Source organism: Cannabis sativa, chromosome 7 (genome assembly GCF_029168945.1).
Source record: "Cannabis sativa cultivar Pink pepper isolate KNU-18-1 chromosome 7, ASM2916894v1, whole genome shotgun sequence".
Lineage (NCBI taxonomy): Eukaryota > Viridiplantae > Streptophyta > Magnoliopsida > Rosales > Cannabaceae > Cannabis > Cannabis sativa.
In genome coordinates, this window is record NC_083607.1 from 56,313,276 (window position 1) to 56,374,223 (window position 60,948).

A 60,948-nucleotide genomic window follows, 5' to 3' on the forward strand; every position below is an offset into this window, starting at 1 on the left:
TAGATTCTGCATGATTTGCTTCAAATTTTTGACTGCTATAGTTTGGTCATATGACCATTCTAAACTATTCTTCTAGAGCATATAGTTGAGTGGTCTTGTCAATACAGAAAGTCTGAGAACAAACTCTCACAAATAATTGATGATGCCCAAGACTTGTTGGACTTGGACTTTCATGAGATTTTCACTTGAGAATTTGAGTAGTTCATGGGCTATATGTTATTGGGGCTTCATTTGGTCATTTGGATAATTTCATCCAAAGGAATTCTATTTGCATCTGTCTAATAATTATTTTCTTTTTAGACAACATGATACCATGGGCTTTAGTAATAAAAGAAAATTGGGCCAGTTACGATTGATGGGCTTTTTCAATAGGAGGAAAAAGCAAAATATTGTCAATATAGATGAGATCCTTTCCAATATTAGGCCATATACCTTGGTCATAGCCTTTTGGAATAAATAAGGAGCAGTTTTGAGCCCAAATGGTAGGATGATCCATTGAAAATGATAATTTTGAATGAAAAATGTTGTTTTGGGCCAGTCATCTGGTTTGATGCCTACTTGCCAAAATCCCACTTTTTGATCGAATTTCAAGAAAAATATGGGCTTTGGATAACCTGGAAAATAATAAATTCTTATTTGGTATTGGAGATTTATCATCTGCAAAGAACTCATTTAGGGGGCCTGTAGTTGATGGCGAACCTTTGCTTTCCTTGAGCTTGCTCTGATCGATTATTGACATAAAATGCATGACATGCCCATGGAGAGGAAGTTAACTTTATTAAATCCTGCTGCTATAACTCTTTACATTCAGTGGATGCCATTTATTGATGTTCTGGATTCATGCCTGGGTGACTAGACTTTGTAGGGTTTATATCTTCATTAGGATTAAAAGAAGGCTTATGAAGAATTGTTTATTTTTTCATAAAGCATGGTCACATTTCTTTAGGAACTTGAGATGATTATTGGCACATGAGACGTCAATGAGCTCTTTGTTGATTTGATGAAATAGGTCATTGGACATTAAGAATAAGTTTGATATGGCTTCCCATGGAGCAAAATGTTATTTGTAACCAAGTCCACTAAGAAGAATACACAAACCATTCTTCTTTGTGTAAAAATCAAAGCTGACAATTAAGTCTTTTTTGGATAATTTTGTGAGTAACAGAACACCCTGGGAAGAACTGCAACCAAATTGGTTTGCTGATGAATTTTGTGCAAAAAATACTTCCATTTGCAGCATGAAAGTATTGTTTCCCTTTTCTCCAATATTCTTTAGAAATAATATCAAGGTTCGCGTATGACGCTCTCATGTCAAAAAAATGTTTACACTTTTATCGGCTTGACATATTTTGTTGGAAGAACTTGCACAATGATGACAATGGATGGTTGCATCGTACGAACAATGGACATTTAATAATCTGAAGTGTTCGAATCACTCCATTGTTCGAATGCACAAAGAGATTCTGAGTTAAATTCATCATATGTGAAGAAGATTGACTCTATGCCATCTTCCTTAGAGAAATCCTAGTCATTTGTTGAATATGTGAGAGAAGCTTGATTATTTTTCCTTGAGGACGTCGTTTTACATAATGACCCCTTTTTCCACATACATAGCAACGATCATATTTTTTTCCAAAAGTCACACTTCCTTCACAAAAAAATTATTTTGCGCCCTTGTACTTTGAGAGCTTGAACATCTTGAACTTGTTTCTGTTCCTTGGGTTTTTTGCAAGAACACGAAAATTCAGAAGAGTATTTGATGAGTAAATCTTGTCTACTACAACCTTTGCCTATTTTCTTAAATTACTTCATAAATTTCTGGAGAAATTTCTTTTGGGAGCACATGTTTTCAAGGACCTTACTAGCTGGAAAATTTCACCAATTGTGGCATCCGTTAGGCTTTTTCCCAATACAAAGAGTAGCCTGAAAGTTTCTCCGCCAAGTGGCTCTGGAATAGAGGAAAGGAAGGCTTGCTTTAGATTTGGATCATCAATGCCACCTATTTGGTAAAATCGTTGAGGCATTCACTTATAATGTTGTTCAAGTCTCTTTTATCCATTGAACAACACTTGAGCTTGAAAAACTCTACTTGGAGTCTTTCAGTTATTTGTGCGTCTTGGCCACAAAACTTGACATAGAGATAGCTTAGGGCATTTGCGACATATAGGAGTTGCAAGAAATTCATTTCTCTATATTCTCCTAAGCTTGTCTACCAATCTTGAAAAGTTTCGGTGAATCTTGAGATAAAATTCAAAAGGGTCATCCTCGTTTATGCCTGTGGATTTTATGTTTCCAGGCTAAGCCAAGCTTGGAATTCTTGAAATTTTTCTCGCCACTTAGATGGGAGAATGTCATCAAAAGTAAAAGTTTGAAATTCGGAATATAATTTACTCATTTGATGATGATTGGATTCTAGTTTTATTGTAGCTACTTCTTCTTCACTTTCATCTTCACTTTTGACAATAGGCTCAATTTAGGTTTAGCAGATTGGGCCATTAAATGAGGGGGTACGTCATCTTCACTAGTATCTGAATCTTGAGACTTGTCACTAGTATCTGAATCTTAGGACCAAGTTTCAGAAGTCTCTTCTTGGCCAGAGGAAGAGGACTGATTTCCTTCATTGTCAAGTTCTTCATCTATTTAATGGATCATGATAGAAATAGGATTAGTCACAATTCGTTGAGCCATGAATTGTTTGGGCTCTTTTTACGATAGGGAGGATGCTTGTGGAGGAGAATTATCTAGGCTTTATTTTTTTCTTTTCCTTCTTGGTTTTTTGTTGTTATTGATTTTTGTCAAGCATTGGTCTAAGTTGGAGAAGTGAGTGTTCTTGTGAAGAGACTAAGAAAGGTGATGTCAGAGAAGTCTTTGGCAATGTTGAAAACTACCATGGCACTGATATTGTATTTTCTCTAAAAAGCATTATATTTCCTCCAAAAAGTGTTGATTGAGACCCTGTAGAGTATGCTTCTCTTTGAAAAAAATAGCTTTTTTAAGAGATTCTTACTGGGTTTTCACGGCTTTTATTTCAGTTTCCTTTCCCAAGAATAATAACATCAGAATAGAATTTGATTTTTATGATAGCCATGAGTTCGTAATGCGTCTGTTGAATCTTTTTGTCAACTTTTCAATGATCATGTCTTGTGATTGTTGTTTGACCATTTTCTCTGTGTGGGCGATTTTTTTTTTCTACCCATTTTAAGATATGGTTATGGGCAATTATATTTTTTGTTTGCCAATTAAATACTTCTTCTGATGTAGAGACCTTTTGTAGAGTTCCATCAATATTTCTAGCTATAGGATTTTGAATTTTTAGTTGGTGGGAAGTGGTACCTTGCTCTTTAGTTTTTTCAAACCACTTGAGAAGAGGGAAATGTACATCATAATCAATGGATGTATTGGGGATTATTATGTTTGGATTAGGAAGTGATTGAACTGATGGTTGAATAGCTGGTCCTGGAAATTTTTCTCCATACTTCTTCATCCATTTTGCTTGTTTTTTGTAACAAGGCAAGACTATTTGTGGCAGTGAAGCTATTGAAGAATCATCTGAATCCCATCTGGTGGGTTCTAGTATAGGTTGATTGTAGCCCTTTAGTGTAGAGTATTTGACTATATATAGTCAAATTTTCTGAATGATTAGCCTAATAGACTGATGTTTTTGTTGCCCTTTTCTAGCTTTTGCTTGAGTTGCTTTCCTGGAGTGGGATGTCCTGATGGCTTATCATCTTCTAGACAACTTTTGTAGCTACAAACATCCCAGCATTTATGCCCGTTTGAGGATTCAAAAGCATAAATTGGCTTTCCTTGGGAATAAGTACATAATCTCTTCATCTATTGGCTGGATGGGTGTGATGCCATATTGGGTGCAAAAATAGCTAGGTAGTTTTGTTTGGCTTCTGTCAAAAATAATTTCAACAAATCCATCTTCTTTTATGTGGTAGGAAGGCTCGATTGTGGTTTGAACCATGGGCTGTGGCTTGTGAAGCTTTTCATAGTTGCTGACCCACGATTTGGATAAAAGCTTTGTGAGTTCTTTAGTGGTCATTTGCTTTGGGACATGTCGGTACTTGTTTGGAATCAATTGAGATAAGTAAAGCGTCTTGTGCTTGAGAGATGTTAAGATCAAGAGCATGATTTTGGAGTCGATATGGCATCTAATAATGGAGTGGGTCGCCAAGAGAAGTTGGACCTTGGTCTACTCTTATTGTTGCACTTCTACTTTAAAAGCATCAGTCAACCAATTATCTCTGAGAGACATGTTGAAATTAGGAAACAGAGTGACGACCAATGTTCCTGCATTTAAAGTAGTTTCAATAGTAGCTATACTTGCATGTTGATATTTTCTCATTCGAGTATCAAGAAGACCAATACGAGCGCTAACTGGAAGTCCTTTCCTGCCATGATAATTTAGAGCAAGGCGAATAGCACCAAAGTGGATGTGCGTATAATCTTGTGCCATCCATTATGGAGAGAGTTTAGGTGGAATTTTAAGAGTCACAAATTGGACTTCTGGTGTTGGTGCAAGTTGGCACTGGCTGAATTTGGAGGCTTGAATATATTCTTTTGGAGCTCTGAAGGATGGTTTAATAAGTGCTTTAATGGATCTAGTAAAGGTGGAAGGAGTCTTAGTGAAAGGTTGATATAGATTTAAGAGAGGAAGAGAATCTTAAGTAATTTTATTTTCATCTGGAACATAAGAAAGCTCTCATAAAGGAAGTCTAACTTATTTGAAGTCGATTTTCTACACATAGGAGAGGGTGTAAGTGCAAGAGGGGTCGAAAGAGGAGCAGTGAGTGAGCTTGAGGTTTCGTCGAAATTAGCCATAGTGTAAAGTAGAGACTCATCCATAGGATAGTATGAGTTAAGTTCATAAGTTGGTTAGTGATATTCTCTAAATGTTATTACCTTAAGCTATATAAGACTCGATACTTAATTCTATCAATACTATTATGACCAAAAAATGTGTTAGACACACATATGCCTTTTTGAATTTCTCAATAAATTATGGTGATTCACATTTCTCAATAATTAAATATTGAATTTCTATTACATATTTAATTCAATAATTGCTCCAAAAAAAAAAAAAAAAAACAAATAAACATTTAAATTTAAAAGACATCACTTTGTTGGTGTCTAAGAGCAACACTCATTATCTTTACGATGAGTGGAATAAGTGAAATCCATCCCATTTGAAAAGAAAAGTATAATTCATTTGAAATGTCAAGAGTAGCTACTCATTGGCGTGGTCGCTTCAGGTTGAGGAGGGAGTGGCAGATTTATCCCAGTTAACTCGTTTGTAGAATGAAGTATGGAATCTTAATATGTCACCAAAGGTAAAAAAAATTGTTTATCGTATGTTCCATTTGGCGTTACCATAGCAGCACAACTTATCTCTCAGAAAGTTCATGTACCTCTTTGTTGTTCACGATGCGGAGAAGAATCTGAAACTCTTGAGCATGCCCTATTTTTGTGTTCTGGCTTGTCTCCAGTGTGGCATCGGTTGGGGGTGTGTTCGGTGCTCCGTCGATGTGTATATGGACAAATGGAAGAAATTCTCTTATTTCTCTATGACAGGCTATCCCGTGAGACTTTTGAATTGATGATGACAACCCTTTTGTGGTTATAGTATGATAGAAACTAAGTATTATTTGGCAACAAGCAGTCAAGATTGGATGTTGTTCTAGATTTAGTCCATAACCATCTATCATAGTTTAAGAAGTATGGTCGGCGAGACCTTTAATTGGGAATGAGCCTTGCAAACCCAGGTGTAAAGCGACCTACTCAATGGTTGCCACCTCCTCCTGAATCCTTTGCTCTAGCGATGGATGCGTCCGTGGTTTGGGGAAGGGGCTTTGTCGGACTGGGAGGAGTGATACAGGATGCAGCGGGGGTGGTTTGATTGGCGTGGTCATCAGGTGTGTTAGGTGATTTTTCTATTAATGTGGCGAAAATGCTTACCATTCATCTGGGTTTGACTCTTGCGCATCAATTTGATTTTAGTTTATCCATATTAATAGCGATTCTATTGTGGCAATTGATTGAATTAATAAGCTTCACACTAATTTTATTTTTCAATCTATTTTATTATATATCTATTCTTTATTAGTTGTTGTTGGTGATGGTTCTTGTAATGCCATTCCGCATTCGACGAATGGTGTTGCCTACATACTGGCAACCTCTGTTACTAATTTAGGGAATTGTGTTTAGACAAATACTTGTCCACAATTTTTGAGTTTTTTCGTAATAACAAATTTATTTTAATGAATTATGTTTTTCTTTCAAAAAAAAAAAAAAATACCCACTTAAGACTAAGTTTGCAAGGCAGCTGACTTATATCTTGAATTTGTTAATTCCGTTGAGGACTTATGTCTATATATAGCTTTAGCCTTAACTGATTTCTTAAGATTGAGATGGACGTTGACAGAGTGTCAATTGAGCATTGCTATTAGGTACTAGTGGTGCCTAGCACTTTCTTAACATGTCGCGTTACGATTGGCTAGTGATACTCCCTAAAAGTTATTATATTAAATTATATGGGACCCGGTACTTAGTTGTACCAGTAGCGATATTGACACGTAAGAGGGTGTTAGGCACCACTTGTGTCCTTTAGCATTTCTTAGTGTCAATTATATTGATTACTTTGATCCGCTAAATATTTGTCATTATTGTTTTATTATTTATTAATAATTAAAATAAACAAAACATTAGTTAATTAATTAAGAAAATAAATAACTAACCATTCAAGAAAGGAGCTAGATTGGTTGTCTGATCATCAGCAAAGAATGAAGTATTTGAGTACCTAAGAAAACATCCGGCATCGACCGCCCTACCGTCCGAGTCAGGAAGGCAATTTTGGAGGTTGACATAGGCCACTTTCAGGCAATCAAGGCAGCCACTTCTACTCACTGTCTGCGCGCATTGCGCCACGCCATAAACCGTCAAGTTTCTGCCCCCTGCTACGCTCACGGGCACTTGCCTCTTTTCCGCCGCGAAAAACCCATTAATCTTGGGCGTCACGGCTTGAAGAGTTGATAAGACATCATCGACAGTGGAAGTGAACGCAGCCACGACACTGCGAGGTATGGTTTGCTTACCACAGATTCCTACATTGCCTGGGAGAGTAGTTTGGTCGAAGAACCCATTGGTCTCGTACCTTAATTTATCATGTTATTATCATTGTTATGTGTGCACAATATACATTAGAATTTCTATTTAAGATTACTCTATTCAAAAATAATTTCTAATTTATTATGAAAAAAAACATTAAAGTCCCAATTTGAGTCAAATATAAATAAAAATAACCTCTAAATTGTAATTATATATACATTTTTTAAATCTCGTATTAATAATGTATACATCTATATAAAAATAATTACATCTCAATAAAATATATACATCTATGTTATAAATTTATTTACGTAGAATAAATAATTTTATTCTAAATTATAATATATGCATAAATATTATATTTACTTAAAAATAATTCTATTATAATGTAGTATTAACGATTGTTTATTGTTATTGTTGTTACATTAATATGTTTTGGTGTTTTAAATTTTTTTTTAATATAACTCTATTTAATTATAATTTCTTAAACCTCTTAATTAAAATATAATTTGTTTAATCTTAAATCTATTTTTAGATAAAAACTCTACTATAGAATTATACTATTCCACAAGTTTATAATTTTGTGGCTCTGCTAAGTGAGTGTTTACCTAAAATTTAATGTGTCAACTATACCAGTAGCCATTATTTGTCATTACAATATATAATTTCATCCATTAACTTTTTATTTCTTTTGATAAATTAATCAACTCAAAATATATATAATAATTCTGTTATATGTGCAATGTATGTATTTTTTATTTTCCTTTTAAATGTAAATAGTCATTTAATAAACTATAGAGTCCTTCAATTTTTTATTAGTGTGCATAATTATACATATATTCTTTTTATAGTCCAACCACGTTTTTCCTACATGGCCCTATCAGTTAATAGAGCACTAAATTATAATGGATTTCGTGTCAAACAGAAAAAATAAAATATGTATAATTGATTTAGTATGTTCAATAATTATTATATATATCACTAAAGTATATTTATTGTTATATTAATTATGTAACTGGGACTTCTTGCAATTAGTCACAACTTTAGAATTTTTATATAGTTTTATTATTTTATGTAGAAATATATATAATATATAATATAAATTTCAAGTTCAACGGCTGCTCTTTGTCTTTTATTGGATTGATATTAGTTAATAATAAAGTTTAGGATAAGATTTTATTTTATTAATCTTTTGACAATATTAGCTAATTGCTGAAGCAATATGGCATTTTCAAATTCTACAAGCAATGACCTCATTATTTTTTCAGCAATAGATGACCTCAACTATTTTATTCAATAGACTAGAACAATATTTAAAAATAATAAAAATATTTGTAAAAAAAATAAAAAATAAATTCTTTTTTTTTAGGGTAAGTGTAAGAACAAAATTAGTGCCTAAAATAATATTAATATGGGATGACATCAAAAAGAAAACCATGCCCCATGGGGTAAGACTACTGATTCGAATCAAATCAATACATTTTAAAAAGAAAATTTTTGAAAGAACAAAAAAAAATTCTAAAACAAAAATTGACTATTTAACTTAAAATAAAATATTTTTAAAAAAAAAAGAAAAAAACTAAAAACTTAGGAAGATAGTTACCAACTAACTACCACATAAACTACTAATGCTATTCATATAAAAAATTTTTTAAAAAAAAAAACTATAATTTAATATCACATTTTACATCTATAAATACATGTATATATGTAAATCAATAATAAATCTCACATATATAATCCCAATATTAATTTGTATAAAGAATAATAAATGATGTGGTATTAGTAAAATTTATGTAGTTAATTATGTGTATAATGATGTTTTACCTGAGAAAGCAGCCATCGTATATGACACGAGCACCATTGGCTGCAGAGCAATTGCGAATTTGCTTCTCTGCAGCTGCAAAGCAAGCGGCGCAGTCGGCACTCGAGAGGTAGTTCCTGCACTGTGCCATGGCATAGACAGGATCTGATCCTCGTGCCTGCTGCGCCGTTGCAAACCGCTTATCTCCGTCTCGAAGCTGAGCCTCGAGATCGGAGAAAGTGGCGTTGAGATTGGAGAAGAAATCAGCAAAATCTGTGGCATTGTACTGGCTGCATCCTTGGTTCAACAACTTGGTTTGTGGGCTTGCTCTTAGTGCCTGCAGCCATAGCCACCCCCCAATAATTATTATTACTAGTTTTGAAGCCATCTTTTATGAGTTGATTAAGTTGTTGATCTTTTATATATAGACACATATATTTTGTTTTGTTTTAGTATATGATAATATTATAAGGGTTATTATTTTAATAAAAACTATTGTCCACCAATGAGAGAAGGGCGCCGGTGTGATTAGTGTTGGTCTTTTATACCAATAATGACGATATGCAATATTAACTAATACAATTGAAATTTGATCAGTTAAAACATCACACTTTCAAATATGTTATTTATTTCATAATTTATTATATGTCCTAGATATAATTTCATTAAAATATATAGTGCTTGCGTAATGTTATGTATAGTTTTAAAGGTAAATACTATTTTAGATTTTTTTTTTTTTTTGTAAAAATTATTAATTGGACTCTCTGTTTTGTTAAATCATAAAATGGACCTTATATTTTCTAAAATGGTACAAATAGGACCCTGAACTGATTTTTGGTCAAAATAAAATTTAATAATAATATGATCTAAAGGTGTTATGATAAATTGTTAACATTTTCTGTGTCTGTTCATGTTAGGGATTGTCTTTAAGTTGGTTATATTAAAAAAAAAATTGTTAAAAATTAAGTTTAGGGTCCTATTTTTAACATTTTAGAAAATACAGGGTCCATTTTATTGTTTAACAAAATAGATGATCCAATCGGTAACTTTTACAAAATACAGGGTCCAAAATAGCATTTATCCTAATTTTAATAAAGACCAATAATTTTTATGGTTTTGACGAGGAGGAGTTAGATTCAATATATTCACATATATAAATATATGAGTTGATTTTGATTATATGGTTTGTTAAATTAGAATAGTGTAAATAGTTGTGATTTGTTTAGGTGAAATTTTTGTAATGTGTTTAGTGACTAGTGTAGTATATGATGATGATGATGGTAGTATGGTGATAACTTGATAGTTGACTGTGTATATAGTAGAGAATGGTTTGACTTATTAGAAGCTGATTGTATAAAAAAGTAATAGGTTTTATTGATAGTTTAAATGTTGGTTGTTCTTAGTTACACTTCCACTTAACCTAAGCTTGGTATTTATAGAGAGCTAAGATTGATACTACAAATTTCTATATTTTTTTTTTATTTTGAATTACAATCTAACTTTTTAAGAAATTCTAGAATTTTCTAAGTTTCTTAGTTTACAAATATAATTTCTAGGTAATTCTAGTTTTCTCTAATTTTCTTAACTTTGTATAGTTAATACTAGAATTTTCTAAATAAAAAAAGTGTAGAAATATGTAGCACTTTTCATCACTCCTCCTTAGTACACATTTTGATAACTCCGATCATGTCTCACAATAATTCAAACTTGCCTCTTGGTAGTGCTTTAGTAAATATATCTGCTAACTAGTCTTCAGCCTTGCAGTGCTTAAGCTCTATTTTATTGTTTGTTTTTGCTTCCCTGATAAAGTGGTACTTAATGCTTATATGCTTTGTCCAGCTTTGAAATATGAGATTCTTTGCCATTGCTATAGCCAATTTGCAATCGCAAAAGATCTTTGTAGCCTCCTTCTGTGATTCTACCATATCTTCTAGTATTTTTTTTAAGCCATATAGCTTGGCTTGTAGTCATTGCTGCTGTAATATATTCTGCTTCCGTTGATGATTGTGCAACAGTTGCTTGTTTTTTTGATGCCCAAGAAAATATTTAAAATGCAACTGTGAAGGCATATCCTAACGTGCTCTTTATGTCGTCAACTGATCCTACCCAGCCGTTATCTGTGTAGCCAATCAATTTAGACTCATTTGTAACTTCGTACCATATTCCGTAGAGTTTTATTTCTTGTAAGTATCGATTAAGCATTCGCTTGGCTACTCCGTAAGGAATTTGACTTGGATCATACATGAATCTTAATAGGAGAATAATTGCATACATTATATCTGGTGTTGTAGCAGTTAGATAGAGTAAGCTGCCAATTAAACTTTGAAATTTTGATTCATCTGCTTTTGGTGAGCCATCTTTCTTCTTGAGAGCTTTGTTGTTGTCTAATGGAGTTGATATAGTCTTGCATCCCTCCATTTTAAATTTCCTTAATAGTGTCTCCATATAATTCTTTTGTGAGATAAGGATTCATCTTCTTTTTGAGTTATTTTGATCTCGAGAAAGTAGTGCATTAAGCTCAAGTTGGTCATCTCGAAACTCTTCATCATGTCTTCTTTAAACTTCTTTATCATTTTCTCACTATTTCCAGTGTAGATGAGACTATCAACATATAAGGAGACAATAAGATTTATTTGTACCTTGAGTCTTGATGTAGAGTGTCGGCGCACTCTTGCTCTTCCTGAACCCTTGCTTAGTAAAGTAACTTTCAATTCTACTGTACTAGGCTCGCGGAGCTTGCTTTAGGCCATATAAAACCTTCTTCAATCTGAAAATTTTATCTTCTTGTCCTTGCGCCACAAACCCTTGAGGTTGTTCTACATATATTTCTTCTTCAAGATAACCATTTAGGAATGTCGACTTCACATCGAGTTGAAAAATTTTCTATTTCTTCTGTGCAGCTAGAGTTATTAAAGCCCTAATAATGTCAAGTCATGCAACTGGAGAAAATATTCCATTGTAGTAAACTTCATACTGTTGAGAGTATCTTTTTGCAACTAATCTTTCTTTGTACTTTTTGATAGAACTATCTGCATTGAGTTTTGTCTTATAGACCCACTTGACTCATATAGTGTCGTTGTCTAGTGGTCGATCTGCAAGTTCCCACGTCTTATTCTTCTCAATCATCTTTATTTCTTCATTCATATTTTTTCTCCGTACTTCTTGTTTCTGAGCTACTTTAAAGCTTTCTGGCTCCAAAAGCACTAAGTTGCATGTTTCGTAAATTTCTGATAGAGGACTTGCTCGCCTTATTGGTGAGTCAGGCAGGGATTCTAAGGCTTGTATCAGTTCCTCTATTATTGGCTGAGTTGGAATTTCATTTTGATCAGTTTCTTATCTTGGCGGTAAAGGAATATTGATTGTCTTTCTTTCAACATCATGTGTATCCTAATTGTATGAAGCATCTTCATCAAATTTTACATCTCAGCTGATTATAAGTTTTTTTGTTTCTAAGCTATAGACTCAATAACCTTTCGATTGAGTACTATAGCCTAAGAAGATTCCTTTCTCAGTCTTCTCATCAATCTTGCATCTTTTCTCTGTTAGAATGTGACTGTAGCATATGCATTCGAAGACTTTGAGATGCTTTGTTGATGGCTTACGTCCATTCCAAGCTTCAATCGGCATCCTATTCTGCACAGCTTTGGTTGGACATATATTGAGCAAGTAGACTACAATGCTTACTACTTCAGCCTAAAATTGTTTTGGGAGACCTTTCTCTAGTAGCATGGCTCTTGCTGCCTCTATAACAATCCTGTTTTTTCTTTCAGATACGTTGTTTTGTTCTGGTGTGTATCCAACAGTGAGTTGGTGCTCCATTTCTTCATCTTCACAGAACGTATTGAATTCATTAGAAGTTTATTATTTGTCACTATCATTTCTAATTGTCTTAATATAGTGATCGCTTTGTTGTTCGACATGGGTTTTGAATTTTTTGAAAATATCAAAGACTTGCAATTTTTATTGCATAAAATAAACCCATATCATTCTAATAAAATTATCAATGAAGTAAATGAAGTGTTTGTTTTGATCATTTGATGGAGTGCGCATTGCCCCACAAACATATGTATGAACCAACTCCAATGGCTTTTTGGCTCTCAAAGCTTTTCTTGACAGAAAAGATTGACGACATTGTTTCCCGAGCATGCATCATTTGTAGACTACGTTGATCTCCTTAATTTCTAGGAGGTCTCGCATCATATTCTGCTTGAGGATCTTTAGCCCGTGAAAGTTGAAGTGACCGAACCTTCTATGCCAAAGCCATGATTCATCTGTTTGTACTTGCATTGCCACACTACTTGCATATCTCCATTGTATAGGAAAATATCAATTTTCTCTCATGTTACCTTTGCAATTTAAAAGGACTTATCTTTCTTATCTTAGATTGTGCAAGAATCTCCTTCAAAATGTAAAAAGTACACTTTATCAATTATTTGGCCTATACTAAGTTGGTTTTGATCGATGTTAGGTACCAAGAGTACATCATTTATGTATCTCTTGCTTTTTTTGGTGTCTACGACAATGGTATCTTTCCCGACTACTTCAGTGAAGTCACCATTACTGATTTTTGGCTTTAGTCTTGGATTTATCAAGAGTACAAAAGATGCTTTCATTTTTTGTCATGTGGTTACTACAACCACTATCAAGATACCAAGTATCTTTTCCTTCTTCTGATACAGCTTGGCAGACTGAAAGAGATTACTTTTATCATTTTTCTCTTCGAAAAAATTAGCTTGATGGGATTTCTTTAAACGACAAATTTTTTTAGTGTGCCCAATTTTTTTTTTACAAATTTGGCACTGTGATTTTCCTATAAACCAATAGTCTTTCTCCAAGTGACTTTTTTTTTATAAATGCCACATGGAGGATACTTGTCATTATTTATTTATTTTTTTTTCTTGTGTCTTTTTCACATCACCTTTTGGTTTTTGAGACTGCAAATTGGTTTTAGACTGAAAGGCATTTTCAGCTTCACTTTTTTTATGCCTTTCTTCACTACTACAAAAATAGGTTTTCCCAACGTTTTTAAACAGTCGTGTAAAGTATTCCCGTCAGTTTTTACAACCGTCGCCTATTCGACCATCGTAAATCAGGCAGAATAGGCGACGGTTCAAAACCGTCGCTAATGTGGGTTCCCCGACAGTTTTAAATTGTGCCTTATAGTCTGGTTACGTTTTTTAATTCTTTTTAGCGACAGTTTTTTTCAGTCGTTACATTTGAAAAATAGGGAAAAAAATAGATTTTCTGTAATTTTTTCCCTGCGTTAATTTTTAAATTTTGTACAAATCTGCATAGTTACAATAATTAAACTAACACTATTATCGTCTAAATATATTTAAAATTTTGTATAGTCACAATAATTGAACTAACGATAATTAATATCATCTAAATATATTTAAAAATATATAATAAAGTTAACGCTAATTATAATAATCTAAATACATTTACAAATCTATGTAGTAACGATAAATCTAGATGTATACACACTGACTAACACGGTAACTGTTGTCGCTCCGCTTCCGCTTTCACGTAATGAATCCACCGATCACACATAATATTTATCTCATCATTAGTGTATGGATTGGAGAACCTATCATGTCGGGTCAACAGTTTTATTGGATCTTCTACGATCATGAAACTTTCAATGAATTTCATGACGTAGTATCCACACTGTTTGTTGTCAAGTTGTTGAGGACAGATAAGAGTCATCCACTGGGTAGGTCGATCAGGTCGTCCTATCATTTAGTTATACATGGTGAACAATCTACACAAAAAGTAAATTTAATTAGCATATATAAATTTATAAATAAAGAACACGCTTACATATTGGGATGTTTGATATAGAACTTACGTGGATCTGATGAAGTTTAGATCATTCGTGATGTCATCGTTGCCTAAATCCAAGTACGCCACCGTCTGCGTACTTGGCTAGATGACTACAAGCATCCAGTGAAATATCTTCCTGCTCGGACAAATATGTGTAAAACTGTTAACATATACATAATAATAAATTTTATGAAGAGTTATAAATACCGAAATTATTTATTTTACATCTACATGTACCTATTAGTATAATGGGCAATAAGCCATTTGTCTGAATTAGTCATCCTAGTCATTCGAGTGACTAGTGCTTGGCAACAATTACTATCAGCCCCTGCATCGATGGCAATCGCACCCGGATTCAGAAATTCATATACTCGATTCAGCCCACCCATGTCCAACAGTCTTTCTTTCAGGTACCTGATAAAAAGTCATAATTAATAACTGTTGCTGTCAAAAGAACATTATCAAGTTTATTATTAAGAGTTAGAAATTATACTTGCACCAAACTCCTATTTGTTGGGCTCCCAAGTATTGCATGGTGCACAATTCCTTAATGTCACTCTTAGCAAGCCAAATAGAGTCATCTGCGACCCCAAATAGCTCATTATCAACTTGTAATTGGATCATGGATGACTTGGGCCACCTTCTAACGAAGTTCCAAAAGGCAATAATGGAGAAATTTTGGCATGGTTGGACATAACAAGCATGAACTTTTACCTTACTCGGCCTCTCAGGGTGTTTTAGAGGCTGTGTTTTAGAGCTTCTCTTCACAGGTTGCTTCTGAAGTTTCTATGTGGGTGGTTGTGTCTATATATATGAAAAAAAAATAATAAAGTTAGCAATGTCATTAACGAATAAACATAATAAGTTAAGTAAACAAATTGAAACATACGAAATATTTTCCAACAACTTGACCTACTGTCGTCAATGAATCATCGACTATGGGACACGGGAGCAGTGCATTCTCCATATTGTCTTCTTCGATATATACCCGACAATAATCTTTGTGTAGGTATTCTTCCATGTTAATGGAAACCTTTTCATCTTTCAAATATTTCTCCTTGACAATGTGGCCCGAAGCAACCTTTAGTACCATCCCACTAGGCTCCAACAGACAGTGCATCCAACATGGTAAGGTCTATAAATCCAAAACAAACAAGCAACAACTCAATTTGTAAGTTGACCATATTTATAATTTTGCATTTGAATAATTTGTAAAATAACATTAAGATTACCTCTTCTGAACTACCACCAGTAGGTGGTGGTGATGTTGCTGGAGCAATTTCCTCTCGAAAACGCGGGGGTGATGGAGAGTAGACATTGGCAGCACCCGACGGTTGTGCTATGGTATCTAGTGCAGAGTAGACATTGGCAGCACCCGACGGTTGTGCTACGAGATCTGGTGCAGAGTAGACATTGGCAGCACCCGACGGTTGTGCTATCGGATCTGGTGCAGAGTAGACATTTGCAGCACCCAACGGTCGTGCTACTGGATCAGAGGCAAGGTCAACGTTCGCTTGTTCATTTGATACTCCTCCAAGACCGAAACCAGACGCAACACTGCTATGCTGAGAACTAATAAGACGAACGAGCTCATCCACTTTATCCTGCAGCTTTCTGTTGCTTTCCTCTGTCTCACGCACGCGTCTCTCCAAATCAAATGATGCCTAGTTCGACCCATCGGCGTTTTTCCTTTTAGGGCATGGTGTGTTGAAATATTGGGTTTGGGTGACGCCGAAACCCATGGCTCGAACCCGACCACCATGCTCATTTATCCCGAGCGCCATGGTCAGCAAGTCCCTTTTACCTTCCACTTGTACAAGATCCTCTGCCACTTGCTTGCGTAATTCATCCTACAAACAAAACAATTAGAGTTAGAAATAAATTATGAAGCATAAGAATTAATACAAATAAAATTAAACTTTAAACTTACAATCCATTTAGCGATTTCTGTCGTTGGGCCCTCCACCTCGCCTTTCACGTTCATGTGAGATCTTATCCAGAGTTCAGATCTATCAAATTCAGTAATTTGGTGGTTGGCCTCTTTCTCCATCTATTCTTGAACCATCCTTACACCACCTCTCCCTGTGCGATGGGGATAAACATTACAAGACCTACTCTTTTGGGCCCTCTTCCTCTTCACATCAAACTCTGGACTTAATCTCGAGTCCACAAACTCTCTCCATTCTTGCAAATCAATTATTTTTTTTCATAAAGGTTGGGGGGCTTCTCGAGAAGATGGGGAGCGACATCTTTGAATGTAAAAATACCTTTTGTTAGGGTATTTTTCCAATCTTTCCACCTGTCTCCACCTTTAACAATTGTTAATTTCCTATCTGTGTCTGGTACATTAAACGCGACCTGCCACATTCACAATAGTATAGTTATAAGTACAACTTATAATCAATAGTGAAGACCTCAAATAATAGAATTAATTTTACATTTATGTGTTCCCATAATCGGTTTTTAAGGTCCTGACTCACTCTAGGCCACGTAATGTCTCTAAGTGGAATATTAGTTCGCACCCATGCTCCAATTCCGGTAACTTTTGTCGTCGCTCCCATTCCCAAGTGTTGTCCGTAGTTATTGTACTCAACCTCTAACTTTTTTCCCTCGCTAACCATTTTTGTTATATCATTTCGTTTGCTTCTCCCACGAGTATTTTTCTGTGTTTCTTCTTCAGGATCACCACTACCTTCTTCCATGGATGGTTGTTCAGGATCAACACTAGATCCTTCTGGCAAGGATGGACCATCATCACCATCATAATCCAACCACGCACTCCACTCATCGTCCCCACCTCGTTCCATGATATAAAAGCCTACACAAATTTAAAATCATACATTAGAATATACAAGAATAGTCAAAATAATAGCTAAATGTAAATATATCAAAAAGACTAAATACCAATACGTGTTTGATATATGAATCATGTGTTGATAGATTGGTTCAACCATAATCCTTCACCACTATCACGAGATGATATGATATCGTCCCAAACGGTGACATGAACAGGTCCTGGGGTGATTTGATGAATTTGGTCACTAAACCGTCGGCTATACTATACCTGACAGTTTAAATACCCATACATTTTTTTTTATTTTTTCATGTTTTAATAATAACTGTCACCTATTGTTTTACCTACTGCTCAAAACCGTCGAGAATACTTATTTTTCCTGACAGTTATAAATAGTAGCTCAATTTTTTTAGCGACGGTCCCCAAAAAAATCATTTTTAAGACCGTCGCGAATTCGAATATTTGTAGTAGTGCTTGTCTACTTTTACATGCTTCAAGAGAGCCCATTAGTTCGGTTGGTGATAGAGTTTCTAAATCTTTAAGTTCCCCTATCACAAGAATTATTGAATCATATTTTTTTGTACAAAAAATTAGTATCTTTTGTACTATATTATTGTCATAAATTATTTTTCCATATGCTCTCATTTGATTCCCTATTTCTTTAATCTTAGAATAATAATCTTTGCGGTCTTATTATCTTTTATTTTAAGATTTTTAAAATCTCTTCTAAACTTTTGTAGTCTAACTATGTGTACCTTGACTATCCTTTGGAACTCCTCCTGCAGTGTGTCCCATGCTTCTTTTATCGTTGATGCCCCCATAATTCGCGAAAAAAGGTTGTCTGTCATAGCTTGTTGCAAGTAGTATAATACATGAGAATCTTTTTGTTGGCTATCATCCACAACCTTCGTTTGATCTTTCAAAAGAGATGTAATGTCTTCCAGGATAGTGACTCCCTCTTCAACAATTTTCTATAGATTTTGTGATCGATAATAGGACCTCATTTTGATGGACTAAAAATCATAGTTTTTTCATGAAAAAATGGAAGAGGTAAGGAAGAGTGGTTGGAATGGTAACTCATGGTTATGAGAAGGAAAGATTACACCCAGTAATATGATCGAACAAGGCTCTGATACCACTAATGGTTTGTTTAATTGGAATATAGTAAATAGTTATGATTTGTTTTAGGTGATAGTTTTGTAATGTGTGTAGCGACTAGTGTAGTATAATGATGATGGTAGTATGGTGATAACTGTTGGGATTTTGTGCCTTGCATAAAACTCATTTCAATATAATTAGATTTACTAATTAATAGAAGATCAAATATTATTGTATGTTGCATGGTTCACATGATTCCTTTCATGGTTATATGTTTAATATATAAATTCTATTAAATCCTAAACATATAGTTATTCATGATTACAGTGTTCTCTACACAGTAGAAAATAATCATGATTATATGCTTGTATTTAGTTTCATGATTTATCAGTGCACTGTATTTACAATGACGTGATAATCAGCAATAAAGTTTACTTACATAATGATATATGGAATGTTCTTTCCAGGGCATTAGTAAAGTACACTAGTATTTCAGCTGCGGTGGTGGAGGTCAAGGATGGCATGAGAAAGGGCTGCAAAGAGTGGTTTATGTTGGTGACGAAGAGCTCGTCACTGTCATTAGCCCTGTCACTCGCCGTTGATGAGATCTGGATAGATCTGCCACTTTTCTCTCTCCTAGTGAAGTTTGGCCATTGTCTGTAGCCAAGCTGTTGTCGAAGCCTCACCCCACAATGGTTTTAATCTGTACACTTTTGAAGTATGACGAGCCAACCTCCAGTTTTAGATTTTGGATTGATGGTGGTAATAGGCAAGAGAAGGAGAGAAAATGATAAAAAGAAAGGTGTCCAATTAAGCAGTTAGGGATGAGCCTTTATTAGTGGGGTTTCCATGGCCATGGATCTGTGCTCCACGAAGAAGAATAAGAAGAGAGTGCCATGAACAGTCAAAGGAGAAAACAAATGAAAAAGAAAAAGATTTTTTTTAAAAAAAATATTTTTTTTCTTAAAAAAAAAAAAGAAAGAGACCACTTGTCTTAGACTAGTCTCCCCCTGATATATATTGCAAGCCTCACTTAAGGCGAAGGAAAATCATAGTAAACAAAACAGGAAGCAAAAATAATAAAAAAAAAAACGAAAAAACTGTAAAAACAAAATTGTGACAATAGTCACAAAATCCCAGGATTATTACAATAACATACCCCATTCCCTGCTTAAGTCTAAAAAGGAGAGATCCTCGAAATGTTTAGTTCTGAAGATCCAAGTGATAGTCCAAAATTTGATTCTATCCCAAACATCCTCCGCAAACCTTTTTAGGGCTAGTTTAGAGCAAATGTGCTGTGGGAAAAAGCAGCTGTAGCTGTGCTATAGAGAAAAGTTGCTGTAGCAAAACTGTAGAAAAAAGCTGAGATGAGTGTTTGGTAAATTATAAATTTTAAAGTGCTAGGAGTTGTAAAGATTCTATAATAATAATATTTTAATCTATCTCATTTAAATCACAAATATATATATATTTATATAATATGTTATATAAAATTTTTATTTTCTATATATTTTTTAATTATTTTTTTATAGTATAAATTTATATGCATTTGATAAAAATAATTTTTAATATTATTAAATTATATTTTTATCAATTGTAAAAAAAAAATTGTTAGGTTAATATTATTTGTTAATAATAAAAATATAAATATAAATATAAAATATTTTTTAAAACAAAATAAAAATAAAAAATTTAAATATTATTTATTTTAAATATTTTTTTCTTCAAAAAAAATATTTTTTTATTTTTTTGTAATATATAATAAATAATTAAATAAATTTGTGGTAAAAAATAATTTCTTGTAGTCTTTTAATCAAAAGAGTTTTTTCTAAAAATTAAGTTGTACCAGCTTTAGCTTTTAGTTGTAGCTTTTCTGTAAATTCTTCAATAAGTTATTTTTTAACTGCTTACCAAACATCTTTTTGTCACAGCTTTTTTGAAAAGCAACTTTTAGTTTTTTTAAAAGCTGTGCCGAACTGGCCCATAATCCATCAAAAATTTTGGAGGAAATTACACTCTATACCCTTTTTATATTGTCCTCTTTTATTTTTACCCTCTTTTTTAAAGTCTATCATTTTTACCTCTTTTTTTAAACATTGTACCAATTTTGCCCCTGTCACTTTCAGATACTCTCCATGTGACTCTCTTATGTCAGGGTATTTTGGGTACAATACATATAAAATGAGGTATGTTTCAAATAAATATAAAATTAAAGACAAATTTAATTAATTGATTAATAAAAGAGGCCTTTTTCAACTTACCTCAAAATTTTGCTATTTCTCTCTGTGCACAGTGCCCATAACAATGCCATAATGGTAGGCCTCCACAATTTAACTTTCCTCTTGTTCCCCATCCGAAGTGAAACAAACGATCATATTTTTTTAAAAAAAAATTATTATTTAAATTATTTTAAAGTTATTACTTAGATCAATAAAATAGAATTTGAGAACTATTACCACTAATTTTTAAAATTTAAAACTTATCTGGATCAAAATAAATTTTTTAAAAAGAATAATTATCTTTTTTACCCCCTGTACTTATGACACTATACTATTATGCCCCTTAATCTATTCAGCTTGTTACAAATAGTCCTTGTATAATTTTATATGCATACATTTAGTCCTTCTGTTTATTTTGTTTAAAAATACCGTTTGTATTGATGATGTGGTATTATAACAAAGGATAGAGTAGTAATTTCATCTCTTTTTAGAGGGAAAATTGACTATGAGGTAGCATAATAACTGACAATGAAAGATGATTAAAAAATAATTTCATAACCTTTTAAAAAAAATTAATAAAAGTAATTTTATTAAAATAATTCCAATCGTTTTTTAGCAGTTCAAATTAGAAAAAGGTGTAAAATTAGGATTCTATAGTATTTGAAGAGATGGATATCACTAGAAAGAACATGGGATTTTTGGAAAATTAAGGTAATGATATTCTATTTTTTGGATGTTATTTTTCATTTTTTTTCCTGTGATTGTAATTTTTATGACTTGTAATTTATTTTCCTAATGGTATATAATTTTTCAACTACTATCTATGTATAATCCCACATTATTAATTTAACAGTCAACTTTAGTCAATTTTAACAGAATTAGATAGAAGGATTATACTATTCCAACTGATATATTTTAGGAGTATTTTTAACTACACTTATAAATTAAGGGGCATCATAGTATAGTGTCATAAGTACAGGGACTAAAAAAGCTAATTATTCTTTTAAAAATTTATGCCGCAACTTTTCATTTAGAAAATAAAGCTAATATATAAAAATATTTAATTTGTTTTACTCAAAACGTACATTAATGCAACCATGATTAAATCAAAAAGTCATTTAACATCATTAAACATGAGGTGATTGATTCTGTCAATTCCAATATCAGAAATGGGTTCAATGGGCTGATCATCACCCTCCATGGAAGGTTCCAAACTGGAGGGTTCTCTACTGAATTCATCTGCTCAAGAATAAAAATATTTATCAAAAAAGGAAAAGATGAAACAACAAATACAGAAATAAGAACTAATGAAAAGCTAGCCATGATTTCTGAGTTTCTTAAATGAACCAGATATCTGAGATGAGAAGTCGGCGCTCACCGAAAATTGTGTTCAAGGAAGTTGGGGGAGGAGTGGCCATGAAATTGAGGCCTATGTAAAATCCGAGAGCTAATACTATTGTCACCATTGCGTATGTTGGTATAGCCAGTGCCCAATATCTGAAGAAACACAAAGCAATTACACAACATATGGGGGGAATTCAAACAGCTTGTATTAGTTTGTGTTTAATTTTACAAGAATTTTCCTTTACTCTTTTTGTTTTTCTGAAAAATAACAGCGTTCATATATAACAATGAAATTAGACCTCTCGGTCATTATAAATAATAGGGCTTAACATCGGGCGGGTTTACCGGATTTCGGGTTGGCGGGTTTCGGGTTCAAAAAATTGAAACCGAACCCGGACCCGAATAGGTTGGCGGGTCACGGGTTGGCGGGTCACGGGTTGGCGGGTTTCGGTTGGTCGGGTTTGGCGGGTTGGCGGGTTGACCCGGTCAACTCAGTCAACTCGGTCAATTCTTTAAAAAAATTAATTTTTTATTCAAATAATTATTTTTTTTTATTTATTAAATTAAGCATATATAATATAACAATTTGTTCATAGTATCTATTATTGAAGAAAAAATACATTAATCAATCCAACCAACAAACAAACAACCTATTTATCAAAGATTCAAATCAAACTTCATATTCATGTTCATGAATCATGATAAAAGTGAAAACTAAAATATTTCAAAATACATCCATATCCAATATCCATAGTCCATAAAAATCTAAAGTCCATATTATATATATAAAAACAGTAATAAAAAAAAAATATATATAATATATTTATAAACCGGGTTGGCGGGCGGGTTCGCGGGTTCAACCCGAAACCCGGTACCCCTAAAATCTCAACCCGCCAACCCACCCGAAGGGTACCGGGTTGAACCCAACCCGCCCGAAACTTTTTTTAAAAATTTTTTTTGCGGGTTCACCAGTTCGGGTTCGGACGGGTTGCTCGGGTTCAGGTCAAACCCGCTCAAAATGTTCAGCCCTAATAAATAATGTTCTTAGTAATGAAGGTATAGACCCACTTAACCACCTTATGCATAACAAAATCACATTCTCTTATGATTTTTGAAAATAAATAACCAACAAAAAAAGAAAATCTTTTACAGTGTCTAGTGTAATTATCAGTTTCCCCTCGGGAACAAACATCATTGAGGGAATTGATTACCACACTAGAGTCGCTCTCTATGATAAATCTAGGCCCATTGAGGGAATTTTCCATTACTCAATAAATGTAGAGAAATTGTTTGCTATATTTTTCACTTCTCCATAAAAGCTTCATTAATTTTCATCTTATCTAAGTCGGACCAAAACAAACTCCAAATCTCAGCTAGCTAAAGTTCTCTATTTCCAACCAAAATAGAATGCAGAGAAGAATATTAAAATATGAGAAATTAGACAGTAAAGAAATTAATCAAACCTGCTAGGATAGTAGAAGATTCCAATAGAATGTAGCCAAGACTCAGGAACATATGCCCATATCAAGAAAACCGCTGTTTGCAGGAACGAGAAAATAATGTTTAACCAATCTAGAAATATCCCTTGTACTGAAGAAGATTTTAGGATTTGAAAAGATCACTACTTTATGAAAATACATCTTCATTTTAGGTGGATCTATGTTTTCATGTATACGATCCACATTTTTCAACATTACCAGCAGGATATAGAATTAAACAAAACATTTCCATACCTCAAAAGTTTGTCAAAAACAATGTAGGATGTAATGAAACCAAATAGGTAGATTACTTGGATTAGACTAAGACAAAGTCTAAGTTGTGCAAAAAAAAAAAACTGTAATGAACAAGTTATACCTGTAGCTACAACGGTTGTGATGGAACCTACAAATCCATAAACTTCGGAAGGTTTTGGACCGTGTTCACCAGGCTGCCCAAACCTGGACGATTTATCATCAGGGTCATCAAAGGACACGCTTGCCTGCCTCCTCTTCGATAGACTGACAATTCTTCTAGGACTACTAACTGAACATGAGTCTTCCATGCTTAGTGCTTATAACATTCCAGGATCTAATGCATCTCATTGAAAGGATTTATGATCCAATGATTGCAGCCTGCAGCATCATGAATTTCAACTATATTTATCAAAGTTAAGATATATCAGAATGGTAATTTTTTTCCAACTAAAAATGGCATGTGATATTTTTGTTTCTATGTTAATAACTAACTAGTCAAGAGCCCTATTCATGAACTCACTTAACGAAATATGGTTTGTGTCAGCAAAAATACATAAATATGAATTATTATCATAATGATTTGAAAAAGAATAAGAGGTCTATCTCCACTCAAATTTATTTTTTACTGAAGAACCTCACTTGTGACTGAGGAAAACCGTAGTAAAAGAAAAAAAAAACAAAAAAGTTAAAACCATGTAGAGATCCTCAAAGTGTTTTGTTTTATAAAGCAATGTAACAACCCAGATTCTAGAGTTCCTCTCACTCCAAACTGCCCAAAAAATGGCGACCATCGCTGAACTCCAGTGTTGAATTTTTATTATTTCTTTTTGGTATTCAACAATATGATTTGTGCTTTCTGTCAAGCCAATATAATCTGCCCATTTTTAAATCCTTTCCTAAATGGGGTCATAATTGAGAAGTTCTTATGAAGAGTCCACCAACGATGGATGATTATACATTCATGATCCTCTTTGACTGATATGAAAATTATGTACGAAAATTCCAATGCCATTTCTTTTCCTTTCACCAACTCTAACCAAACGGGGGCATGATTTACCAATCAATTCTGTTAGGAGTACACCATATAGTTATGGTGAAAAAACTTGAAACCAAATTGTGCTCAGATTAGTTTTTTTTGAAAAGGAGACAGAGGCCATTGTCTTAGACTGGCCCCTACCGGATAAATAATGAAAACCCTCACTTGTGGCGGAGGAAAACCGTGGTTACATGAGTTTAAGTATGATTCAAATAATTTTTGTTTGAAGAAAACCAAAAAGCTGTTGAAAAGTTTGTGACAGCAGTCACAGAAACCCAAGGTTATTACAACAGCACACTCCAATCCCTGCTTAAGTCTAAAAATGAGAGATCCTCAAAATGTTTCGTTCTGAAGATCCAAGTGACAGTCCAGAATTTGATTCTTTCCCAAACATCCTCCACAGGTCTTTCCAGTCCATCAAAGAGTCTGTTATTTCTCTCAGATTAGTTGAATGTCTTCGTATGTGTTTCCTTGCAGGCTTGGGTGAGTCGGGCCAAATTGCTAGGGCCCCAGAAAAGGTGGGCCTGGACTTTGTTGGGCCCGTTAGAGGAGCATCGGGCTGGGAGGCTTTTCCTAGTTTTGGGCCGGTCAAACACATTCAATTAAAAGATTTTTGGTATTACCGTAGGGGCCTTTTTAAGATTACCTTGGACCAATTTAGTATCCAAGATTCTTTTATTAAAAGGCCAAAGGGATTGGTGATGAGTGATTCTATGGGGCCTAGAAGGGAGCTGAGTATGGTGGCGAAGAAGATGGATCCAGAACAAATAATACAAGAGTTCCTTCATAGTAGGCTTCGATCTATTAGTCCTAAAGGCCGAGAGAAGTTCAGGAAGGCAATCATTCAATTTTGGGAAGACTTTGCTGTGCTTAAAAGAAAAGTAACAGAGTCGGTACTCCATTATAAGGGGGAGATGGAATTAGAGAAGGAAAGTAGACCTATGTTTGCCCGTGTCTATTGCAGAAAAAGGAAATCATTTGGTCATGAGCGTATGAACCATTTCAATGAAGAAAATTATTCTCCTGAGCTCGAGGAGGATGATGAGGATCCGAAGGAGTTCGAGTTTCGAGATTTGAGCTCGGATGATGAGGAGTCTGAAGGGGAAGGAGAGGATTCAATACCAGAAGAAGGAGAAGAAACTGATGATATTATATGCAACATTAATGAGTTGTGGAGGGTGGAGGCTGAAGTTTTTTCGAGGCAGGGACTAGAGGAGATGAGACTAGTTGATGGGAGTGATGATAAGCTAGATGAACTAGAAAAGGAAGAAGGGAGGGAAGCAGATGAGATCATGATTGAGGCAACTTCTTGGTCAAATATTGTTGAATCCATGGCTGAGATGGGTATGGAAATTACACAAGAAAACGAAGATAGTGATCAGAAGACAGAAGAGGTCAAGAAGGCTAGGAAGAAATGCAGAGAATTGAACAAACTTACTTTCAACGTAAATTATGAGAAGAGTTATAATAAACCAGGGCCACCAAACGGTTCATTATGAAGATTCTCACTTGGAACATCAGAGGCAGCGGGGACAAAGGAAAGAGAACAGCTATCAAAGCTACAATTTGCAAAGCTAATCCAGATTTGGTAATCTTACAAGAAGTGAAAAGAGCAACAGTGGATAGAAGGTTCATTGGAAGCATATGGAGGTCCAGATTCAAAGCGTGGATTCTTATTCCAGCCATAGGGAGATCGGGGGGAACGTTACTGATTTGGGACACTAGAACCATCTCGGTACTAGACTCTTTGGTTGGTGAATTCTCAATCTCAGTTTTGATTAATGCAGAAGGTAAAGAGCCCTGGTGGTTTTCGGGAGTGTATGGTCCGTGTTCGTATAAACTTAGACCTGAGTTCTGGGATGAATTAGCAGGTTTAAGTTCAATATGTGGAAAGTCGTGGTGTGTGGCGGGAGACTTTAATGTGACCAGAAGAGTAGGGGAGAAATTAAACAGTAGCTCGTTTACGAGGAGTATGAAGTTGTTTGATGGCCTGATCCGGGAATTACAGTTGATCGATCCTAAGCTTGAGAACGGAAGCTTTACTTGGTCGAATTTCAGAGCATCCCCTGTTTGCAGCAGACTGGACAGATTTCTCTTCACTAACAATTGGAATATCATTTTTCCGTTTGTGAGACAAGAATTGTTGGTGAGGATAGTGTCGGACCATAGCCCTGTTGTGATCGATTCAAATCCTCCAAAGTGGGGGCCCGGACCTTTCAGGTTTGATAATCATTGGCTGGATCACAAGTCCTTCTCCAAATGTTTCGAAAGATGGTGGAAGGAGGAAATTAATGACGGGTGGCCAGGCACAAAGTTTATGAAGAAACTGAAAATACTTCAAGGGAAGGTGAAGGAGTGGAGTAAGTCCACGTTCGGACAAAATAGGGCCAAGAAGATTGCGTTGGAAGGAAGATTGGGGGTGTTAGACAAACTAGAAGGAACCTCGTTCTGGAACCAATCGTTACTTGACGAAAGAAGGAAATTAAAAGAGGAGTGGAAGTGGTTGAATTTTGAAGAAGAAAGAGGTACTTGGCTGAAATCTAAGTGCAAATGGGCAAGAGAAGGAGATGCAAACTCAAGATTCTTCCATAATTTATTAAATGCAAGGAAGGCCAGGAATACCATCTCGAGAATTGAAAGAGAAAATGGGGACATCATTGATAATGAGAAGGAAATTGCTGAGGAGCTAATCGCTTTTTTTTCAAAACTCTATACTTCAGAGGCAAGAATGGGGTCCGGGATTGAAGGTATTGAGTGGCAACAGATAGCGGAATCTTCAGCCGGGCAACTAGAATGCCCTTTTGAAGAAGAAGAAGTCAGAAACATTGTCTTTAGTTGTGAAGGAAATAAAGCCCCGGGGCCGGACGGCTTTAGTCTGGCGGTCCTCCAACATAATTGGGAGACGATTAAGCATGACCTCATGGAAGTGTTTACGGCTTTTCATAGAGAGGGAAGAATTGAGGGCAGTATCAATGACACGTTTATATGTCTGATCCCTAAAAGATTAAATAGCTGCAAAGTCAAAGATTTTAGACCTATCAGCCTCATCACAAGCGTGTATAAAATCATTGCCAAGACTCTTGCCACTAGGCTTCGCGGTGTTTTGGGAGAGACTATTTCCGAAACCCAATCGGCTTTCGTGGAAGGGAGACAGATCCTAGACTCGGTTCTAATGGCAAATGAAGCAGTTGAGGACTATAGGAGTCGTGGTAGAAAAGGGTTCGTGCTCAAGATCGACTTTGAAAAAGCATATGATCGTGTTGATTGGGGATTCTTAGATATGGTTCTGAGGAAAAAAGGTTTTGGGGAGCGGTGGAGAAAATGGATACGAGGATGTGTCTCGTCAACTTCATTCTCCATATTCATTAATGGTAGGGTAAGAGGCAAGTTCAATGGCTCTAGGGGTTTAAGACAAGGAGACCCCCTCTCACCGTTTCTTTTCACAATGATTGCTGATGTTCTTGGAAGAATGGTGGACAAGGCAATAGAGACAGAATCTTTGACGGGGTTCCAGATAGGTAAAGACGATATTCGGCTTAGTCATCTACAATTTGCGGATGACACTCTTTTCTTTGTAAAAGATGAGGTTTCTCTCCAGAAGCTGGTTAAGGTTGTTAAAGCATTCTGTGGAATCTCGGGACTAAAAGTAAACTTGAATAAAAGTCAGCTGCTAGGCATCTGTATGAATGAGGAAGCAGTGGCCCAAAGTGCGATTCTTATTGGGTGTGAGGTGGGTAGGTGGCCTATGACCTATTTGGGAATGTCGCTTGGTGGTTCTCCAAGGAAGAGATCTTTTTGGGAGCCTGTTTTGGATAAATGTGCTAAAAGGATGGATGGATGGAAATGCTCTTTCCTCTCTAGAGGAGGTAGGCTGACTCTCATTCAGTCTGTCCTCTCCTCACTTCCAATTTACTATCTGTCTTTATTCAAAGCTCCAAAAGTGGTCTTAAAGGAACTAGAAAAAATGATGAGAGAATTCTTTTGGGAAGGAGGAGATTTAGCAGGAGGGGATCATTTGGTGGCTTGGGATGAAGTGTGTAAACCTAGAGCGGAGGGTGGCTTAGCAATCGGAAAACTAGATATGCGGAACAAAGGATTGCTTATGAAATGGCTATGGAGATTCCCTCTAGAACCGAACTCTCTGTGGCACAAAGTCATTAAAAGTCGATATGGCAAAGCAGACAATTTCTGGGATACAAAACAGGGGGTTAGAATATCCCCAAGAGGACCATGGAAGGATATCTCAGATCTTTACGATGAATATGGGAAGTTGGTAAAGTTTAAAGTAGGAAATGGGGAACGTATTCGCTTCTGGGAAGACGAGTGGGTTGGGGGTTCTTCACTGAGGGATCAATTTCCAAATTTAGCTGTGATATCTAGGGCAAAGAATGTAAGTATTCAGGAGATGATCACCGATGAGGGCGAGGTTGGAGATTGTGTGGCGAGCTGGGATCTTAATTTCAGAAGAAACATTATGGATAGAGAGATTCCGAGCTTGACACAATTATTACAAAAGCTGGAACACGTCAGAGTACTTAACATTCTTGAAGATAGCCGGACTTGGTTACCAGACTCTTGTGGGATTTTCTCTTCTAAATCAGCGTTCAGCTGGTTTACCTCAACCGAAAACTTTGATGAGTTGTTCTGGACTAAAATACTATGGAAAAGCAGAGGTCCTTCCAAAGTCAAAGTGTTTGGTTGGTTGGTGGCTCTAGATAAATTGAACGTTCATGCTAGACTGCAAAAAAAGCGCCCATTTATGAGCATATCACCTGGATGGTGTGTTTGCTGCAAGATAAGTGGGGAAGACAACGCACACTTGTTCTTAAGATGCCGCCTTGCAAGTTCTTTATGGATAATGCTGATGAATGAATTTCAGATTCAATGGGCTATGCCTTCCTCGGTTGATTACATGTTAGTAAGTAAGGTTGGAGGCAGTAAACGGAGCACAAGTTTATGGAGAACGACGGTATTGTCTGTTCTCTGGGTTGTTTGGTTAGAACGAAATAATAGAATCTTTGAAGGGTCGGAAAGCTCAATTGAGACCCTATGGGATAAAATCAAATTCTGGACAGCTTCATGGGTGTACAAGACTAAGCACTTCGAAAATATTTCATTCTTAGACCTAATCAGAGATTGGAGAACTCTGTTGTAAGCTGCTCTGGTGCAGCCCCAAAGGCACCTATTCTGGGACGGTGTCAGCTTTGCGTCTGTACCCTAGGGTGTTAGAAGTTTTATTTGTTTAGATAGGGCAGAGTGGTTTGTGTCAGGTTCCCTAGCTTTGGTTAAAGATGTGGATCTTGCTCTATTTTTTGTAACCACGGTATTCCTCCGCCACAAGTGAGGACTTTTATCCATTTAGGGGTTGGGGCTAGTCTGAGACAATGGCCTCCGTCTCTTTTTTTCAAAAAAATACTAAACCAGCATAGAACTGCATGTCATGGTAGGATAGGAAGCTGCACTATGTCAAAGGAAATGAAACTCACTCGTCCTTGCTCAACATGACAAAACTTCAAAGGAACTCCTCCACATTTTCTCTCCATGCGTTGAAGTTCGGGTTTGGATGGCGGATAGCCACTGGTAAAGCAGAGCACAAAGCTTGGAGCACCAGGTGAAGACTTTCTAAACTTGGTATTTGGGAGATAAACATCAAATACTGGTTTAACTTGGTCAACCTGCAACCTACTAAACATTCCTAGAACAGAGATTTCGTCTTCGGATTTCAAATCCACTACAGTTTCTGAAAAGCACTGTGAAGGAAAAGATTCAGCATTGCTCTTAACATGTTTAAGAGACCGGGGGATACCATATCGCCCCAAAATGTAACCAAGTGATTTCAGCTGTTTGTAGGCCTGAAAAAGCTCCCAAGAACATCCATTCTTTTCATTTGAAAGATTCATATATATCTCCTCCATAGAAATACTTGCACCAGCATCATCCATCAGAAGGAAAGACCCCAGTTCGGCCATAAACAAAACTTCTTCAATTGAGCAATAGATTTTGCCACAACGGACTATGCCTGTTGTCCTCCACATTGTACCCTTATGAACTTCAATCTCAGCCATTCCCATCTTTTTAATCCAACGACCCTTTGATAAAACTTTCCTAGGCTGTAACTTAGACACTGGTACAGAAGCATAGCAATATTCCTCATCATCATCCTCAGAATCTTTACTAAATCTTTCATCATTACTTTCCTCTTCTAAGTAAATTTCCTTTGTAGTTCCTTCCATCTTCAAAGTAGCTTCAAAATCAAATCATAGATCTTGCCAAGTCCAGTCCAGTCAACACTCTTTAGCTATTGAATTAGAGAGAGATTTCACACTATGTTATGAATATTCCCACACCGAAATCTCCAATAAACCTTCACAGATTCCTCAGATTTAGATGAAACTTGTTGAGCAACTTTTCTTGAGCCTTTTGCACCAGCTTCCTAGCTTGCAAAATCAGCAACGAGAGAGAGGGCACTGCAGCCTGCCCTGAGCTGCTGAGTGTTCGTTGTTGTCGAGGTTGGGTGGGCCGTTGCAGCCGGCGGTGTCAGAGAAACTGAGAGAGAGGGATATCGAGAGAGTAAGAGTGAGGGACTGAGTGACGGAGAGAGACAGACTAGGGGCTGTTTTACCTAATCTAAAGTATACATGATAAACATAAAACAACAGTGTTCTACTTTACACCTTATAAAATGTCAATATGATATACCAACAAAAATTCAGCAAAAATGAGTCTTTCCTGCATTCAAATCAATCCACAGTTAAATTTTCATACATTCTTTAACTTCCCCTTCAATGATAACAACAAATAGCTTGTGTAGTTTTCAGCTCACAATTTATAATTAACTACTACAATCAATTATATATCAAACTTTGTTTCATTTCAAATTTGAATGTAACCTAACGCTATTAAAATACATTAGCAGGACTTCCCTTGAAACCCAGTCAGTTGAGCAAAGTGGCTCTTAAATGTTATCCTGGGATCATGATTTCCCAATCATTTCACAAGAAATGTCTCAGAAAATGTTTCAGAGATATATTTACAAACATATACTGAGCAATAGCATCATATTAAGTAAATTTTCTATCAAGAAATGTCTCAGAGAATGTTTCAGAGATATATTTACACAAAGTTTCGAGTACTATTCATATAAAATGTATTGAAGCTCAAAAACATATACACAGTAAAGAATAAAAAGAAAATTCAGAGGAGACGAAGGAAAAGAAATGGCCTTACCCGATTGAAAATCAGGTGCCGGCGGTCAAGGTGGCGGAGGAGTACAGCGGCGGATCTGGGATTGGAGGCAGCCGAGAATCCCGTTTTCTCAAACCGTTGGAAATCTGTGGCGGCACAAAACTTGGGACTAAGTTTAACTGCTTACCCGCACCGCATATATAGTCGACCCGATTCGACCCGACCCAGAAAGAAGGATTCCCTTTCTTTTGGGAAATTTGATTTTCTATGCTTAAAAAATCCTAAAATTATATCCCTAAACCTAAATGTTATACCATAGGCAATATATGACTACTTTTGCTTTATCTCCATAATACCCCTCACATTTGAACCACTTGAGTTTTTTTTTTTTTTTTTTTTTTTTTTTTTTTTTTTTTTTTTTTTTCGGTTTGAGAGAGACGAAGAAAGAGGGGTTGGGTCCGATGGTCGGACCATGGGTCCGATTGGTCGGACCCCATGGTCCGACCATCAGACCACTAGAAATTTTTTTTTTTTTTTTTTTTTTTCGGTTTGACGGAGACAAAGGGGTTGGGTCGATGGTCGGACCATGGGGTCCGATGGGTCGGACCCATCGGACCCCATGGTCCGACCATCGAACCACCGGAGTTTTTCTTTTTCTTTTTTTTTTTTTTCAATTTGACAGAGACAAAGAGAGAGAGGGGCTGGTGCACGGAGAGAGGGGGGCTATGGGGGCCGGTGCGCCGTGCACCGTCACCGTCGGTTGAGGCTTCGGGGTTGAGGCTTCGCGACGGAGAGAGGGGGCTGGGTGGGTTAAGCCTTCGGGTCCGAGAGAGACGAAGAGAGAGGGGGCTGGGTGGGTTAAGGCTTCGGGTCCGACAGAGGGGGCTGGGTGGTCCTCGTCGTCGTCGTTGGAGGTGGTGCAGGAGGTGGTGGAGGTGTTTTGGCCGAAAGAGAGAGACAATTGCTTTGGTTCAAATGTGAGGGGTATTATAGGGATAAAGCAAAAGTAGTCATATATTGCCTATGTTATAACATTTAGGTTTAGGAATATAATTTTAGGATTTTTTAAGCATAGAAAATCAAATTTCCCTTGATGTGGTCGGGTCCGTCTTTTGGCTAAGAAATTGAAATCGAATTAATAAAAGCTTCCTTGCTTCATCAATGGCGTCGAACAGCAGAGAAGCTCGGAGAAGGAGGATTTTGGAGCGAGGGTCCGACCGTCTTGCTCTCATCACAGGCCAAATCGATAACCTTCCTGAACCTGATCCTTCTCCTTCTCCTTCTCTCCATACTCTTAATCAAGATACACAGCCTGTGCCTGTGCTTTCCCACCACGACTATCATTCTCGTCCAATTGATTCAATCAACGGTACCTCTCTCTCTCCTTCTCCTTATCTCCATATTCTTAATCATGATACATACATGAATATGTTATTTTGGACATGGTACTGCAGTGAATTATTCGAAAACCTATAATTGCAAATTCGATTTGGGGATTTTCATTATGCTTTAATTTCAACTTTCTCCATGTCATCTGAGGTGCCAATCTGAAGATGTGTTTTTCGGACATTATAGTGATTTCTAGGTCTAATTATTCCTGAGTTACTGGGGCTTCTTTCATATTCACATTTTGGAAGCTTTTTATGGTTTTGATTCCTTAAAGATTGTTCTTTTATTTGGTTGTAACCATTGTCAAATCTTGAAAACTTTGTTTGTTCTCCTTGCTATGAAAAATAACAATGAACTGGAATTTTGTCTTACTTACTGATTCGCAGATTCTTCTCATGGAGAGGACAGAAAATCTAACCCTGTGTTGCCCAAAGACAATCACAGCACTGACTTTTCTGTCCCAACTAAGGATGATTTTGATGGAAGCAGTTTGATGCCTATGTTGAGTAAATTGCAGACCAAATTTGAACCTAGAAGAAGCCAGAACTCAGCTTCAGAAGACAGCTTGTCAAATTCATCTTTGGTCTCTTCAAGGGATCCAAGTGCTTCAGTTTCTGATTTGGCTACAGAAACAAAGGTGGAATCTCAGACACAGAAGAAATACAGGTTTTTTACTCCAAATCAAATTACTTCTGCCCTTGCAGCCACAGAGCTTACTCGCCTTTTTTGTTCAATAGCATTAGCCCTTTTTGTTGTTCTATCATATTTTGGGTTTCCTATACTAGGCAGCAAGTTCATAAAGAGCATTATAATAAGCTTCAGGCCTCTCTATCTAGTTTTGCTTACAAATGCAACGGTTGTGCTTGCACAACTTCTTCAAATACAAGGAACTAGAAGAGAAAATAACACCCCATCGGCCGATGTAAATGATTTGGCTACACAATTAGGTAATACTTTAGAGATAGGTTTGATGATTAAGAAGGGAGCTGATACTGTATTCATGACTTGTGCTGTTTATGCAGTTATTGTGGTGTGTGGTGTTTCTTTTGCTCAGAAATTTGAATAGAAAATTGTCTTTAGAATTAAGTCATGTTCTTGTATGTATTGTTTCTTAGGGAAACATTCTTGTCCTGAAAAATTCCTTAAAACATTTTGGTGGAATCAATTTGGCTTCTGTTCTTTTGATTCGTAATTTCTTTTCGGTTTATGCTTACAATTTAATTCAGGTTTGTATACTGAAAAACCTATGTTCTGAGAAGGTTAGATCAGTTTAGAGGATATGATCTTTAACTATAAAAATGGTGCAGTGAAGGAGGAGTTGAAAATTTTGTTACACTTGCACTTCTAAGCTTGAGGATATTTTATTGCTTTTCTTAAAAGATTTCCATTACATCCTCCTCCGTAAGGTTCTTATCTGAAATGAACACAACACATCTAACATTTTTGGTAGAGAGGAGAGATGGATGAAGGGAGAGAGATAGAGGTATTGATTAAAGCTATTTTTACAAAACACTCTTAATTTCTTTGTTTATTAAGAGTGAGAGGAGAGATTCCCTCCAACAAATAACTATCCTCTTCACCTCACCTACTACTAAACATAGATAATATCTTATGATTTCAAATCATCACTAGACACAAACTCTTTGATTATGTTGTTCACTAACATTGAAATAACATCATTAGAATAAAATAATTAATGGATAAAAGGAATAAAATAATATCATTGTGATTTATACATGTATTGCTTAATGGTGGACTTAAGTGAAACATTTTAAGTTTTAAAATGTAAACCAATTAGAAGAAAAGCTATCTTGTAAATTTTTTCCCTCTTTTTCTAAAAAATAAAAAGGATTTTCATTGAAAAACAATAAGCTAAACAGCAATAACGAAATTATTGAAATGAAGTAGTTTTCATTTTTTAGCATCAACATACGAAAAAAAAAAAAAACCAAGATTAGTAGGCACAGACAGTAGTAGTAGCAACTCAAATCAGAATTCCTAGCAGAAAAGCATAAGGCTTGGAAAAGTTTCACTAATTTCAAAAGTTGAAAGCACAAATTGACTTGTTTTTCTCTATTCCCATCTTGTTCTTTGTTTTCTCTAGTACTAAGCTATGCAAGTATTGAGCATTTGCAGATCCTGTGCTCTGAACCATTCTTGAGAATGCACTTTCTTCGTTCGACAACAATGCTTCTGGGGAATCGTATTCGAGAACCTAAAAATGTTAACAATGCCATAATGAAACTTAATACAATTTGGGAAAAAATTAACTTACATATTACTTGCAAGAAAAAAAATTTGTAGAGTTTGATTTACCTGACCAGCATCAAGTACAAGTACTCGATCACTGTCCATTATTGTGTTTAGCCTGTGAGCAATAATCAACATTGTACAGGACTTGAATTCTTCGCGAATTGTTTTCTGGATAAGAGCATCAGTTTTGACGTCTACAGCTGATGTCGCTTCATCAAGAACAAGTACCTTTGATCTTCGTAGCAATACTCGAGCAAGACTAAGTAATTGCCTTTGTCCAACACTAAAATTCTTTCCTCCTTCAACAACCTAGACACAAACAGATGTAAGTTATTACCTTTTATCGACTTTTCATCTATCTTTAGTTGATATAAGCATCAAGTATTCAAGTTACAACAAAATATAGAACTAAAAATACTTTACAACTCTCATGTTAATTAAGTTTGTAACCATATAAATTGTAATCTTGTTCTAAACCAAGTAAACTCTTGTGCTGTTTTTTCTTTGGAGCTTTTTGTGGTTAAACTCTTCCAACTGTCGTTTCATTTGCATTTGACCCTCTAAGCTCAAATTTTGGCAGTAAAACTTTCCAAACTATTGAACTAGTAGCAAATTTAAAATACCATTCGGTTAACTGTCACTATGGGCTGCTTATGTGTACACTCTTATACACATGACACGTATATAATGGTACACTTAATATTATTATTTAAAAATTATTTTAAAAATTAAATAAAATTATAAAAATAAAAATAAAATATTTAAAAAAATAAAAAAATATATATTATAAATTTTGAAATAATTTTTATATTTTTAAAATAAGAATATTAGGTGTATGAATTTTAATTTGACACATATACAAAACTGTACACATAAGCAGTCTATATTGGCAATTAATGGTAAAAATTGGATGACACTTTAAATTTGCAAGCACTTCAGTAGTGTAGAGAGTTTTACCGTCAAAATTTGAACATAAAAGGTTAAGTGCAAGTGTAGTGATAGTTAAAAGGGTTTAACCGCAAAAAACTCTTTTCTTTGTGTGTGTGTCCCTATTATATACCTTTGAATCCAAACCAAAAGGTTTCCTCTCGATAACATCCTTAAGGTGTGCTCTTTCTAATGCCGCCCAAAGTGCATTATCACCATGCTCACCAAAAGGATCAAGATTAAACCGTACAGTTCCTGCAAAGAAAAAATGAAAATTAACTACAACTTTTTAGTCCTAGTGTTAGTTTTTTTCTTGTGCTCTTTCATTCCCTCAATTCTTGAAAGAATGGCATATTGATATTTCTTCATGGGGATATATACATTGCATACCTGAGAAAATTACAGCTGATTGAGGTATAATGCTGAGGGCTTTTCTCAAATCTGTCAATCCAAACTTAGAAATATCATAACCATCTATTGAGATTCTTCCTTCTTCCATTTCAACTATCCGAAATAGTGCATTAAGCATGCTAGATTTCCCAGCACCAGTTCTTCCAACTATTCCAACCTTCTCACTTGGACAAATTTTAAAAGACAGTCCATGGAGAACTAAAGGAAGTCCAGGCCTGTAACGTAGGACAACATTCTCGAAACTAATACCTCCTAATGATGGCCATGTTGGTGGTGGTTGGTTGTTCTCGATTATATCTGGTGCCTCGTGTTGCAAATCAATATAAGTCCCAGCTCGCTCGACAGCATTTAAACTATTTTCAGCTCTACTAGCTACTCTCAATAAATTACTAAGAAGGTTTGTGATATTTAGAGTATAGCTGAGAAGTAAGCCCATTACTGATGCCAATTCAGCTTGGTTTTCTGCTCTTCCATTCTGCAAAACAGCAAAGCTTGCTGTGAACCAAATCATTATACCTCCTAATGTTTCCAATCTTAAGTAGAGCCAGCTAAGTGAATTCAGTTGTGCTAGAGTGAATCTTGTATTGTTGTCCACAAACTTTCCATTTACATAGGCGATTCGCTCATAAACTTTGTATGCACGAATAGTTGACAAACCATTTAATGCCTCTTTAAATTGTGCATAAACTGGAGATTTTGTAATGGAATCCAAGCGCTTCAGTTCACGAGCTGTGCTCTGCAGAAAAATCGTTTGGTTTCAGGAGATTCTTGTGAGAAGAAAGTGTGGAATGTGAATATGTGATACAATGCCAAGCATACCTGATAGTACAAATAGACCATATAGAACAAAATCATTAGGGGCATGATGGCCCAGAGAGATATTGTGCTCACAACTCCTATCAGTGCAAAAGTTGAAAGAAGCAGCCATATCTGACTCAGAAATGATTTCATATGATTTGCAATACTTTGATCTATACCCATAATATCTTTCGAAAACCTATTGATTATTCGTCCAGTTGGATTAGAGTGAAAGAAAAGCATTGGAGCTCTCAATATGGAATGTAACATAGTATTGTGCAATCTTTTGGCTGCATGAAGACTACATATGATCACTAAAATTGAGTTTGACAGTGTCATAGTCACCTGTTACAGTTAAACCATGTTGATTATATTATAAGCTAAATGAAATTTCTGTCAAGTATGTGCATCAATGATTCACCCACCTGGCCAAATGAAATAAGTGCATAAATGTAAATATAGAATTCAGGTTTATAACTTCTTGATTTGCTTTGATCTGTCCACAAACTTAGCCATGTGCTACTTGAAACTCGAAGAACTTCCATTAATAAATAGAAAATTAAGACCAAAATCAGCACCCAATATCCTCCTAGTGCATTTGTGTACCTGAAAATAGAGCCATAATCAAGTATTGCAAAATACAAAAATATTGAATAATTCCACTTAGTAAGGTGAGGGCGATCCTCCCCTAACAAGTCAATTTTGTTAAGTTGAATTATTGTATCAGAGGGAGCCTAATTTTGCAATGTTAGGGGTGTCCCTAATATCGATTTGTTCACAGTTATTTGGTATGGTCCATGCCATGCCTGAAGGGGCATATTAAAGTCTCGCGTTAGTTGGTGATATATACTCGATCCACTTGATAAGGTGAGGACAATCCTCTCCTAACAAACCATATTACCTCATCAATACATTCCAACTGACAACGCCAGTCTCCCGTTCCTCTTGCTTGATTAGAACAGCCTCATCAATATTCTCTTTCTTTGAATTGCTTGCATCAGAAAATAATCCATTTAATACTCCATTAGGATCTGGAACTGCTATATTCTGATAACAAATTTCATTATTGTCCACTTTTTCTTCTGCTTTACATGCATTTTCCATTAGTTTTTGGAACATCTTTCCATCTTTTGTCAGCTCTTCATAGGTTCCTTCCTCCATAATCGTACCGTCACAAACTAGAACGATTCTATCCACATGTGGAAGAAAATGTAGCTGGTTTGTGACCAATAACCTGGTTTTCCCTTGTAATTCCTGCTTGATACACTTATTAAAAACCTGGAGAGGAAAGTGACTTACATAAGTAGAAATACTAATTCTACACATACATTTCACTTACAAAAAATTACCATATGACTGAAATAGCAACAATGATAAACTTCTTAGCTGAATAAGTGAGTACCTGTCTACCAACATGAGCATCTAGAGCACTTAAAGGGTCATCAAACATGTATACATCTGCATTGGAATACACAGCTCTAGCTATTGAAATCCTTTGCTTTTGTCCACCACTGATATTCACTCCTCGTTCACCTATCTCTGTTAGATCGCGTGCCTGAAATTAACAACAAAAAAGTATTTTTAGTCAACTATTAGAACATTCCATGTTAATCAGCATTACCAATAATTGCTTATGTAAAACTTTGTAAAGTACACTCAACTGGAAGTGAATCAAGATCAAGATGTAACTCAGCAATGTCAATAGCCTTCCAATATCTTGCATGTTCGAATTCAGATCCAAATAATATATTATCGCGCACCTAAAAGAATAGTCCTAGAAATTAGTACACCGATCACATGGCAATAAGGAAAAGTTCCCAATCACTCAAAATGTTCGAAAATCAACTCACAGATGCATTGAAAATCCATGAAATTTGAGGAACATAAGCTACATTCCCTCTTATTACAACACTTTGACTCGTCGTAGATGGAAGCTCCCCTAGCATTGCTGATAAGAGTGATGTTTTCCCTTCTCCAGTTCCACCTACTATTGCCACTAAACTACCTTCTCGAATATCCAAGTTAATGTTTGATAAGGTAGGCTTATCTACCTTTAAAAGAAAGAAAAAGGGTCTTTAGCACTATATATAACTGAGAAGATCAAATTATGGACTCATCAACATATAGGCAAGTCCAAAAACTAACCATAGTGTCCCATGAAAAGTAGCCATCTCTAATTGATATGACTGGAAGATCTTGTTGAAGAGGTGGGTTTGGTAGTAAAACTATCTCTTCAGCTAAGAGTAGTCCCTCTATGCGTTGTAGTGATATATTTGCTTTCACAATCTGTCAAAGAAGACTATTTCAATGATATTGTCATATACATTGAATTATAGTAGAAACATAGGAATTGCACCTGACTTAGTAGATCAGGAAGCGACATAAATGGATATCGTAGCAGTTGAAATAGAGAAAGTGAGGTGAACGCCCTTGCCGGTGTTAAATCTCCCCCGAACAATGTGAAAACTCCAAATGATATCAATGACATAAATATTGAGATGTTGTTCAAGATAAATTTATTAAACTGCAACAAAAGAAAACTAAATCAGAACAATGTGAAGATAAGGTAAAAAACTAGCCAACTATGATGCTATCTTCCACACTTACAGTGGATAGTAATTGAGTTTTGCAAAACCATGATAGCTCTTCATTTCGTATGTTTTCAATACAAGACTTGAAGCTACCTTCCCATGCATAACATCTGAAACATGTTCAACTTAGATTCAGATCAACTAGCACTAATGTATATCAAAAGCAATATTCTTTTGGAAAAACAACCATACTTTACAATATCCATGGCTTCGAGAATTTCATTCATGAGGCCAACTCTCTTGTCAGTACTCAGCAGTCCTTCCTTCGTTACTTTTTGCATTTTCGAAAGCACAAATGTCTACAATAAGGAAATTGAAATCAAACAGGAGCATGCTAAAAGATTGATCAACTAGAATTACATACAGAAAGGAAGAACATATTAATATTATGTTGAAATCAAATTGATTTACATCTCTTGTGAAGCTCTAGGCAAAAACACATGACATAATTAAGGGGTACCCTACCTGTAAGGGTATCGTGAGAACAAGCATTAGAGCCCCGGAAAGAGATGCAACTCCCAATTGCTGGTACAAGAGAACCATAGATATGATAATACGAAATGGAGCTGACCATAACTCGTGTAGTAGTTGGCATACTTGCTGAAAATTGTCAAAGACAATTATAGTTATACTTGAGAATCTATGTTGGTGACAAGTATGGTAATTAGTAGTCTATATCTACACAACATGAGCTGGAGAGGTAATGAATGAAACAATCTTGCAAGTTCAATGACTTTTGACATGGTTAGGAGAAATAGTGTAATCAAATTTGACTTTAGCTTTGGTTGAGAAGGTGTTTCAATGTGTGATTTGGTTTCAGAGCAGATTATTCCTTAAGGTGTAAAAGGAAGTATATATATGACAAAATTTGTTGAAGAATTATGAACAAGTTAGTGCTTGAAGATTTAGTTTTCAACAATAAAATCTAAGAAATGTTAACTATGTATGAGAAAAAAGTTAATATGCATGATTAGTATTTTCCCAACAAAAAGTAACACAAAAAAAAACTATGTTTTATGTAGTTATATCTATGCAATTCATGAGAACATAAAATCAATCAAATGTATACACATGAAGAAGAGAAAGGAGGGAAAATCTAATAAGAACATACATAAAGTAAACTAGCATCTGATGTAGCCAAATTTATGATTTTTCCAGTTGGGAAATTTCTGCGGCCCTCATGTGTGAGTCGCAATGATTTCCTAACTATACCAGCCATCTAAAAAAAATTAGAAAGCATCAGAAAATCTACGAAATCGAGAGAGAAACTTAATTCACAATGTTAACATAATAAACCAGAGAAGTTTACCAAAGTTGATTTCAGGCGAAGACCAACACGCTGGACATTATGGAAATATCGAGATTGATTCACCACCCCTAATGACTGAGCAAATATGCTTATAAGTCAAAACAAGAAACATTAAACAGCTGAATTGAATTCATTAATATGATACTTTGGACCACTGTAAAAATCAGTACAAGTTCTAGTATATGACTAGGAACACTTAAAAGTAAAATTCAAAGAACACATATCCTTCACTATGCAAAACTTAGAATTTTCCTAGTGTATTTTATGACAGAATATTTATCCTCAATTCATCACATACAATAAAAGTTACACCCATAATTGGCTACTAAAATGAATTCCTTACATTCTCACTTAGTCTCAACCCAACTTTGGATTTTAGCTTATTAGATAATCAATAATCTCCTGCAATTTGTAACCAAATTTAGTAGATGTAAATCAGGGAGAAGCCATACATACCGCCCCAGCGAAAATCAAGAAGGCGTAAATGTAACCAATCCATGATGGATCCCCTCTTTGCATTGACTGCAGCTCAAAAACAAGAGAATTATGAAGTGAAACACAATAACTACTTTGTATAATTCAAGTAAAAATATGTCATGAAAGGTTTAATTTCACATTAAGATTGGAGAAGCTTAGATAGAGAAAAAGTTGATTGAATTATGGCACGAGCCTTCTCATTGCTATTACTCAAACAAGTATGAAATGTATGTTTGCGAATGATAGCTTATATGTTTTTCTATATCTCCATGAATGTAGGAACTTGTGAACTTTTGATATATACACATACTCATACACAATAGGAGAAGATGAGAATCCTTAAATAAAAATAGAAAAGAGAAACTAAGGTGACGTTTGGTTGGAAGGAATGAAAACATAAGAATAGGAATGGGAATGGGAATGGGAATGGGAATGAGAATAGAAATAGGAATAGAATGGAATAAAATTTAAAATGCATAAAAAAAATTGATAAAAAAACTATTAAATTTGCGCTCATCATGCATTGAAATAATCTTTTCTTTCATTTCAAAATGGAATTGTCATTCCTCTAAAATGGTAGAAAAATCATTCTATTAGAATGACATTCAACACTTTAATATACAACCAAACAAAGAAATGGAATGGAGATTGTTTCCTTTCCTTTCCATTTCATTTCATTACCTCCAACCAAATGCCTGGCAACTACTTACCTAATATGCAAGAGGGTCACTATTTAATTACACAAAGGGACAACTAAAAAAGTGAATCTAAATTAATTACAATTGATTTTCTCATTAGCTATTATTGACTCTAGTGCAACATGGACCATTTAGGAAAATATTAAAATTTCAATTTTTAAATATATTTAAGGTATTTCATGTGATAATGATAAAAGCAAATATAGTTGTTTTGAAAAAGAGACAAAAGTCACGTTTTCATGAGTAACCTTCTCCCAAATATATAGAGAAAACCAACAATGTGTTGTACAAAATGCAAACAAAAACACAGAAAATAAAAGAAACATGATTAGTAGAGAAAACTTCTCCCATTCTCTACAAAGATCTAAGAAAACCTGAATTGTGGTAGCAAATAGTGAAACAAACAAAAGAAGTGTTTTATTTAGTAAGAAAGTTTAAGTTTGAGGTACTTGTAAAAGGAAAGGAACTAACCTGTAGTAGCTTACTCAAAACAATGGGCCCCACAAACTGAAATAGATCCCACGCAATCTACAAGGAGTTTAGAATCAAGTTAGAAAGATTTCAGTCATCATTCATCAAACTTAAACATGAGAATGGTTTTACTAAGAGAAATTTGCTGAAAATTTCACTTTTCTTATACTAAGACACCAAATTTTTTACTTATGATAAAAGTACTTGAATGGTACTTTTTCTTGTATTTTGTTGGCCCTTTTCTTCCACTTTGTTAAACTGCTACCTCACTTTGACTCTCATATTAAGCCGTCACGGTTTTGTTTTTGGCCACCTTCCCGAAAAGTCTCATATTAGTGAAGAAGGTGGAACACTTATATTCAAGACAACTCTTGCTTATATCCAAAAAGTCTCTTAAACCTTTGGCTCTGATACCACTTGTCTGGTCCTATTTTTCGACCTTGTTAGGCCACTACCTCACCTTGAGTCTCATATTAGTATGATATTGTCTGTTTTGGGCCTAAGCCCTTATGGTTTTGTTTTTGGGCACCTTCCTAGAAGGCCTCATACTAATAGAGAAAGTGTGGAACACTTATATCTAAGACAACTGTTGCCTATTCTTCCAATATGGGACTTGAGTTGATACCCCAACATATTTCAATAGTAAATCATTAAGTTTGATTTTAATGATCATTTGTTAGTTTACTGCGGCAACGAGAAATGTTAAAAGGTTACTTTTATTATTGTTATTAGTGTAATTAAGCATCGGGTAATAATTATTATAGAATATCGTTAACCAATTAGAAAGTGTCGTGGTGCAATATGTATTATGTATTAGTACTTTCACAAAGTATAGGTACTTTAATCATAAATTTAGTTTATTTATTATTTGGAATACCGTTTAGGATTAAATTTCTAATTTTATTTTAATACAAAATTTATTTTATTTTATTTTTAAATCAATGAAAAAGTTATTTATTTTCATATTTTAAAGTATATTATAAATAATGTTATGGAAAAAAACAATTAAAGTTTTTCTTAAAGGCAAAAAATAAATAATAGAATGTTAATACAATTGTAACTATTTACACCCCAAAAATTTTTAAACACACCCTATTTTAATAATTTTAATTTTATATAAAATTTATATTTATAATTGTATTAAAAAAATTTCAACTTTTTTCTTCCAATTCATATTCTTAAAAAATATACATATCAAACAAAATTAAATTATATTTTATATATTATGACAAAAAATTAAAATAAAAAATTATATAAAATTTTCTTAGAAAAAAATAAAAATATATATACATGAATTAGAAAAAATTATGAAAATAAAATTAAAATAAGTATTGAAATTAACATAAAATAATGTGAGAAAAAAATTTAAAAAAAAATATTAAGAGTAATTTTTAAAAATTATTTAAGTTTATATTTTTTGATAATGGAGTGTATTTATAATTTTATGGGGTGCAAATAGAGCTCCCCTATTTTTTTTTATATTTTAAGATATGAAAATTTCAAATTATTTATATTTAAAATTAAAATACTAAAATAATTTTGATTCATTGTGAAAATGATGTGATATATATTATAAATGAAAATAATTATTTTGATTTAATTTATATTTTTTTTAGGAAACAAAATGCATCTTCACATTTTTGAAACAAAAAAAAAAAAGTGGTATTTTTTAATTCAGAAATGGTGTTTGTGAAATGTAAATATCTAAAATGAAGAACTCATACCATTCATTTATTTTGATTTGAGATCATTTATTATAATTTTTAAATTTGTATTTCGATTTCCCATTTATAAATCTTAAAATAATCATAATAAAATCCAAGGAATAAGCTTATTACCCTGAAAACACCTGCAAACCAAAACCTGCATGCATACAACCATTTATGAAAATTAAATTATCTTTTACTAACAAACTAATCAAAAGGCATTATATTATGAAAATTAAAAGTCAATACCTTGCTCCAATGCTATTATTAAGAGCTCTTAAAAGCCATGGATTGGATCTCTGAGATTCTTCAGCCCAACATTTTTGGAACCTGAAAAAGCCACAGCAACCATAATGCATATAGCAGCAAAGGGAAATTTTCATTTTTATGTTTTTTTTTTTTGAAAAAAAAAAGAAAAAAAAAAAAAAGAAAAATTATTGTGTGGAAAAAATTCAAAAAAAAAATAATAATTAAAGAAATATGGAAATAAAACAGTTAAGGTTACTCTTAGAGTCCATAGGAGTAACTAGTTACCTCCCTGAACTAATCAATTACCTTATACTATTTTCCAATACATCTTAACTTTTTTTCATAAAATAACTTTTTTGAAGAAAAAAAAAAACTATTATATTTGCAAAATAGTATAAAAACCCATAAAATATGTAATTTTTAATATAATAAAGGAGTATCTTGATGCCATTATGAAAAAATTTATTAGTAAAATAACTTTACAAAAAATATTATCAACAAAATAATTTTTTATGGTCACAGAACAGAAATGATTATAAATTACACTGTGCGACCATAAACGACTATTATTATTGCAAAATAATCATAGATTTACACTGTGCAAGTATCATAGTCGCATAAAGTAAATTAAGTGTGGTTATTTTGTAAATTTTAATATTTCAAATAGTTAGTTTGACAAATTTCACATAATAAAAGCATAAGAGATAAAGAGATAAATGAAGCCAACTTGTTAATTAGAGTCTCAGTTTGATCCCATGTATCTAAGTGCCAAACATCCTTTTCAGTGAGGGGTTTTTTGTAGCCTTTCTTCATGAGTGGATTCAACCATCCAAAATAGATGACTGAAAGTGTTTCATGATGTCAGTACGAAAAAAAAGAACAAGAAGAAGAATCTGAACACAATTCGAATTCGATCATGAAAATTTTGTAGTGAATAGATAATCTCTTTTAACTAATAAAAATTTGTTAAGACACTGAAACCACTTGTTCCAATAAGGCCAAGCTTAAACAAACTACTTACTAGAGAGTACATTAGCATGCCTTTCTGGACAAACTTGTTCTCTTCCATCAGCTAGTTTTTCGTATTCATCGTTGTCAAGAGACTCGGTTTGAATTACATTATAACCAGGATAAGGATCCAAGTTGGGAAGGTATATGATCAGAAGAGCTCCAAATAAAGCCTACATGATAATCATGATAACATAGATATTTACATGAAAAAGTTGAAATTGTTGATAGTTAAGTTATAGAAGAAAATTTTGGTATGAGGAGGAACAAACCTGGAAAATCACCTTTCCTATGTAGATATACATTGTATGTCTACAAGAGTGAAGATTAAACAGCTATAAACATGTATATTTTTTTTATATAAGACAAGAAAGAATACATATTCATAATTTTGAATGGTTTCTAACCCAATATAAGTTCATTCTTTCCATACACATGTTGAAATATTAAACAAAAAACAGAATGAAAATCTCTAAAAAAAAGTTCTTTTTCTTCCTTATTAGTAGAAAGGACTAGTTATTCAGATAATAACTATGTATCATTTCCTATAAATTAAAATAAGAAGAGTAATTTACAGTATAAATACCTAAGTTTAACCTGTGATTGCAAATAAATACCTAAGTTTACTTTTTGGCGGTAATAATACTTAAGTTATATTTCTGAAACTCTGTAGATACCTGACCGTTAATGTTAAGTTATTATCTACGTGTCATTTTCTTATTGGTATATTTAAACTAATTTTTTAAAAAAATAAAAATTTTAATGACTTTGACCAATCAAGAATTGTCACGTGGCAATTTACTTAACATCTAATAGTCAAGTACTTCCAGAAGTTCCAGAATTATATCTTAGTTATTATTATCGTAAAAAATTAAACTTAAGTATTTATTTGCAACTGGGAATTAAACTTAGGTAGTTATATCACAAATTATTCAAATAAGAATTATTTCTTGCAAAGTCTAGTTTATTCCTTGAATGAGAGATGAACTAACCCAATGTAGTAGTCCTTGGCTGAAAGGACAAGATTGAGGAGCACAGCATCTGCTACCAACACATAAATGATTCCAAACCTTACATACCATCGAAATTCCCGGATGTAAGCTTTAGTTTCCAGTCCAATCATAACAAAAATGGAACTCCAAGAAAGAAATTCAATGATCAAAGATAGTATCTGTGAGAAAGAAAGAAGAAAAAAAGTAAGTTTGTTTTCAAGTTTTGGCAATCCACATTAGTCTCTATGCACTATATAATCACTCTCACATAGCTACAACATGTTTTGATTACACTAACAATTCTTAGTCAACTTTAATTAAACACAAACCCCATGAAAAATCAAGATGAAAAGAAAAGAAAACCCACCTCAAAAGGAGCCAAACCAGAGTGAACAGTCAGGTTAAAGAGTGAAATACCCTTTAACAACCTCAGTAATGGGTCAACAGTACAATAAGCAGCCATAAGACCCAACAAGTAATTGTAGTAATTTGAGGTCAATAGAAACCTCTGTGCCTTGGAATTCTTGCTCATAATTAGCCATATTCTATACACACATAGGCCCAAAAGAACCAAATGAGAAGTAGAAATGACTAGAGACTCAATTGCACAAGGTGTGTAAGAACCTAAAGCACTCTCTACTATTTTTCCCCATACCCCATAAGCTACAGGCTTACAATACCAACTCAGTAGCTCAAATCTCATATTTGGTTCTGCAATAAGAAACAATCTAGAAAAGAACACTAGTGAGATTTCTTTTAGCAAACAAAGTCTTAAACATACCCAGTTCACTTTTTTAGATTTAAATGAAGAGAAAAACCAAATAGTAAGAAGAACAAGTGAATGTGTTAAATGGGTTGAAGAGGAATATAAAGGAAGGAAAGTGTTGGATTCAAATATTTTCAGGTGTTGACTTCCAAAAGAAACAAGGGTAGACAAAGCTTTACATCAGTCAGCGGGAAATTTTAAAATATAGTTTATAGTTGAATATTCCACACACCTCACAAAATAACAAAAGAGAACAATTGCACATGACAATTAAGAGTCTTTTTTTATTTATTTATTTATGAGAATAATTGTTGTTAACTAGGAATTAGGATGCAAGTGGTGTCAACCTAATTATAATTAAGTCTTTTTTTCTATTTAATAAAATTGCAAGTTGAAAATCATGTCATTGCCCCTTTTGAAAAAAAAAACAAATTCTTCATATTTATTTTGAAAATATAAAATAAAAAAAGACTGAAGTCAAATGTGCTGGACCAACCTCCACTAAGTTTATTAAAATTCCTTGCATTTGACGAACTCGAAATTTTTCCTAAATGGGAGCTTAATTGTCAAAAGATAATATTTGGGTCTACTTTAAATTCATTTTGTAGTATAATTATCAAATTTAAAAATAAATAATATTTAATTATTTTTAATGTAATTTTTTTATTGGCCTGTTAGCCACCACTACCATAAAGTGACACTAGATATAAATTAAATCATGTAAGACTTAATACTAATTATTATTAATATCAAATCTAAATCTTATTTTGTTCAGATCTCAAGCGTCTTTACACTATCTAAATCTTATTTTATTTGGATCTCAAACGTCTTTACAGCATCTAGTACCATATCTCTAATACTATGTTAAAAAATATGAGATTCTATTTCAAAATCAATTGATGATAAGTAGAGTAACTTATATTCTTATATATGGCTCAATATTTTTCATTTAATTCATGTAAAACAATGTTTTCCACTACTATCAAGTTTTACTTATTTATTGTGTTTGTAATTTTTATGAAATCAGGTCTTATATATACCTTTATATCTCTTTTTCTTAATTAATACAAAGTAGTTTCTTTTCAAAAAAAGAAGACGAGTACACTTTTGAGCTCCAAGCACAGGATACTATCAAGATATGCCACACTATTTAATTTGATGTAACTCCAATTCTTTCGGAAACAGTAATATCTTTGGCGCAATAAAAAAAGGAGTTGAGCCGTATCATCTTGACTTGGTTCTGAACTTCTCTATTTTTTTTAAGAATACCGAGTCGGGCTCTTCTCTTACCCGTATTGAATAGAACATGCTGAGCCAAATCTTCTTCACGTAAAACCTATTTTATTTAGATCAGGAAAATCGTACGGTTTTATGAAACCATGTGCTATACTTTAAGATATGCCACACTATTTAATTTTTCTTCTTTTCAAAAATACAAATTCATGTATACACTATCAAGTATATGATAACATGAAATGAAACTTTGTCTTTCAAAATGAATTTGGAACTATCTAATGCTTATACCACTCCAAGTAGTGATGCTTTTCGAAACTTTGGACCTTGGACTGGAAGATACTGAAACCTGATTCAAATTCAAGATATTCCCAGTAAACACCAGATCTATCAGGGAGAAAACAAACAATAATAATATTCAAAAGAATAAAAAAAACATACTTGTCCATTGCTGCCAAAATTTCATTCATGATATGAGGGCCAATTCTCTTGTCTGTACACAATTTCTGCATCTTCCTTTATGACTTGTGTCTGTTCCCACAAAATTACAATGAACATTAGGAGTAAATAATTTGATAAGAAAGGCTTTCCACACCAAGATAATACTTGAATAAAGAAGAGACATAAGATGAGTAATAGGATTTCCAGATTCTGATTCCTAAACAAAAATCCAACCAGCAGACCTTGCATGAGCTGAACAAATAAGTAACGACAATGCACAATTCAAATATTGATCAAAAATCCCATGCAAGTACTAGTGTGGTGGAAGGGGTTTTTCAAAAAAATCACAAAAAATTATGATATATTTCCCTGGATAAAGTAGGAAGCTAAAGAAAAACAGTTCATTAACAGGGGAGAAGGGCAAATATACATCGCCCTGTATATGAAGCTCGTGAGAAAGGCTACCATAGGCTCAAAACTAATAACAGATTTTCATGGTATAGCGAAAGAAACGTGTAACGTTGAGATCACTTACAGGTATCAAGTCAAGGGCATGCAGCACAGCAGTGCACCTTCTCATATCTTGCAAAAGCAAAAGCTGATCCGCATAAGATGTTGTCAAGTACCTATAAGAATATGCAATTCATTGTACCATGTCTTCAAAAACTATAACAAAATTCACCACTCTCATGTCTCATCAAGTTCCATTGTTAGAGATTGTAAGATTATACTGCATACTACATTACAGTCCAATAATCATATACAAATCTAAGAATTTTTTAATAAATACTTACAGATGCATTGACAATCCATGAACTTGTTAAACATATGCAAGTGTTCCTCTCATAACAACATCGAAAGTCCATGACGTTTTACACTACCTGATAATAGATTGCTGCATAAAACAAAAGCAAAGAGTGGCATTATGGCCAGCGAGGGCATAGTGCTGACAAAGTCTACCAAAATGAATGTAGAAAGCAATTTTGAAACTTGGTTCAGAAACATATTCACAAATGGAGCAACATTCCGATCAATATCACCGTGATCCTTTAAATATCTATTCATAGTCCACCCAAGGGGATGAGTATGGAAGAAAACCAACGGAGCTCTTAACATAAGACATTGTACATAAAGAATAATATACTTCACTCATCAATAGGGTTTTTTTTACAAACATGTATATCACTTTACAAACCAAAAATAACATGATAAATTTGAAACTAAACTGACTTTTATCTGCAGCAAATAAGATTATACAAGTATAGAAAAGGAAAGTAAAACTACCACGTAAGTATTCCAATGAAGTGAGACGCTCAAGTTTGATTAGGAAGTTGTGCAAACGTTCCCACATTTGGATCACAACCACCAACCATCATTTTCTTGTAAATTGCGTAGGCATGGTCTTGATTCCCTGATGTGCTGTAGGCTCGAATGAGAGCATTGTAGGTGAAAACATCAGGTTCAAAGCCCTTAAGTTGTAGTTCTTCATACATACTCCCTGCTTCCTCTACCATTCCAGCAATCCCAAGACTAAGAATTAGTGAGTTGTATGTGTAAAGATCAGGAAAAATTCCTCTGCTTCGCATTTCGGCGTAGAGAGATAGAGCTTCTTCAACCCTTTGTGATCTTCCAAGTGCATTAAGCAAAAGGTTATAACAAACTGAATCAGGACTAAGGCCAGCCTGCTTTAGTTCGTCAAAGTAATACAGAGCACCATCAATTTTTCCTAAAAGGCAGAAAGAATCCACAAGAATCGTGTAAGACTTTAAGTCCGGTCTTATTCCTTCTTTAACCATTCTTTCAAACAACAGACAGGCTGTTTCTACATCTCCTGCTTTCCCATACCCATTTATAAGAATATTGAAAATCGCACAATTAGGCTTGCATCCATATTCTACCATTTCCTCAAAGAAAAGCATTGCTTCTTCATGTCTTCCTGACTTGAAAAGTCCATCAATGAGAGGTCCATATGTACTAGGAGAGGGAGAGAAATCACGACCTACGCAATCATAGTAAAAACCAATAGCCTTATCCACGCTATTAAATTTCACTAAACTGGAAATGAGTATATTATAAGTGACTGTGTTAGGCTTGCAACCCCTACTACACATCTCTTCATATAATCCAAAGAGTTCAGTAATTTTCCCAGACTTCCCATGTGCATCGAGTAATAAGTTATAGGTGAAAGCATCAGGGGTACAACCAACCCTTTTCATTTCATTGAAAAGATCCCAAGCCTTGTCAGTAATATGAACTCTAAGAAGCCCTTCAATCAAACAGTTGAATGATTCCAAAGTAGGCTTTAATCCTAAAGTCCTACAGAATTTTTCAAACAAATATTCTGCATGAAGAGCTTTCTTACACTTACACAACACCCTTATTAGAGGTACAAGTACAGAGTCATCCAGGCAAATTTTATCGGATACTAGCTTTTCAACAAATAAAATGACTGTATCAGTGTCAGCTTCAACCAGTGTCCCTCCAATCAAATCTTCCCAAAAGGGCCCGTCTACGTGAACCCCAACCTGGTACACAAAGCTCTTGACGATCTTGAATGCATCCTCAATCCGGCCAGCCTTTATGACACCCGGAATGATGGTGAACATAGTTACATGATCAGGATATAGAGATTTCTTCATCTGATGGAAAAACCAAAATGCATCATTAACTCTGTTTTCTTTGATTAATCCATAAATGATGGTGTTGTAAGTAAAGACATCAGGACGGCAGTTCATTGTTGACATTTTACAAAGCATTTCCAATGCAAATGGCACTTCATCATTCTTACAAAGGCAATCCAGGACAGTGTTAAAAGTTATTGTGTTTGGAGGACAGCCGTGCTCTACCATACTCTCAAATATTTCAATTGATTTTTGGACTTGGCCTTCTTTCCTTAAACCAGCAAGCAATGTGTTGAAGGTCACAACTGAAGGAGTGAGCCTCATGTCTTTCAGCCTATAAAACATTTGCCATGCTTCGTCAAATCGGTCAGCCTTGTAAAGCATGTCAATTAAAGAATTAACTATGATTACATCAGGTTCACACCCTTTCTCAACCATATCAGAAAGTAACTTAATGGCTTCATCTACCCTCCCTACCTTACTATAGCATCGCATCATCAGGTTGTAAGTTACCGAATTAGGAGTAAGCCCACTAATTTTCAGGCCATCAAAAATTTCTTTTGCTTCTTGAATTCTACCTGCTTTAGCAAGACTATATAAAGAAGCATTGCAAGCTACAATATTTGGCACGATGCCTTTACTTTTCATCTGCTCAAAGGTCTCAATAGCTTTGACAGAATTACCTGACTTTCCATGGTAATCAATGAACAGGATGTATGTATAAGCTGTAGGCATGACACCCAGGGATTCCATATTACCAAAAAGTTTTAGAGCCTCATCCAATCTACTTTCCCTTAGTAGTCCCCCAATCAAGGTGTTGTAAGTATGAAGATTTGGTGAGATCCCTTTCTCCTTCATGTCATCAAGAGTATCAAATGCTTTGTCAACATTACCTCTTTTGCATAAAGCATTGATAAGAATGGTGAATGTAACTACATCAGGTGCATAACCATCAGATTCCATTTCATCCCAAATTTCTTTTACAGTTTCCAACTCTCCACAATCACTTAACTTGTCCAACAAAGTAATGTAAGTTACCCGATCAGGTTTGTGACGGCTAGCTTTCATTTTTACAAACAATGCCTTTGCATTATCAACTTTACCTGCGTTACAAAGAGCATCAATGAGAACTGTATAAGTAATAACATCCGGTCCACATCCCTCTTCGTCCATTCTCTTCAATACGGCATAAGCCTCATCGATTTTTCCAGCCCTTCCAAGAACTCTAATGCATATGGTAAATGTATAAATATTAGGCCTCAATCCCAAATGTTCCATCTCTTCTAACAAACCCATTACAGTTTGAGTATCCCTTCTCTTACCAAACGCTACCATAAGTGCTGAATAAGTCTTCAAGCTAGGCTTCATCTCTTCCATGACCATTCTGTTGTAAACCTTCAAAGCCTCCCTACAAAACCCAGATTGGAGAAGCAAATAAATCAACCCATTATATGAATACGCATTCAAAACAAACCCAGCCTTTCTCATCTTCTCAAGTGCAGCCGGTGCTTGGCGAATTCCACCCCTTATGTAAAGACCTTTAAAAATAGCAAGATAAGTGTTCAAATTCCTGTTAACAATTTTCTTTTGCATGAAATCAAAAACAGCAGCCATATCCTCCACCCTCTTATGATTCATCAACACCTCAAGCATGTAATTACAAGTTTCAGTGGTGTGAACAACATTAGGTAACCCAGCCACAACCATGAAATAAGAAAAAGAAGAATTTGGGTCCTTACTAGACTTAAGAATCCTCATTACCTCCTCTGAAGATTTCACAACTTTCTTTTTATCTTTAAGCAATTCCACCCCTTCCTTTGGCAATTTCATAACAAACCCACATAAACCCATTCGATTCTTCCTCACTTTCAATCTATTTCCCAAGTGCCCACATGTCCAAACCTTTAAATTTCCAGAGCTTCGTCTCTTAAATAACTCACTATGAATCGAAGAAGCTACTACAGTCTCTGTAAATGCACAAGTATAACTGAAGCTACCACAATACACACTCGTTGAACAAACCACTAACAGACCCATCAAAAAGAGCTAACAATCAAAAACAACTCAAAATCAAAACACAAGATAGCAATGTCCAGACACAAAAAAGGAAAAGAGAAAAGTCTCAACTTGCGTCGTTAGCGTTCGTCAAATTGCTTCTGAGAAAAGTATGTATAATATATTGAAAGATAGCAGATACTTACAAGAGAGGTGAACCACTAAGCTTTGGTGGTGTTGGTTATGGCGACTGGAACTGGAAGTGAGATATTTACATTCAGAGAAGAGAGAGAGAATGGAGAGCTTATCTTATTGTTTAGGACATTGCCAAAGAGGAAAGAAAAGGCTCTTTTAACATTCTTTCTTTGCAATAATATCTATGGACATTATTAGTTCAACACCACCAAATTGAGACAATTACAATTTTATTATTATATAATTTTTTTATTATTATATGTTCAAAGTTTTAAGTTTATAAGCGGCATAAATTCAATGTTTATTTTTAGCGGCATAAGTATTCAATGTTTGTAAAACTGTAATTCTTTTCTCGTTTCGTCAGTACAGACTCTGTTTTGAATTTATTAAAAGAATATTTAGAAGTAACTGATACTACATATTTCTATTTAGACCCAATAATTTAGAATTCGGGCTTTATATGTGTCATGTTTAAGATAATAACAGAGTTTGTACTGACAAAATTAGAAAAAAATTATTGTTTTACAAACATTGGGTACTTATGCCGCTTACAAACATAAAATTTTAAGTACTTATGTCGTTATTTACTCTTATTATATTTAGTGTCTTTTCTACAATTATTAACTTTGCTAGAAACAATATGCAATTATTATTAGTAAAAATTATTAACTTTGCTAAAAAAAAATTATGTAATGTAACAAATTTTTGAGATAAGATAGTAACAAACAACCCAAATAAAAAAAACCTAAAGTAATTATAAAAAATTAAATATGGTCATTATAAATAAAAAATAAAAAAAAATGAAAGAAGTAAAATTATTTCTGTTAGAGTGAATACGAAACTCATCATGCCTAAATTTTTTCATGTTATTTAATTCATGATTTTAGGAATTTCTTGATTATATTTTAAGATCATATTTTAAGATTTTTTTATTTAATATATTTTATTTATGTACTTTATATTTTATGATATAATATTTGTAAAAATTAATTATCTTACAATATTTAAGATGAAATTTTGATGTTTCAAATTCATTTTTAATCATAAAATATTTTAATATATTTATAAATTACATATTGAGAATACTTATATTCAAACATATATATTAATTTATTTAATTACTAAAGAAATAATTTTTTATATAAAATTCTAACAAATAAAGCTAACATATATTGTATGATAGTACTGCAACTTCAAAAAAAAATTAGTAACTTACATCATATCTAAGCTTGTGAGAAGTTTTTACCGAAAGCTTCAAACGAGCAACTTCAAACATCATATCTGAAGTATGAAAAATTAATCTACCTCTTTTTACACAATGTAAATACCTTATTCTCATAAGATACAAGTGGTTGTCTACGTATAATCTCAAATCACTATTATTCTTGTTTTGCCTAAGAATCAATTTACTAATTGAAGACATAATTTTTTCCATCTTTTTATTGCCAAGATATTAATATGTATTAGCTTTCAACAACATTTTGTACTTACAAGTAGCTTTTGAGTCAAAATAATTTTTTCATGTTAATTAATTAATAATTTAATAGATTACTTGATTATATAATGATCATATTCAAGATAATTTTTTTATTTAATATGTTTTATTTATGTCATGTATAATTTATGATATAATATTTGTGAAATTTGATTGTTTTACAATATTTTAGATGAAAATTTGATGTTTCAAATTTATTTATAATCATGGAATATTTTAATCTAAGGGGGTGGATTTTGAATATGTAAGCGATAGGTCTGTCTATACCCAACTGATCAAAATGATTCCTTCTAAATTGAGTTCTAAGATTATCATAATTTGCTTGATAAAATGTAAATAATCAACATTAATAACTCAACACAATCGAGTATGTCATTATAAATGATATTAATAAGATTAAATGGGATGTATTAAAATATTATAAAACTTAAGATTTTTTTTTTTTTTTGAAAATGAAATATCAACTTCATTGAAATTTAGCATTCATCATACAAGAGAGCATGAAAGCTCATTAGGAATGACATTCCTATGAATGCTACGATCAGAGAAAAACTGGGAACGCCTAGCAACAAAGTGAGCGACGCGGTTTGCTGATCGTCTAATAAAACGAACACTTACATTATTCAAAACAGATAATAAACTTTTACAATCATTAACAACCAAACCAAAAATAGAAGTCATGTGTTGATTACTAAAAATTGCTTGGACCGTGACCATGCTATCTGTCTCAATTTCAACATGATTCCATTCCTTATCTTTTAGCCAACTAAGCGCCTCTTTGATACCGAGGGCTTCCACCACCTCCGCTGAATAAGTACCTCCATGATAATTAGCTTTAAAATCAACAAGGCAACCCATAGAATCACGAGCCACAATTCCATAGCCATATGCATTTTCTTCCTCAAACAAAGCTCCATCAACATTTAACTTGACTGTATTTGAATCGGGTTTGGTCCAACGCTCAATGTTATTATCATTATGTAAGAGAGACAATGATAATAAACTAGATTTGTCTTGAGCAGAACGCCAGTGGTCAAGTGTAGTCCATGCTGAATTTAGAACTATAGTTGGAGAGGAGGATTTCTTTTCCCAAACAAGCTTATTACGAGACTTCCAAAGTGCCCAACATAACATGATAGCACGGCATGATATGTCATCACTATGCTTCTCAAAAGTGGACTCAAGCCAGTGCCCAATAGTTGAAGAAGCATCGGATTGCAAAGTGAACTCGCATTGCTCCCAACAGCTGAGTGCAAAAGAGCAATTTAACAACACGTGAGCAGCAGTCTCGGCTGCATTATGGCAGACGGGACACAGAGAAGAAATGCCAACATTTTTAGAAACCAACTCGAGGCAAGTGGGGAGAGTATTGATGACAGCACGCCATATAAAATTCTTGACTTTCGGTGGAATTTTGAGGTGCCAAAACTTGTGCCAAAAACCAGTATTCGGGTGCCTCTGCTGCCCGTATTTACTAACCTGCAGTATACTGTATGCACTGCTAACAGAAAAATGGCCAGACTTCTCACCCTTCCAAGACCAACAATCTTCAACATGGGTAGAGCTCAAGGGAATTCCAAGGATCAAATGAGCATCTCGGGGATTAAACATGTCATGTACAAGAGAATGATCCCAAGAAATATCATGAATATCCAAAAGAGAACTCACCATATGATTTTCGAGACCCATAGTGGCAGAGGTGACATACGGATTTGCAGGATCGGGAAGCCAAGGATGCTTCAAAATATTGGTTGTAATCCCATTTCCAATAGTTCTTTGACAGCCGAGCTTTACCAAATTTTGAGCACTCCATATACTACGCCAAACGAAACTGGGGTTGTTGCCAAGTTCTGCAGAAAGAAAATCTGATTGAGAATAGTACTTAGCTTTCAAAACACGGTTGGCTAGAGATGTTGGAGAGACAAGTAACCGCCATCCTTGTTTGGCCAACATAGCGAGATTGAAATCATGTAAGTGGCAAAATCCCATACCACCCGAATGTTTATGAGTAGCCATGCGATCCCGTGACATCCAAATGATACCTTGACCTTTCGAACTAGATGTTTTCCACCAGAAATTAGCCATAATCTTCTCAATCTCTTAACAAGTTTCCAAAGGAATAAGAAAGACGCTCATGGCATAAGTAGGAAGAGATTGAATGACAGATTGAAGAAGAACTTCCTTTCCAGCCCGAGATAGAAATTTGCCATTCCAACTGTTAAGGCGATTAATAATCTTATTTTTGAGAAAGCCAAGAATAACAGTTTTCTTCCTTCCAATAATGTTTGGTAATCCCAAATAAAAAGAGCCATCAGTAGCTTCTGTCATGCCAAGAACAATGCATATTTGATTTCGAACATTTGCTTCATTGTTGGGACTGAAGAAAATAGAGGACTTTGATACATTCACCTTCTGACCAGATGCTAATTCAAAAGAATGAAGCATTTGCTTGATGTTAGCAGCTGTATTAGGATTTGCTTGGCAGAAGAGGTAGCTGTCGTCAGCAAACAACATGTGAGTTATGGGAGGAGCACCTTTAGCAACACGGCACCCTTGAATGACATGGTCAGCTTCACACTTTTCTGATCAAGGAAGAAAAACTTTCAGCACAAATAATGAACAAGTAAGTCGATAAAGGATCACCTTGGCGGATTCCCCGGGAAGGAGTTATCGGCCCCAGCAAGTGACCATCATGAAAAATAGAGTAACGAACAGAAGTTACACATTTCATGATAAGATTGATCCATTTACCAGCAAAACCCATACGATGCATGACCGCAAACAAAGTCCCATTCAACTCGATTGTAAGCCTTGCTCATATCTAGTTTCATAGCCATGAAACCTTTTTTGCCCTTTGTTTTTCGCTTGAGATAGTGCATAATTTCAAAGACAATCATTATGTTATCTGAGATAAGTCTGCCTGGAATAAACGCACTCTGAGTAGGAGAGATAATATGATCAATCAAAACTCTCATTCTATTAGCAAGAACCTTAGAAAGAACCTTGTAGGATACATTGCAGAGAGCAATAGGACGCAGGTCACCCATATTGGAGAAATTCTTCTTTTTTGGTATCAACACTAGATGAGTGTCATTGAGTCCTGTTGGCATATACTCATTATTGAAAAAATCAATGACAAGTTGAGTAATATCAGAACCAACCGTATCCCAATGTTTTTGGTAAAAGCCGGGGCTCATACCATCAGGTCCGGGAGCTTTGTCAGGATGCATTTGGAAGATGGCTTGCTTGACTTCTTCGGCTGTGATAGGGCTGAGTAAGTTGTCATTTTGCTCAACTGTGACCGAACGACGACTACCATTTACTACAGAACCACAAATAGCACGGTCAGTAGCATAAAGAGCTGAGAAATAATCAACAATAACCTGATCTAACCCAGAATTCCAGCCTTTCCAAACTCCATCATTATCTTGGAGTTGCACAATTTGATTATTTCGTTTTTGAGAGCTTGCAGTGGCATGACCGTTGCTTCCAATAGATTTCTTGCTGAGCTAGAGTCTCGAAATAGTTACATTGTTCATTCAAAAACTCATCATGTGAACCCGGATTATCACTTGTTTTTAACCTTGCTAATCTTTTCTTGCTAGTTGATAGCTTCTTTTTAAAATTCCCAGTAAGACCACGGCCCCAATCAATCAAGGTTGCAAGACATAGTTTTGTTTTTTCAGCAAGAGACATGTGGGCATTAATCTCCCAACAATTTTTGACAATTTGACCACATAAAGGCTCTCGAGACCAAGCATTTTCATAACGAAAAACAGTGACTGGTTTACTCATAGCAACAGGGGCAGGTTCGAGAATAATTGGTGTATGATCGGAGGACGAAAAATCAAAATTTGACAAACTAGCTTCATTGAAAATAGATAGCCAAGATTGAGTAGCAAAAGCTTTGTCTAACCTTATTTCAATATGTTTTTGAGTCCCTTTGCCACGCTCCCATGTATACTTGTAACCACACAAGGGAAATTTGAATTTCCATACTTAAAATACTCTATAATTTTTCCCCTAAATGCATAGTTATTAAAATTGGTCATATATGACCACTTTACTAATTTCCCAAAACTACCCCTTACATTTCAAATCTCATCTCAGCCTCTCTCTTCCTCTCTCTCAACTAACCTACACTCACGTCAACCAACCCACGAAATCCCCAACCCGCAGCAGACGTCGTCGCTCAACCCACGACCGTCCACGGTGAACCCAGGACCGTCGATGCTCAACCCCGACCGCCAACGCTCAACCGGTGACCACTCCGAGGCAACCCGAAGCGAAAATGGGATTCGGATCCGTCCGTGAATGGAGAAGAGGCGTTTCGGATCTGGGGAAGAAGATGGTGAAGGTCCGATGGTCCGACTTAGGGTCCAATGGTCCGATTGATAGTGTGCATCGGGCCAATGCATCGGACCCCTAAGTCAGACCATCGGACCATACAATCGGACCATCGGACCCCTAAGTCGGACCATCGGACCTTCACCATCTTCTTCACCATCGGATTAGGAGTTGGGTTCAATTGTTGTTCTGTGGTTTTATACTTTTTCAGTATTAATCATAGAGAGAGACATCGATTAAGAATCAAACTGAGTTGTTTTTTTTTCTTTGAGATTTCAATCTTAATCTCTGTGTTTTTAATTTTCCTTTAATATTGGTAGTGCGACTGTGTGGCTATAGCGTGTTGTATATTGCTTTCATTGTTGTATATTTTGATAATTATAATATCTTTTCATTCATAAAAAACTTTGGAACCTGTTTCTAATAT

The 60,948-nt window shown here is 34.6% G+C and overlaps 5 protein-coding genes across 11 annotated transcripts in view; 1 reads left to right on the forward strand and 4 right to left on the reverse strand.

The window, feature by feature from the left end:
- The window catches only part of LOC115697405 (cold-responsive protein kinase 1), a 15,243-nt gene extending 5,632 nt beyond the window's left edge, over window positions 1-9,611 (reverse strand). The window contains exons 1-2 of the mRNA XM_030624389.2: window positions 8,938-9,611; window positions 6,741-7,156 (exon numbers count right to left, since the gene is read on the reverse strand). Coding sequence (XP_030480249.1) covers window positions 6,741-7,156; window positions 8,938-9,302 — 781 coding nt within the window. The 5' untranslated portion in view covers window positions 9,303-9,611. The remainder of the gene's footprint in view (window positions 1-6,740; window positions 7,157-8,937) is intronic.
- A 12,263-nt stretch (window positions 9,612-21,874) lies between these two features.
- Window positions 21,875-32,591, reverse strand: LOC115697411 (phosphatidylinositol N-acetylglucosaminyltransferase subunit P). Of its 4 annotated transcripts, none has more exons than XM_030624404.2 (5): window positions 32,192-32,364; window positions 24,050-24,306; window positions 23,659-23,731; window positions 22,230-22,348; window positions 21,875-22,090 (listed from the first exon to the last, which is right to left on the reverse strand). In XM_030624404.2, exons 2-5 carry the CDS (start codon window positions 24,234-24,236, stop codon window positions 21,966-21,968), a joined length of 504 nt encoding a protein of 167 aa, XP_030480264.1. In that variant the 5' UTR covers window positions 24,237-24,306; window positions 32,192-32,364; the 3' UTR covers window positions 21,875-21,965. The 4 variants fall into 4 exon arrangements, with proteins under 4 accessions (XP_030480264.1, XP_060974989.1, XP_060974990.1 ...); XM_061119006.1 differs by having other exon boundaries at window positions 24,050-24,327; window positions 32,192-32,359; XM_061119007.1 differs by lacking the exon at window positions 32,192-32,364 and having other exon boundaries at window positions 24,050-25,059.
- A 591-nt stretch (window positions 32,592-33,182) lies between these two features.
- On the forward strand, window positions 33,183-34,717 carry LOC115697410 (uncharacterized). The gene is made up of 2 exons (XM_030624401.2): window positions 33,183-33,518; window positions 33,925-34,717. The coding sequence occupies exons 1-2, from the start codon at window positions 33,311-33,313 to the stop codon at window positions 34,602-34,604; spliced, it is 888 nt and encodes a 295-aa protein (XP_030480261.1). The 5' UTR covers window positions 33,183-33,310; the 3' UTR covers window positions 34,605-34,717.
- Window positions 34,718-35,439: 722 nt separating this feature from the next.
- On the reverse strand, window positions 35,440-48,549 carry LOC115696727 (ABC transporter C family member 12). Its single transcript, XM_030623613.2, has 26 exons — window positions 47,796-48,549; window positions 47,429-47,607; window positions 46,709-46,748; window positions 46,450-46,609; window positions 46,156-46,270; window positions 45,429-45,509; window positions 45,312-45,336; window positions 43,474-43,530; window positions 42,284-42,349; window positions 41,828-41,902; window positions 41,630-41,737; window positions 40,984-41,118; window positions 40,711-40,817; window positions 40,535-40,628; window positions 40,284-40,451; window positions 40,073-40,213; window positions 39,778-39,978; window positions 39,589-39,687; window positions 39,330-39,482; window positions 38,829-39,205; window positions 38,353-38,533; window positions 37,949-38,272; window positions 37,109-37,865; window positions 36,852-36,973; window positions 35,855-36,100; window positions 35,440-35,753 (listed from the first exon to the last, which is right to left on the reverse strand). Exons 1-26 carry the CDS (start codon window positions 48,129-48,131, stop codon window positions 35,577-35,579), a joined length of 4,524 nt encoding a protein of 1,507 aa, XP_030479473.1. The 5' UTR covers window positions 48,132-48,549; the 3' UTR covers window positions 35,440-35,576.
- Window positions 48,550-49,579: 1,030 nt separating this feature from the next.
- LOC115697402 (pentatricopeptide repeat-containing protein At4g31850, chloroplastic) lies at window positions 49,580-54,848 on the reverse strand. 4 transcript variants are annotated; one of them, XR_004007944.2, is made up of 6 exons: window positions 54,691-54,848; window positions 51,153-54,535; window positions 50,663-50,763; window positions 50,404-50,494; window positions 49,869-49,958; window positions 49,580-49,776 (listed from the first exon to the last, which is right to left on the reverse strand). XR_004007944.2 is itself a non-coding variant. In XM_030624386.2 (2 exons), the coding sequence occupies exon 2, from the start codon at window positions 54,524-54,526 to the stop codon at window positions 51,182-51,184; it is 3,345 nt and encodes a 1,114-aa protein (XP_030480246.1). In that variant the 5' UTR covers window positions 54,527-54,535; window positions 54,691-54,848; the 3' UTR covers window positions 50,850-51,181. The 4 variants fall into 4 exon arrangements, 1 of the variants encoding a protein (XP_030480246.1); XR_004007950.2 differs by having other exon boundaries at window positions 51,153-53,897; window positions 54,691-54,844; XR_004007945.2 differs by having other exon boundaries at window positions 51,153-54,843.
- Between the last annotated feature and the right edge of the window lie 6,100 nt (window positions 54,849-60,948).

Bases quoted from the DNA above. Each gene is read 5' to 3' on its own strand.
- LOC115697411 (XM_061119005.1), bottom strand. From the start codon at position 31,197: ATGGAAGGAACTACAAAGGAAATTTACTTAGAAGAGGAAAGTAATGAT.
- LOC115697410 (XM_030624401.2), top strand. From the start codon at position 33,311: ATGGCGTCGAACAGCAGAGAAGCTCGGAGAAGGAGGATTTTGGAGCGA. The intron at 33,519-33,924 runs GTACCTCTCTCT...ACTGATTCGCAG, and splicing joins TCCAATTGATTCAATCAACG to ATTCTTCTCATGGAGAGGAC.
- LOC115696727 (XM_030623613.2), bottom strand. From the start codon at position 48,131: ATGAGATTTGAGCTACTGAGTTGGTATTGTAAGCCTGTAGCTTATGGG. The intron at 46,271-46,449 runs GTAAGTAGTTTG...AAACACTTTCAG, and splicing joins GCATGCTAATGTACTCTCTA to TCATCTATTTTGGATGGTTG. The intron at 37,866-37,948 runs GTATGCTTGGCA...ATTTTTCTGCAG, and splicing joins TGGTCTATTTGTACTATCAG to AGCACAGCTCGTGAACTGAA.
- LOC115697402 (XM_030624386.2), bottom strand. From the start codon at position 54,526: ATGGGTCTGTTAGTGGTTTGTTCAACGAGTGTGTATTGTGGTAGCTTC.